Source organism: Abramis brama (assembly GCF_963993115.1).
Source record: "Abramis brama genome assembly, chromosome: 7".
Classification (NCBI taxonomy): domain Eukaryota; kingdom Metazoa; phylum Chordata; class Actinopteri; order Cypriniformes; family Leuciscidae; genus Abramis; species Abramis brama.
The window spans coordinates 9,003,015-9,063,962 of record NC_139969.1 but is presented as its reverse complement, the minus strand read 5'-3'; the positions used below and the strand labels follow the sequence as shown (position 1 = coordinate 9,063,962).

At 36.9% G+C, this 60,948-nt stretch overlaps 5 protein-coding genes and 1 long non-coding RNA gene across 11 annotated transcripts; 5 read left to right on the top strand and 1 right to left on the bottom strand.

Moving 5' to 3' along the window:
- The first annotated feature begins 1,869 nt into the window (after positions 1 to 1,869).
- Positions 1,870 to 3,692, top strand: LOC311087206 (E3 ubiquitin/ISG15 ligase TRIM25-like). Its single transcript, XM_084120470.1, has 2 exons — positions 1,870 to 2,626; positions 3,472 to 3,692. Exons 1-2 carry the CDS (start codon positions 2,063 to 2,065, stop codon positions 3,574 to 3,576), a joined length of 669 nt encoding a protein of 222 aa, XP_083976596.1. The 5' UTR covers positions 1,870 to 2,062; the 3' UTR covers positions 3,577 to 3,692.
- Positions 3,693 to 4,764: 1,072 nt separating this feature from the next.
- On the top strand, positions 4,765 to 9,962 carry nlrp1 (NLR family pyrin domain containing 1). The gene is given in 11 exon segments (XM_084119927.1): positions 4,765 to 6,553; positions 6,555 to 6,668; positions 7,175 to 7,252; positions 7,330 to 7,404; positions 7,531 to 7,599; positions 7,601 to 7,666; positions 7,761 to 7,916; positions 8,120 to 8,209; positions 8,497 to 8,607; positions 8,705 to 9,760; positions 9,762 to 9,962. Coding segments are annotated over 11 exon segments (3,687 nt in total). The 5' UTR covers positions 4,765 to 4,829; the 3' UTR covers positions 9,910 to 9,962.
- A 218-nt stretch (positions 9,963 to 10,180) lies between these two features.
- On the bottom strand, positions 10,181 to 22,403 carry gpsm2 (G protein signaling modulator 2). Of its 6 annotated transcripts, none has more exons than XM_084119921.1 (15): positions 22,176 to 22,378; positions 19,122 to 19,447; positions 16,823 to 17,044; positions 16,145 to 16,280; positions 15,151 to 15,290; positions 14,935 to 15,058; positions 14,733 to 14,848; positions 13,833 to 13,988; positions 13,595 to 13,703; positions 12,938 to 13,067; positions 12,727 to 12,809; positions 12,390 to 12,566; positions 11,337 to 11,508; positions 11,016 to 11,254; positions 10,181 to 10,890 (listed from the first exon to the last, which is right to left on the bottom strand). In XM_084119921.1, exons 2-15 carry the CDS (start codon positions 19,181 to 19,183, stop codon positions 10,741 to 10,743), a joined length of 2,016 nt encoding a protein of 671 aa, XP_083976047.1. In that variant the 5' UTR covers positions 19,184 to 19,447; positions 22,176 to 22,378; the 3' UTR covers positions 10,181 to 10,740. The 6 variants fall into 6 exon arrangements, with proteins under 6 accessions (XP_083976047.1, XP_083976048.1, XP_083976052.1 ...); XM_084119922.1 differs by having other exon boundaries at positions 12,390 to 12,563; XM_084119926.1 differs by lacking the exon at positions 19,122 to 19,447 and having other exon boundaries at positions 12,390 to 12,563; positions 22,176 to 22,403.
- Positions 22,404 to 23,172: 769 nt separating this feature from the next.
- Positions 23,173 to 36,849, top strand: aknad1 (AKNA domain containing 1; the record flags this gene model as incomplete). Its single annotated transcript, XM_084120312.1, has 17 exons — positions 23,173 to 23,410; positions 24,059 to 25,191; positions 25,584 to 25,640; positions 26,261 to 26,369; positions 26,642 to 26,766; positions 26,897 to 26,956; positions 27,112 to 27,245; positions 28,444 to 28,612; positions 28,970 to 29,094; positions 33,327 to 33,662; positions 33,747 to 33,923; positions 34,220 to 34,296; positions 34,464 to 34,595; positions 34,687 to 34,821; positions 35,187 to 35,307; positions 35,486 to 35,627; positions 36,549 to 36,849. 17 exons carry the CDS (start codon positions 23,173 to 23,175, stop codon positions 36,711 to 36,713), a joined length of 3,435 nt encoding a protein of 1,144 aa, XP_083976438.1. The 3' UTR covers positions 36,714 to 36,849.
- LOC311087194 lies at positions 31,033 to 32,975 on the top strand. Its single transcript, XR_014607186.1, has 3 exons — positions 31,033 to 31,128; positions 31,980 to 32,073; positions 32,851 to 32,975. It is a non-coding gene; the product is annotated as an uncharacterized lncRNA (long non-coding RNA).
- Positions 36,850 to 40,391: 3,542 nt separating the features above from the next.
- fndc7a (fibronectin type III domain containing 7a) lies at positions 40,392 to 51,271 on the top strand. The gene is made up of 14 exons (XM_084119598.1): positions 40,392 to 40,513; positions 40,927 to 40,945; positions 41,192 to 41,446; positions 41,982 to 42,239; positions 43,858 to 44,115; positions 44,829 to 45,080; positions 45,181 to 45,435; positions 46,092 to 46,349; positions 47,214 to 47,465; positions 47,644 to 47,898; positions 49,014 to 49,274; positions 49,616 to 49,645; positions 49,817 to 49,857; positions 50,613 to 51,271. Exons 1-13 carry the CDS (start codon positions 40,454 to 40,456, stop codon positions 49,846 to 49,848), a joined length of 2,445 nt encoding a protein of 814 aa, XP_083975724.1. The 5' UTR covers positions 40,392 to 40,453; the 3' UTR covers positions 49,849 to 49,857; positions 50,613 to 51,271.
- Positions 51,272 to 60,948: the final 9,677 nt, after the last annotated feature.

Below are 60,948 nucleotides of genomic sequence, written 5' to 3'. Positions count from 1 at the left end.
TTATTACAAACCAGCTGACTTTATTTATTTCAAACATACAAATATTCTTACTGAGATAAAGGTTTTCCTTTTGAACTTGTCACCATGATGGTAATCAGTGTTTGCGTTAGTTGGGCTCTTGACCCTTGATTTGAGTGTTTTAAGCAAACATTTATGTATTCAGTAAGAAAGTTCAAAAAGCAGACTGATATGTTTTTTAATGACTATCAAATTAGTGCTTTAGTTTTATGACTGGTTTAATTGAAGTTGAAGCATTAATGAATAAAAAAGTGTTGTGATAGAAAGAGCACTTGTAGCACTGAAGAGTAGTGATGGGCATTCCGGCTCTTTTTCGTGAGCCGGCTCGTTTGACTCAGCTCACTGAAAAGAGCCGGCTCTTTTGACTCACAAACGGCTCTTTAAAAAATATATGTTTTAACTCGCTGAAAGTCCACCACACAACTGTGCAACGTGAATATCCACATTTTTAATTGTCCATAACAACCCAAAAACTTGTCTGCTTGCCTTGCACATCTAATTAATGGGCAAAGTTATGACTGACTATTTTTCTTACCTTCTTTTTTTATTTTTTTTAGCTCTTGCGTTCTTCTGAACATCTTGCGCGGCAATTGCCGATGTCATTTCTGAGTCATATCAGACCATAATCTGTCTCTCTTTTAAATGCCTAGCCTATTTCACGAGTGGTAGGCTACGACTGGCTGTTTTAAAATATAACTAATATCGAAACAAAATAACGCAGGCATTCTCATCGAAGACACGTTTAGGCCTCCTCCAATACTGACAGCTGGGCATAGCTTGCAGGTTTGCTTAGTGGCAAACTTTATTCATTTGATTGGTTCAACCGCCACCCGCCCGAATTTAATTCAATTATTAATATTATTTTTCGTCACGTCATCCGCGGTTATCCTCATCTCTAGTGTGATTGACAGGAACAGAATGTGAGGCTGATCAGACAGTCGAAACAAATGTGTGTGCGCCTTTAGGCCTATAAAATTATGTTTTTGTTGGTTTTTGAATTAGTCAATTATTTTAAATACAATTAAAATCATTCTTTATTTCATTATTAGCCTACATAATGATTTAATTTCTATAGGCTATATTTTTTAAAATAGAGTCGGCTCTTCAGATATGCGAGCCGGCTCCCGTCGATCCGGCTCTTAGATCCGGCTCATTCGCGAACGACCCATCACTACTGAAGAGATCTGTGTGAAATCTTCCAAAAACACTACAACCTTCTTGTGTAAATGTTGAGACACACTTAGACATTCACTCATCATGCAAACCTCAACAATGGTGACAATCATGTTTATTCATGTCTAAATAGTAAAATAATTCAGCTACATAATGTATTCATGCTGCAATGCATGCTGGGAGCCATGAATGAGTTTGGTGTGCTGACATTGTTGTCTTTCATATGCTGATTGTTGATGTCTGTGAGTGTCTAAATAACACACCAATTTATGATTTCATGCTCACAATATAGTTTCAGAATTTTTCAGAATGTCTGATGATCATAGTAGTATCACAGCAGCACAAAATGTATACAAATTAATAACATAACTCACTTATAATCAATGAGACCAGATATAAACAATGAATCAGACCACTTCACAATGACATTAATTAACAGCCAAGATCACCTGATGTTATTCTGTCTCAGATTCCTCTGACACAGTAAATGTGTTTTCTGAACACATTAAAGCAGCCAGAGAAAAACGAACAAAACAATCAAGATGCAAGAGCCCAACTAGGAAACACTGATCATGGTGAATGAGCATGAAATGGGTGTTTGGAATTTGCCCTTTGTCCACATCTCAAGAACCAGGAAACAATTTCAACTTCTCAGTAGATAGAGAAACTACAGTGTCGTTGAGCTGTTGTATGTCTCTCTCTGTGTAAAATGTGAAATGGGCAGAAGCAGGTATTTCTTAAGATCCAGTCTGCCTGACCTTACATGGGACTTTCACTTTATTTAAGAATAAAGCATGTTAGCTGGAATGGTTGACTGTTACGCTGTTTAGGCTGTTGTTGTTCTGCTGTGTGTATTTGTGTTTGCAGAAAAATGGCAGAAGCCAGTATTTCTGTGGCTGAGGATCAGGTCATCTGTCCAATCTGTCTGGATCTACTGAAGGAACCAGTGACCATTCCCTGTGGACACAGTTACTGTATGCGCTGTATTACAGACTACTGGAATAAAGAAGATCAGAAGGGAGTCTACAGCTGTCCTCAGTGCAGACAGACCTTCACTCCAAGACCTGTTTTAGGGGAAAACACCATGCAAGTGCTGGAGAAACTCAAGACGACAAAACTACAAGCTGCTCGTACTGTTTGGTGTGAGTGTGACGTCTGTACTGGGGACAAAAACAAAGCCATCAAGTCTTGTCTGGTGTGTCTGAAATCTTACTGTCAATTTCACCTCAAAGAACATGACAGTTTCTTTCAAGATGAGAGACATGAAATAACAGATGCCAATGAACGACTGCAGGAGATGATCTGTCCTCAACATAATAAACCGCTGGAATATTTCTGTCTGACTGACCTGCAGTGTATCTGTTACCTGTGTATGATGGGCAAGCACAAAATCCACAAGACTGTATCAGCTGAAGCACAGAGGAGTGAGATCCAGGTATGCAGCTGGGGTTATGCTAATGCTAACACTTAAACACGTCAAAACAACAAGAAAAATGTTTTGAGTGTGCATTATAAACATCAAACACTGAACAAAAACTGATACTTTATGTGAAGCACATTATGTGAATCTTAATATTAGCCTAAATAATATTAGCATTGCTTCCTCCTTTTTGAATCAAAATTCCAATGATTATTTTTTACTTTTTATGTTTTATTATGTGATTAACAATTATTTGTTCATTTCAGTTTGCACTGTACATTTTAAATGGATTCAATGTTGATGTGGTTTGTGTACAGAATTGAAGTAATTTCAAAATTGCAGTGTGAATGTGGACTTTTTGAATTGTATAAAAATAACTTAATATTTAATATTTACTTAATAACATACTTCATATTTTTTAACAAACTCGTGCACCACTTAAAATATTTTGGTATTGGGTATTAGGTTGGAGAGACGATGTTGATAAACCATGTTGAGAGCAAGTGTGGTGTTTCTGGCAAGGTGAGTTTTAAAACCTTCTACTGAAAGAGTTGCTGCAGACTAAACTCCAGTCGGTCAGTAAAAAAAACTTATTCTTATGGTTAATTGATTATTAATTTGAGCCACTAGAGGAATATGTTCCCTAAGACTACAAATGAGAGCTTTTCAGTGTTGTCAGGTGATGCTGAGTATTGTGCTGCTCTTATTAAATAATGGTGAATCTCACTGCATGTAAACAGACACAGTAGATGTGCTCTTTATGAACCATCCCAAGCTCTGTTTTTAATCTCTGGAAAACCTTTATTTCAAAAAGAAAGAAAATTGTGCTGAAATATTTTTCTTCATGTTCATGTTTCCAGTCTCTCTCTGCAGACTTGGAACCTGCAGACCAGCGCATTAATAAACTAGCAAATGCATTGATGAATCTCTCGGATGACCTAACAGGTAATAAACAGAAGAGATAATTTTACTTACTGTTACATAATGTTAACTGTTACAAAATGAGTCTTGCATTATGTTATAGTGTAACAGAAATGACATTAGGGATGTACAGTTCATCATACACTGTAAAAAAAAACACACAAAAAAAAATACAATAAAATCTGGAAAAAAACCCGGACACCTGGCAGAAAATTACCAGGACATTATCCAGTATTTTTACAGACATTTCCGTTAACCCTAAAGCACAGTGCAATTAAGTTCAAAATTCAAAATACAGGTAAAACACCTCTAAAAAATAAACAGGGAAAATCCGGTCAAATGAATACAGTAGCTTACATTCTGACCTATTTTTACAGATTGTTTTTAGAGTGTAGCCTTTATTAACGATTACAGTTATCGCAATTAACCAGTGATGAAAGTTTTATTCACAGCATGTCATTTAGTTGTGCCACTGTTGTGTCAAAAGTTCCTGTTAACAAAGTGTTTTTGTACTAATTGAGAATTTTGCTTATTAACAGGAGTGTAAAAAGGGATATGCAACATCATACAACAGATGCACAACAAAGTCATGGATTTTATATGCATGTCCTCTATGACCTGTAAATAACCAAAATGCATGTATTTTACCTTGACTTGATGCCTATAGCATCCTTAGGTTTTAATATTTTTATGAAAGCGATAGCCTAAAGGTATTTTTCAGCACATGTTATTTTAACTTCTAATGCATTTCATGATTACAGGTCCTTGTTTGTAATTTTTGTTTTTATTCATTTAAACTTGTTTTTGTTTCACGTTTTCTGTAGCTTATAGAATCGTGGATCCAAAAGACAAGTCTTCATTCATTAAGGCAAGTTTATTTATATAGCACATTTCATACACTATGGTAATTCAAAGTACTTTACACAGAAAGGAATCAAAATAATCACAAAATAAAGCATGGAAAATTAAAACAGTTATACAAGGAATTAAAAGAGATATAAAGAAGATACAGTTAAGGAATAAAAAGAATAAAAAGATGATGCATAGATAAACTTCTCAAGTGGACAAAAAGCGGACTTTGAGTGAACCTTTAGTATTTCTAGCTGATGTAATCCTAATGATCTGAGTGGTTAGGTTTATATTCAGTGAGCATATCTACAATAGGCCATTGAGTGATTTAAATTCCAGTAGTAATACTTTAAAATCAATCCTAAATGTGAATGGGTTACCATACTTGGCCATCACATGTCACTTTCACTTTTCACTTTCAATGTAAAGACCTGAGGATTGGTGTGATATGTTCCTATTTTCTGGTTCTGCTCAGAATCTTGGCAGCAGCGTTCTGCAGAAACTGTCTTATGGTCTTTTTGGGAAGGCCAGTGAGGAGCCCATTATAACAATCCACCCTGCTGTTGATGAAAGCATGAACAGCTTTAATATATTTAAGTTTGTGACAATATCTAACTTTGAACGTGTGGAACTGGCCGCCCGTTACACTGAACCAGTGATCATTCAGAAGAGCAAAGAGCAGACTGAGAAATACTGTCAAGATTATGTAAGGTCTCCTCACACTTCTGGAACAACAACATCATCTCAACTGTTATCAAATGACAAGAATCACAGCATTAGAATAGACCAGCTGTTCAGTCCCGACAGTGACGGACACACACCGAAATCTGTGATTCTCAGTGGTGATTCTGGAAGAGGTAAATCCTTCACGTTACAGAAGATCATGTTGGACTGGGCATCTGGAGAACTTTACTCTGAACACTTTGATCAAATTTTTCTGTTGAAGTGTGAAGAGCTGAAGTGTATTTCTGAGGAGATGAGCTTGTCTGAGCTCTTGAGCTGGAGTTGCAGTTTAACATCAGATCAGATCTCACAGATACTAGAGTTAACACCAGAGAAGGTCCTCTTCCTCATTGATGGAATGGATGAGTTCTCATTTAATCCACACATTCAAATATTATCGCCTACTCATCCATACCAGAAAGCCCCAACTATAGACATTCTCAATTGCCTACTGAGGGATCTCTTGCTGTTGGGGTCATCTGTGATTGTCACCCCTAGATATACAGCTGCTGCAGAATTAAGCAATCTCCTCAAAGGACCTCAGCGTTTCACTGAGATTGTGGGCTTCTCTGAGAGAGGGGTGCAGGAGTACTTCCACAAGTTCTTTCAGGATGAGCAACTCTGCAAGAAAACATATGAGAGTGTGAAAGCAAATGAAACCCTCTTGACTACTTGCTCTGTGCCTTTGCTATGTTGGATGGTCTGTTTTTGTCTAAAGAAAAACTCAACTGATGGTGAGGTTATGTTGAAAAAACTAAAGACAACCACCTCCATATATGTTCACTTTGTGTCCACTCTTCTGGAGCATCATGGCCAGAGTCAGTCTGTCCTCACCATGCTGAGGAGTCTGGGTCAGCTGGCAGAGAGAGGAATACAAAATCAGCAAGTCTTTTTTGATGAAAAGAGTGTGGCTGAGACTGGCCAAGGTCCTGCTACTACTTTGTTCTTGTGTAAAGATGATCTTAAAGGAAAAGAAAAACATGAACCATTTTTCAAGTTTATCCATTTCAGCTTTCAGGAGTTTTTCACTGCTCTTTATTATGTCTTGCTGGATGAGGAAGAGTCTTGTTGGAAAGTCAGTGAGCTGTTTTACTTGATGGAATCAGAAGCTATAATTTACAGATCACCCCCAATTTTCCGAGGTAGACTATCAAATCCCATCCCTTCATTCATGATGTTTCTCTGTGGTCTCTATAACGAGACGGTGAGCAGCTCACTCTTTGAAAAGATCAATTTGACTGTTCCTCACAACATAAAACTAAAGAAAAGTGAACTGAAGAAAAAGCTGATAAAAAGGATTCATTCAATGACACGCCAGTATGGATTTGAGTTGTTTGCTCTCCACTGTCTGTATGAGCTCCAGGATGAGGAGTTTGTCAGGAAAGCTCTGGAAACTCACAGCTTCATGGATCTGTCAAACATTTCCCTGAGGAGCACAGACTGTTGGGCGCTGCTGTCTTCAGTTCTGTCCACACATCAGAGAACTGAACCTCATGTACTGTGATTTAACAGCTGATAAACTCAAGATTCTTCAGCCAGCACTGTGTATGTGTGAGACTCTGAGGTCAGTGTAATGCATGATTGTTTTTGTTGTTGTTGTTAATTTGGATAAATTGTTTAATTTTATAGCATTTTCAAGTAATGATTAGGATTCAAGTGTACACACACTTGTATTCAAGAAAATGTTATTTTTTACTCGACTTTTTAAGGATAATTAATTAATTCAGACAGATTGATGAAAAAACATGAAATAAACATGAATAGAGAGATGACATTTCTATGCACATGCATTTTTAACTAGATTTTATAAAACATTTTTACGGAGCCCTGCACATGACATGCAAGAATAAAAAGTAAATCGTGCACACAAATTAGCCTACTATTTTTTCCTGCATGTCCTGTGCGGGGCTCTGTTATTTTTCTCCATAATTTCTTCATTGACACTTTTAATTGTCATATATTCACCATACTTTTATGTGGCCCATATATCACGAATATGTCATGGCTTACTTTAATAAAACATTCAGTAACACATTTAACATTATAAATGATTTTTGTTTTTGACTTAAGGTTTTCAGTGGAACATCTGTCAGAAGTTGGAGATTTGATCCAGATTCTCGGGGAATCAAAAATCTTGAGAGAACTGAAGTAAATTACTTTCATAATCATTGCCATTTTAAATTACTAGTTGTTTAAACAAGTTATCTGTTCTTCTGACTTGGTAGAGTTCAAGAGGATGAATACAGTGCTGAGAGTCTCAGATGGACGCTTGATCTGTCAGTCACTCGTGGAGATGTCTTGTAAGAATCTATTGCACATACTGTAATCTTTCTTATCAAAATGGAATAATTTATATTTCAGAGTATATTCATGGTGAGTGTATGATGCTGTTATCAAATGTTCCTCTGTGTCTCTGTCTGTTTCAGGTTGTCTTTGAGTTCCTCAGAGAAGAATCCATCATTTCCAGCAGTCTTCAACATCAGTCTTACATGTTCACATATCCAGCACTGACTGGACGCTCTTCTTACAGACACTCAGCAAGGCAGGAAAATTATCAGAAGAGTAAGAAAATTAATTATTTTAATATTGACTTTATTTATCTCATCAGTGGCTTTACTGTTATTTATACATGTTGTGGTAAAATATATTTTTGCAGCTCTTCAGCTCTTGAGGATCATGTCAGTTTGCTTTGGTCTTCATTTCCCTCTGTGGGTTTGAAGAAGTTGGATCTGAAGGTGTTCAGTCTGAATGAGAGCTGGGCTTCTGGGATAATTTCCCTCGTCCAGACCAGCACCAGTCTACAGGAGCTCAGGTACGAGCATTTGCATGAGCACATGATAACTGACATGTTATTTGTTGGACAGACTCTAAATCTATGTAGCCATTATAGATTTGTTCATCATATATAATACTTTAAACTCTCTCTCATAAATAATACTTTAAAAAGTCACATGTATTGCATGTATTATGAAGACTTTTTTGCTTATTACTGTTTGTGTTACTGCAATATTGTAGTGTCAGTGTCACTGGATTGCTGTTGGAGGACGGACTCGTATTACTGAAGAAATCACTGATGGATCCACACTGCACTGTGACCATTGAAGGGTTTGTGCATTTGACTTTATCCAATGATGAATAAGGAAGTTCACTTTATTTCATTTTAATCACAAAAAAAGGTGAATTGCTTATACAAAGTAGATCGATTAATAGATAATTATGGAGTATCAAATCTACAAAACTTCCATTACTGAGAATATCTAATATCTAATTTTTGAAATGTTATTCCATTTAGTAGGTATGTGCCTAATTAAATAGTACACTATTACAGTATTTTATATTTGTAATTTATTTAGCATCTTTTCATTATTCTGGTTTCCTCAATGTTTGTCAAGGAGGAAGTGCAGTAAACTCACTGACCAGTGCACAGAAGAGGACTGGAGTCACAGCTGTAATGAGAAAGTGAAGATTCACTTCAAACCAAAGGTTTTGGAAGAGCTGAAAGAGTGAGATCATTATTATTTTATACAAAAAAAAGTTTTTTGTATGTTGATCTTTCATACATTGGTCAGTTCATTTATCATTATCATCTCTGTTCTCTAGACTGAACATCTCTGCGCCTGAACCTTCTGAAATGAATCTTCACTGTCAGTCTTGTGTTCACATTGTCGACTGTGATCAGTGGGTTCAGGTGGAGCCGTCAGTCTGTACAGATGAAGGAGGGTCAAAGTTCAGGATCAGCACTCAGGCGGGTCGATTCGAGTGCAGCAGGACCAGAATGCGATGGGTCTGTGCTGGTGACGTCACTCTCCAGTATCGTGCAGTGGATGGACGTTTCCTCAGTGAAGAGCTGGAGAGGCTTCAGTGTGAGCGAATTGGTCCAGTGATCAATGTGAGCGTGATCTCAGGGAAACTGGAGGAGGCCCATCTGCCTCATTACACCTGTTTAGCAGAGTCTGACCCCTCTCTCAAAGATGCTGTGAAGCTCCTCAGTGTTGAAAATGAGGGAATAACCTTGGAATCAGTGGAGTTGACTCGTTTTCATGCCAGAATACTGCAACCATATTTTTCTCCTAAAACAGTGCTTATGAAACTAGGGATTTCAGTGAAAGTGCACTGTGATCTACTTATCTTCATGACAAAAAAGAACCCCATTATTCTCCATGTGTATTTTTTTCCATCAGATTCTGTTTTTGCAAAAAAAATTAAAACAGAGGAAAGGCCAAGTCATCAAATCAAGTGTTCAAGACCTGAAACCCCACTGCAGATGATGAAAAAACACAGTCTTGAGGTTCCTGGTGCTTCTGTCCAACCGAAAGAGATCAAGCTAAGAGGTGACATCGAGCCAAACTTCTTTCAGGTCAAACAAACTCGGGTCGATGACATCAATATGATTCTCAGCCAAGTGGATGATCAGAAACCAGTATGGACTGCAACAATTTGGAAAGAATTAACCAACATCGATCCAAACAAAGCTGAGTCTAGTTGGTTTCAAAATGTACAACAACATAAGACTCCACAAGTGGCTGTGAACTTTGATAAAGCTCAGTTTTTTGATAGAAATTGGAGTGGTCTTATCAAAAGCGTTAAGAATGTGAAAGCCATTGCAGATGAACTGCTTCAGAAGCAAATCATCCATGAGGAAATATATTCTGAAATCACACTCGACTTCAACCGAAGAAGAAAGCATGAGAAAGATCTGCAGCATTGTGCGTAAAGGCAGTGTTGCTGTGAAGGAAATTTTGATCTCTGTTCTTCTGGAAAAAAATCCCAACCTTTTAAATCATCTGCCTTTATCGGACTCTTAAACTCTGTTTCTAGATGACTGTACATGTAGTATTTTACATGATTTGTGAAATGGCATGAAGTGAAATGTGAAATGGCAGGTGATGAACTGGAGAAATTACTACAGAGTATTTGACTATTTTAGTCAAAACATGTTCATTGTTGGAATTAAAGAAAATGCAAATGGTCTGCTTGCCTGTAAAAATGAGATAAAAAACAAATCACTAAGATTGCTGCAATATATATATTCTTGTCTGATAAGAACAATGAATAAGGTGAATGAATGCAAAAAAAAAATTTCTGTACAGGTTTTATTTCTATACAGTTGTGTAGTAAATTAATCTTACTGTATTATACTTTGACATTTTAAGTACATTTTTAATTTAACCACTTCTTTAATAAACTAAATGTAACTACAAAAAAATAATACAGTAATATTTGTGTCATAATTACACATCTCATACTAACTGGAAGGTAACTACTAGTAGAAACAATGTTAATTCAATAAATACAAACAAACCTGCAGTCTTGTATCAAAAGATACATTTGTGTGATTCACTATGGTGATCATAATCAAAGCAATACATCCTAAACTAAAACAAATGCAAATGTACAAAGAGTTTAAATCTAGTAAAAAATTAAAATGTGTTATTTACAACAAAAGTATTTTTTGCGCATTACAGCTGTACATGAAATGCCATCCATAATCATTTAGCAGACAGGACACAGTTCAGACTGATGGCATGTAACCTGACCATCATTGTGTATCACCAGCGTGAGGTTTGTAGCACTTATGTGCATGAAAACGAGCTAATTTCTGCATATGAAGTTCAGAAGAGGGATTGCATGTTTGATCAGCGGCAGGAGGGCAGCGTGACTCTCTGCTCGTCCATCCTCTTGGCCTGTGAGCGCATGATGAGGCTGAAGAAGTCTTCATCCGGGACGGTGGGGCCACGGGTGGAGGGCAGAGGAGGGGCACACCGCTGATCATCCAGACGGGACCCCTGAGAGAGACAGAAAGAGATAATGAGATGAATGGATTAACTGAACCAAAGGACTTCAGCAAATTTTCCCCATTTATTTTCCTACAAGACGCCCGTCTCTGGTTAATACAAACACATCGTCTCACCTGACACTTGACAAGCATGTCAAAGAACTGGTCGTCGGGTTCGGTGGTGTCTGTGCTGGCCATGACCTGGCTGAGGATCAACCGTCTGCTGTTAGTGCTGCTGTGTTCGGATAGGGTGCGCAGGCCGGGCAAACTGTTTCCTGTTCCTGCCCTCTGCTCGTCCAGCCTCCTGCCCTGAGCACTCGCCAAAAGTCTGAGAAACGGCTCCTGACCTGGAGTTGCAGCTGACTCTGAGAACGCTACCAAGAGAGAGAAAAATAATTTTTTATTGCCACTTGATTGTCAAATTAAAGAAAATAATGTGAAAAGAGAGTGCCTAACATTTCCTGATGGTTGTGGGAGGGGTGGTGGGTGGGGAGGAGGAGCTAGAATTGACAGACAGATGGTTCCTCCCATCCTGTATGGCACACCGCTGGTCATCCATCCTGTTGCTCTGGAAACGACTCAGTAAGTCAAAGAAACCCTCGTCTCCTAACATGTCTGTACTTCCATGCTGAGGGCAGAAAGGTCAAAGGTAAAACAAAAAACAAAAAACAAAAAAACAATTACCTCTCAGTCTTCTATGAAGAACTGAGAACACCTGCAAAATTTTGTAACCAGTACTTTCGATTTATGAACTGGTCTCAAGAACAAACTGTTCCCTCATTTTAACAATTTAACACAAAGAAATATTATTAGAGCAAGTTACTCTCCACAGAAACTAGTAAAACATTTAAAAAAAGAAATCATAATATGACGCATTTCTTTTTCTTATATGTGACCCGGGACCACAAAACCAGTCACATGGGTAATTTTTTTTAAATTGAGATTTATACATCATGAAAAAGCTGCTGAATAATATACAACTATTTGAAAAACTGGATTCTGAGGGTGCAAAAAAATCTAAACATTGAGAAAATTGCCTTTAAAGTTTTCCATTTATGTTCACTCAATCTGTTTGTTAATTAAAATAAATCTGAAATAAAATATAAATATTAGACTTATACTTGAATGAAAATTATAAATGTTGTATTGGCAACTAACTGAAATAAAATAAATTAAAGCTAAATAGAGAATAAAAACAAAAAGTAGGAAAAATGACAAACAACAAAATGACAATCTGACAATATGACAAAAAAATGTCTGTAGTTGATTGAATTGTGAAAAATGGCCGTTACAAACCAGTATGGAGACCTTAACTTGAATGCGAGTTTGTGGTTGACTTTGGTTATTAGTTAACGTGATCATGTAGTCTGTTAACAGATAGAACTTTTGATCTTAAAAATATATCCGTAAATGCTGAGATTAACATTTACTATGATTAATAAATGCTGTACAAGTATTGTTACCGTAATTTGAGTATTCTATTTGTTTTAGTAAATGTGCTGAAAGTACTTTGTTCTGCGGAGCTTCCCGTGTGTTGCTGGTATCCTGCAGGATTTTACTGGAGCTGCTCTGTAGCTTGTGTTTTTTTCCTCGGAAACGATTGACAAAAGAGAGCTTTGAGGACGACTTGGCCATTGTGGATTTGGACTGCTTGAAGAGGATGTCACTTGTCCACTTCTGACCCTGCTGGACAGAGATTCAATTACTCTATGAATGCTGAGATCAGAAAACATGGATTTATGCTTGATGATGACGACTATACATATATATTATGAATCAAATAAATGCACTACTGATTGAACTAAGGGTACAGCACAAAAGAATTTCAACATTTAGCTGCACTCACATTCATGTTGATCTTGTCAGGTGTGAGTTTCATCAGCTCTAGGTTCTCCATGCTGTGTCGTCGGCTCATCCTGGGTCTGGCTCCTGGAAAAAACAACAATATTGACTCAAGACAATGGCCAAAAACTTGGTTTATTCTTCATTACAGCGTCATTGTTGAGAACAACTACACAGAAGAGGCTGAGATGCTACTTTTGAAGGAAGTGCTGTACCGTGCAGGTTGTAGTCGATCTCTTTGTTCTCCGACAGGACTGAATTGTTTGTGCTGTAACTGAGGCCGAGGACCATCTGAAGATCGGAGACGTTCATGCGAGCAGTGAGCTCACCGCTACGATCTCCAGTCTGTATAAAAGACAATAAGGGCATTTCTATAAAAAAACATCACTTTAGCTATTGTGTTTGCCTGTAGTTAAAGGTGCTATAAGCGATTTTGGGTGAAGTCACTTCTTGTTGACTTTCAAAGTATTGTCAAACAAAACGGAGGCTAGCTCGACCATCCCTCCTCCTCATCCCGTCCCGTGCTTCTCTCTCCTCCACTCCCCACACCCCCCTTCATGTGCACGCGCACTAAACCCCACACCCAAATCTTTCTTGTCAGTTATTGGCTGGAACACTGTTTGTTATGTTTCGTGGTCCAGGCTGGGCCAGTTTGTTTTTGTTGCCGTTTGTGGAGCCTGGGCTGTCTACAGAGACCGCGTTTCTTTACAGTGTGTTCAGGGGACAGAGGCAGCTAGCGGATAGTGAGGAGATGTTTGCTGTAAGTGACAAAAAATGTTTTGGCCTAAAAAACATGTGACATCACTTAGAGCACCTTTAAATGACAAAAAATCCTAATGTCTAGCTACCAATGAGTCTGTAGCTGTACGTACCTCTTTTGAGATTTCTAAGTGCTTCTCTGCAAAGTGCATGGCCTGGTCATGATTCCCTAGTGCAGTATGTGCGTTTCCCAAACTCCAGCAGGCCCTTCCTTCACCGATCCTGCAAAAAAACACATTCTCCATCCTTAGTATGCAAATAATTACACCTCAAGAATAGATAATTGCACACACGTTTTGTGTGCAATTATCAATTCTCAGTTCTTCTACTACTACTAATGCGTGAAAGCACCTGTCGTTGAGGTCCTGAGCGATGATGAGATGTTTGAGATGGTAGTCAATAGCTCTCTCAAAGTCCTGCAGCAGTGTGTACGTGTTACCCAGACTGTAGCAGGCCTGAGCCTCCACCGCCAGATCCTTCAGCTGCCGAGCCAACTGCAGAGCCTTCCTGCACTCAGAACACTATCACTGTCAGAGCTCAGCCACAACCACAGCACAGGGTTTTTAAAATCAAATGTAAGACTTTAAGACCTGCACAAAAACAATAATATTGTATGTTCAAACAAAAACCCATACAATCTCAAAATAATTTACATATCTTAAACAGGCTGGTGCACACATTCAACTACAAAACCGTGTAACCGCAAGTTTAAAATACTCAAGACATGTTTTATTCAATACAGCATATGTATTGAAATTGGTTTACGTATTAGTATATCAATATATATGAATGAGAGGTTGAATATTGGATTTTGCTAATGTGACAACGCGTTTAAAGAAAGGCAATACTAAGATTATTGTTCTGACACTAGTAAAATCTACCTATAGCAAACGTGTTAAATACAGCGGCTGTGGGAGTGATGGTAAAATTGAAATTTTTCTCTCTTCTGATTGCCGTTATCAATCTTTCTCTAATTTTTTAATGTAGTCTCTTATTCACCGCTATAGAAGGTTACCCAACTATGACGACTTTCGCTTCTGAGAAACATTTCCTTTTCACATTTCCGGGTTTCACAAAGGCGAAAGTCGTCGTAGCGCAAACACTTGGAGTATGTCAGAAATATAATAGGGCATCAGTTTACTGTTGGGGAATTTATCTTGTCGCACCGCATCAAGTGTAGACACTGATTATAATGGCCTGTAATGCGCTCTCTCTCTCTCTCTCTCTCAAAAAAAAAAAGATCACCCTCACCTGTAATGTTCTGCAGCCCTCTCAAACTCTCCAAGGAATATGCAAGCATTTCCAAGGTTGCAGTAGGCTCTCCTCTCTGCAGACCGGTCACCAAACTCTTTAGCGATAAGCAGACGCTGGAAGACAAACAGTTCACACACAGTGCAGTGTGAGTGCTTTTGCTCTGCCTTACACAGTTTAATTTATGACACAGAACACACACCTGTTCATGAGAGGCCACTGCACCCCTGAAGTTTCCTAGCAGATAGTATGTGTTCCCCAGGTTTCCGTAAGTTCTACCCTGTGCTGCTCGGTCTCCAAGCTCCTTCACAATACATAGGTTCGCCCTAAACAATTGAAGAAAGGAAAGAGGATGTAAAAACTCTGTACCACACATGCAAACAATGTCCACATATGTGAGTGTTGGTGGGACATTTACTCGTAGTATTCAGCGGCTTTTTGAAGTGCTGTCGTGACCTCCTCAGGGAAGTCTCCAGGTTCTGCTCCGCTACAGCAGACGCTCTTTCCCTTGGCATGGAACACATTTCCAAAATTATAAAGTGCTCTGGCCTGCCCCACCTGTAGTAAAAAAGCAAATTAAATCAGAGAAACAAAAACAAAAACCCTACGTACTACTAAGCATGCGAACCCTAGATGCTCATCTCCAAGTACCCAGGTGCACTTCACAGAACTTGCTCTCATTAAGCTCACAAAAATCAATTTCTCATTAACAATTTACTACTTTGACTTTAGGGTAAACCACAACTTAGTCATTTATTCATGAGATTCACCCAACTGTACGATTGAAATATTCAGCAATGATTATTATTTTACATTTACATTTACAACAAGTTTTATATAATTAAAGCATTAAAGGGATAGTTCACCCAAAAATTCTTTCATTAATTACTCACCCGTATGTCGTTCCAAACCCATAAGGCTTTCGTTCATCTTCGAAACACAAATGAAGATCTTTTTGATGAAATCTGAGAGCTTTCTGTCCCTCCATTGACAGCTATGCAACTACCAATTCGACGCTTTAAAAAGTTCATAAAGAGATCGTAAAACGAATCCATATGAATTGAGCGGTTTAGTCCAATTTGTTTTTGGAAGAGACTCGATCGCTTTATATGATGAACAAAAAATGTAGGCTTTTATTCACATTTGGATGAACTATCCCTTTAACCAGATCCTGTCTGCATCTATTAATTTACTGAATGTTGACGCTTATTTTTCCAAACAATTTCGGCGGCTTCTGTTGCAGCACTAATATTATTGCCTCATCAGGAGGAATTGCTAGTCATAGTGTTTTTCATTTGCAAAGTCGCTTTAGATGAAAGCATCACTGAATAATGCTAAATGAATAAATGTAATATATTCCATTATGGTAAGCTATGGTCTGAGCTATTGTGTTGATTAAATAGATCACTCACCTTGTCACCCAATTCCCTGGCAATATCTAAATGTCTCTGGCAGCAAACCACTGCCTCATCAAAGCGTCCTAAAACCTTTAATGTGTTCCCCAGGTTACCGCTGGCTTTGGCCTCACCAAGCCGATCCCCGGTGGTCCTGAGAGAACAAATCAGTACTTAGTGTGGTCATTAACGTTCAATACAAATATTATACAATTATCATTAAAAATAATCATTTGGGGGTCGATTCAGTATTCGTGATGTCTGGGTGTGCGCACACACAAAACTTCTCACACAGAGAGTACCAAATTGAGTTCTCTTTCACTTTTTTCCTTGCAAAAAACACATGCAAAAGATAACGAGAAGATTTCGTGACGATGCAGCACTGGCCCAATCAGGATAGTGACAGTTCCGTCAATTGTCCTGAGCATCGTTCACGCTGGCACCGGGCAGTCGAGCATTGTCAAGCCCTTCTATATTTTGTACAGGTTTAATTTTGTTTTGGCAAGCATTTAATTATTTTACCCAGAGAAAAACATTGGATTATGCAACAGACATTATACAACTCAGTGCCTTGCCTTCACACAGTTAATTAAACAAAACAATCGGTAATCTTACTGGCCCCAAACGGTTGAACAGTAGTGTAGTATACTGTAGGTCTCTGGATACATCAACTGCTAAAAAGTTGTGCGAGTATACCTAGTTAGTGTAAGATCATGGTGGTGGAACTCCAGAGCTTTACTGTAGTCTTGCAAGTGGAAGTAGGCATTGCCCAGCTGACTGTAGATGGCACTTAGAACCTGCAGGTCTTCTGTGCCAACCTGCATGGCGGCCTCGAAGAAAGAAACGCCGGCGCCGTAATCCCCGACCTTGCACAGACGCTCCCCCTCCAGAGCCAGGTCCAAACAGGATGCCTCCATCCTGCAGAGGGCAGCACAAACTATTGTTTATTGTTGACAAGCTTTTTAATGTCTCAGCATGAACATCAGTAGAAATAAAATAAGGTAGGATGTGGTCATTATGGAAGCATACAAAATACCCACTCAGTGCAAAGGACAACACTCCATTTATGAGTCTGACATATTTATAATCAAACTGTTGGAAAATTCAACTAAAGATGACATGAAATGGCTGCCATGACAAGCTATTGATTCCTTTGTGCTGGGAAATTTGCTCATCATGCAAGATTTCTGGATATATTTTTTTATATTTTAAAAGTTGAAACTTCAAATGAGAGACTAAGGTTTCATTTTTTCTCCATTTCTTATGTAAACCAAGGAAATATAAAAAGTATTATTGTGGCCTTATAATAGGATACAATTATAATCAAAGAATAACAATGGTACATTTTTTTGCACACATTTCAGGTTGATTTCAGGCTTTTCATATTTCATTAGTGCCACTGATATGTTATGGTATACGTCAAAATCACACATTCATGGATTATTCTCATGTTAGTTATTAATCTAATACTGGTCAGCATAGGGTCCTTAAAACTCTAATCTAACAAGTTAAATGGTAAAAAGACTCAACAGAAAAATCCTTCAACAACCTGATACGGCATAATATATGTGGCCTTGCAAATATTTAACCACTATTTTACGGTAGATTAATCCCTACACATAATAATAACTAGTCCGTTAGAGTTTGTAGAGGCCCTACCTGGTGCCTCCCCGCTTCACACAACCAAAGAAAACTGGACATGTGAAAGGCATCTAAAATGCTTTGTTGTCTCCTTAAAAAGTCCTCTGATAGGGCTGTAATCTCCAAAACCAACCGTCCCAAACATACATACATCACGATGAGGCTGCCAATCAACCAAATTCTTCAAGCAGGAATTACACTACTACAGACTCAAATAAATTTAAAAAGAATATTCTACACAGCAGTTGTCCATCATACAACGTCACATTGGACGTCTTTGAGGGCAGAGGTTGAAGATGGCTTTGGCATAAACTGCCATGCTCAGCACTTCAACAGCTAATCTGATTTTGTTTCTGCTTTCCACTGTCGTGTGTGATTAGCGCGCACCGAGAGAGGAACACTAGTGAGATTAGACCCGCTGCATTCGCTTCTGATGTCATGAAACTTGCAATGCAATGATCATTTCATCATGGGACTGATCAATACACTACACCATTTAGAGTCAAGTGTGTTTATCTAGAAGATAGCCTAATTTTTTTAATAATTTGCATAAAAGACGCTCCGAAACAGTGAATGCAGTTACAAACTGATCTCTGAAAATTAATACAAATTAGTATTATTATTATAATTATTAAACTTGACTAAACTCAAATCAATATAGTTTGTACCACGGATTCACAAACTAAATAAGTGTAAGTCTATGCTCTTAGAGATGGCCTAGGCTAAAATTGGCTTAATTGCAACGAGTGACAGATGTTTGCCGTGGACTGACGAAAAGATAAAAAACCACCCAACTCAAGGGTTGCAGAACAGAATATAGACAATCATCATAAATTATTGAACCGTTATTAAATATTGAGCAAATTAAGGCACACTTGCTTTCTCTCTCTCACACACACGACAATAAAATTCCACATTTAAACCACCATAGAAGTGTCAAAACGAAAACCTTGCTTCAGATCCAACATTTGGTTTTACTTCGCCACTAGATCTTTCACAATATCAGATGATTCAAATTCAGTCAAACACATCCCCAATTAAAACTTAATTTTCAAAAAATTAAGTGAGATGAAGTTAAGGCAAGCAATTAGCAATGATTTATTGAATTAATGAACCGTTTCATTTCCTTATATCTATATTTTTCAGGTGGAGACAAAGGACATGTTTGTAGCCTGTTAATCTAAAACAGTGCTAAATAAAAACTCAATGATTAAGTGGTATGTAAATACTATTTTGGTCCACTTCTGATCCTAAGCATGAAAAAGTGTCTTTACAAATGAGTTAATTCTGGACAAAGACCTTAAAAGGCGCATCACAACTACAAGAAAATGTAATTCAAGTGTCGCATGCCTACCTGTAGTGGACAAAGGTTTGGTTCTCATTCTGCATGCTAAGCACTGCACTGCTCACAGCCATTGAAGAGCATTATGAAGTACTGATCCCAGCCAAGTCCAGAAAGTAATCCATCAAAGAAGAATAGTGAATCGAATCCCCAATTTTTTTTTGTGGAACTTTAGTTTTTGCAAACACTTCCGAAGTCTCTCTGATGTTTTCCAGTGGTGGAGTCCAGTGCGCTACAGAAGAGCTTATCCAGACTTATATTCACCAAAGCAGTGGGTCTGGGAAGTGTGTGTTTGTGTGTGTTGTTGTGTTTTGTCCAGGATGTTCTTCCGGAGCTCTCTGTAAAGAGAACACAAGATGTCGAGTGTGAACCCTCATTCTGTGCGTAATGCCATGGTAACACCCACTGAGCGGCAGACACATGCAAGGGAGGCAGATATTAAGTGTGTGTGTGTCAGCACAGCAGCGTTGTGTATGTGAAAGCTAAACCAAGGGGACCCAACAACAAGAGAGAAAGCAAGAGCAATCAGCCCATAAACACAGCTGATTATCTGCCATGCATGCATGCATTTTCTTTTGTAAAAAGAAAAGAGTTTTGTTCACCCTTCTCTTACAAATCCACACAAACGTAAAATAATTATAGGCCTAGTAGAAGAAATACCATTTTTCAACTCTAATGGTGAGTGTCGGTGACTTTCAAACATATTACACCTCTGTGACATTTGGGAAAGCTGGTTTGTCATTGACAAACTAATCCAGAAACAAGATAATCAGCTTGAGGAACCATAGAGACATGTTCACTAAAACACTCAGTCTATATACTTATATTTGTGCAAATAATTCACAATGCTGTTGTGGTCTGTCATATTTTCTTGTGCATAAAGTCACAACGAAATGGAACTTGCGACATATCTTTCTTCAGTAAGGTGACATACTTTTGAGTGTAACAGATTATTGTAAATGAAAACAATTAGCGCAAGGACATGCTTCTATCCATTGGCTGCACTCAAAATTGAATGCGCACCTTGCAGTAGATTGGAGAGGCAAGGTATAAGCAGATTGATTGGAGAAGTCCGGCATACGTCACCAAAGAGAGAACAGAGAAGTCTGTTATTTTCCTTCAAAGTTACGACATTTTAATTAAAAATTACGAGGTCAAATAATTAACATTTGAATCATAAGATCTATAACATGCCTTTACAAAATAGAGCAAATTTACATTTACTGAGGTAAAAATCCCATTCATTTTCTTCAAAGGGAAATGGACTTTTAAAGTTATAAACCATTAAAACCAGATCTACCGTAAGCTACAAGGTTGTTAGTCGATGTATGCTTTTGTTGAAGCCATCTGCCCCCATCACTTCATCTTATTTTAAAATAATTGTGTTTAACAACAGAAAGCTGATAAGAAACTAAAATATGTATAGAATGATAAGAAACTCTGATTCTGCAGATAAATCTCCACCAATCTGAGAATCGAGACAAGTAAATCACATCAAAAGATATTTTTAACGCTCACCCATTTTCATGAAGAATTGCAAATGATGTAATAGAGTCAGTCTCCCTCCCTATGTTCTCAAACTACTTCAATATGTGTGCAATGCTTCATGGAATTGTAGTTCTTTCCCCCATTAAAGCAATTGTATAGAGTCATATTTTCTAATATTTTTAAGTTTGTAAAGTTGAGATTCACCTCATTGTTGGGTTTTGGTTCATGCTTATAACTCTTTAAATGGAAAGTTTAAAAAAAAATCCATATTGAAAAAATTCTTCTGGAATCAAGGCTACCAAAAAAAGTGGGCAGGCACACTTTATTTTTTAATCAATCAGAAATGTATTAGATCAGAAACACTGGTCTCTGTAATTAAAAAAACAAAACTCCCAGACTTAAGTCTAAACAGCATAAATCAGAAGAAGATAACCCTTGGTAAATGGGCAAGAGCAACATTTTATTGATGACAACGACAACAACAACAAAAGAGAAACACACACACTCAAGTCTCAATCAAGAGAACTAATAAACTGCCTGATAAAACATGTCACAACATTTGTGCCAAAGACCTTCAAATCCATTGTATTCTTTCTTCATTCTGAAGAACAAAATGACAACAAAACACAGAGTCAGTTACAAAACTGGTTTGTGTGTCATAATTCTAACAGAAAAACAGCAGTGTGGTTCTCATAGTACCTCAGATGCAGGTTAGCTTGACAAGATGAGGCATGAATAGAGGTTAAGTTAGAAAGAAGACAGACACAAGCTGCACCTTCCATGACACACAGGAAGTTATGATGACTGCACTGTCAACACATTAAGTTATGCATGACTGTCACTTGACAGATGTTACTGAGGTAGCTTTTAAAGACCCTTTATACACACTTGTAAGCAGTCACAAGTAAACATTCGTCAAATTCAACACAGAGTTTTCCATTGCATTGCGCCAGAAGGATAGGTATGTTGGCCGTGTTAGCATTGTGAATAAGAATATAGTCTGAATAAAGATAACTTAGATAGACAGGCAGATGTTTAAAAGTTAATAATGAACAGAAACTGTACTGTATGCCCAAGCAAAACCTATCATTCTGGAAAAACAACAGCAAAAAACAGAAGCCTATAACACGGTGGCAGTCGTCATTCATAAAGAAGCAGTAGTCTCACTCCCAAAGCAAATAGTAAAAGAAAGCCCAGGATTAAGCAAGAACAATATTTATACAATCCATACCGAAGGTATAAAGCACGTAAAAACACCAAGCTTGAACATGCGTAACACTGACGTCTGTACTGTACAAACTTAAACAAAACCAGAGAGGAAAAGCACACACTTTGCAATATTGCTTGTAGAATAATCCAAACGTATTACCATATTATCGATTTAGGGCACAGGAGAAATTATTTTTTAAAAATAAATAAATAAAACAACCCGTGTTGCATTGTAATGAAATCATAATATGCAAGATCTCCGCGCGCGCTTAAGTTTAAATTTGGGCTTTTCAGTCGATATGATCAGTTTGTTGTGACGTGCTGCTCTGTCTTAACGGCCGTTACGGGCCAAACTTCAGTCATACTCACTTAAACTCATCCGATTCCCCACCAATCCTTCTCTCGGTTCCTCGTCTTACAACCAACAAACAAATCAGTTAAATCCGAACATGTTGTAAGAGCCGATTAACTAAAACTGTTCACGTTTAAATTAGCAGCTAATACAGTTCTGACTCATCGAAGCTATTCAGAGAGAAAACTTTACACAAACCCGGACAAAAGGGGGCGTGCCTGCCGATGCGTGGTTGTAACTCGACTGGCCAATCAGAGCACATGATTCAAATATATAACCACTCCCCATATGAATCGCCAATGAAATTTGAATGTTTTATCGTTCTACTTTTTGTCGAAAAACACTGTTTTATATTTTTATATAAGTCCTCTCCTTCAACAAGAGAAGATACAGTTTTTATTTAGCTTTAATTGTCGAGTAAGACAACAGAGGTTATTAAAATAAAACGGCAAGATAAAAAATGATCTAGCTATTTTAACTTTAAATGAACGAAACAGTTTTTCAGTAGGGCTGACTGACAGCTGATCTTGAGTCCTCAGGTTCCCATATCAACCACTGTTCATCATCCCACCCCCGTGCGCGTGTAGCACCTGCCCAAAGAATCAGCATCAGATACGGCATTTATTATTTAAAATGCTCAAGATGATCCAGCGCCGTAGGCTTGAGAAACTAGACAGAGCCTTCATTGTAGCTTCTCAATAAGCTGTTATGTCATCCATTTATAAGACAGCCGAACACAAGCAAGAAGAGTGCGCAAATACCCCTAGAAACCCATGGAACAAGCATAAAAAGTAAGTGCAATGTCATATTATTAGAGGAACCTAGCGGTGTAGTGTTAATTTTCTTCTTGATAGGCCTTTTTATTTAGAAAGCATCATAAATAGTTGCAAATAATTCAGTCATTACAATTCATAATAATATAAATATAATTACAAGATATATACTATGATTGAAAAACACAAATGCACTTGCATTTGTAACAGTTAACTTTTTGTGTATTCTTGTTGCTAAGAAATGAATAGAGAAGCGCGGAGCAGGTTTGATGGAGCGTCAGCGGGAGACGCAGAGGATATGGACGGAGAAGATGACGCTCACAGCAGACCTTCATCGGTGCTGTGGGAAAGACACATTGAGCAAAGTATATTTGTGGATATCAGTGATGATGACAGCCTGCATTTCAGCGACATGCAGGGCGCCTTCACTGTCCACCTCTCACAGGACACTGGTGCACCAGAGAGCCCGCAACTCACTGGTAAGAAATACTTAGATCTGTATGAAATCCCAACAGTTTATTTTATTTTTTAACTACAATGGAACTGCCATGGTTTTTGTACATAGTAGCCTACCATAATACCACCTTTTTGCACATGTACTATGGCAATAACAGTTTTTTTTGTCACTGATAAAAAAGTACCAAGTAGTTTTCAGTACCATGGAGTAGGCTATCATGTAAATACCACAGCCATTTCAACAATTACATTAAGCTGACTTTAAAAAATGAGTTGAATCTTGTACAAATTCAAAGAAATTGAAAAATGCTTAACTTATTTTGATGAGTTAAAACAATGTAAGAACATGTTCTCATAACTTTACAAACTTACCCCGAACTTCTGAATGGTATTGTATGAGTATGGTAATCATTCAGAATTTATGATTTAAGTTATAAAAACTCCCACTGACTTTGACTGAATGTGTTTAAAACCTGATTGCCAGCAATGATGTCATAATGACCCAATGCCAGCTAGATCTCCTTTATACAGTTTTGCCAAAAACACTTTAACAAACTTTTGCTTGGAAAGTGAAATCCTGTTTTAGTGTCTCCTAATGGCTATAAATTATAACATTTTACCAAGACATTACATTTTTTAACAAAACCACTGTCTTTTTATTTTGTGTACAGATAATGCAGAGCTGTCAGAGTCATGTGAGACTGAAGAGGGATCATCAGAGAGTGTCGAATCAGTCAATAGTGAACGCACAGAGCATTCAAACACCAGAAACAAGAAGGGAAACATAATCATGGCGCCAATGCAGAAACTCAAAACTGCAGTAAAGCCAATCATTGGAACACATGAGGATGATGCTGTCAACACCAGTGATGAAGAACATGAAGAGCTCCCGTATGATGGTACGCACACCAACAACAAAACAGAGACGAATTTAAAATCATCTCCATGTGAAATGGTTTCTGTGATGTCCAGTCAGGCTTTCACTACACTTGATAAGTTTAGTAGGCAAATTGGTAATGCAAAAGAAACAGAGGCTTGCCAGTCTAATCTTACTCATGCTCTTCTATCTAATCATAAAGCAATAGAGGACATGGCTCCTCGCTTAGCCACACCTATTCAACCTGCAAACCACATCACTGACTTCCTGCTCAGACACTTCTCCCAGGAGGAGCTGCTTAACTCAAGCAGGATCATTGAAGCAGAGACCCTACCTGAGATGTCTTTGATGGACAGCATTGATGAAACCGTGCTGAGTAGAGCTTCTCGGGCTCCACAGGTCGGCATAGGAGAGAGAGAGAAGATTCAGGATATGATGGAGGAACCTGATCTCAGAAATTCTGGAAGTCATGGACTGGTTGAAATAAACATTCCAGATGAGTCGAGCTCATCTAAGAAACCTGGAACGAGTTGCATCACTGATGATGATGATAATGAATGTCCTAAGCAGAACAGCAGTGCCAACTCTCTAGATCTATCTAAAGCAGATGCACAGAATCCTAAGTGCTCCTTCAGCAGAACCAGGTCCTACAGTGAGCTGAAATACGGACAGGGAAAGGTGCATTACCCCCTACCTGACTTCTCTAAAGTGGCACCTAAAGTCAAAATACCAAAAGGTAATGGAAGCGTTAAACCCGTCAGCCAGTCACCAGCTATGGCCAGAGCCCAGTCGTCCCCAGGCATTCTGGGTAAATCCACCTCCTCTTGTAAAGCTACAGCAGATATCATCAGCAGGGTTTTAGAGGACTCCATGCCACCGGAGAAGCACAATGTGTTTACAGACAAGGAAGTAGCGCATCAGTTACAGGTGACTATATTTACAACACTATGTTACACTGCTTAGGATGAATAGAAGATCTTTTACATGATTCGAGTCAGGCATCAATATTTTGACCTTAATATAAAAAGCGCTGAAGTGTGACAGAAAGGCGATCTTACAAGAACGTGAGAAGTGTATAAAGTAAACTGTGTAAATAGCAGTGTTGGGGGTAACACATTACAAGTAACTTGAGTAATATGTAATCAGATTACTTTTTTAATGTAACGAGTAAAGTAACACATCGTTGTGTTTTTTGTTCATACAATGAAAGTCATTGAGGTCTAATGTTGTTTTGGACCCAACTGACTTTCATTGCATGAACAAAAATTCATCAAAAGGTTAAAACCTTTTTAAAAAGTGACCTTTTCATTTGTTTACAGGCTGAATATGACAGATTGCTCGCTAAATACACAGGAGCTGAAAACCTAATTGGTCAGGTGAGACTCAAGAGGATTTTTTTAAAAGTTGGATCTTCCATTAATGTTGAAACATTTAGATGTTTATACATATGTCTTTATAATCTCAAACAAAAGGCAGAATACCAGACTAAAGTATAAACTAGTGCTGGGAAGAAATTAATCGCGATTAATCGCATCCAAAATAAAAGTTTGTGTTTGCATAATATATATGTGTGTACTGTGTATAATTATTTTGTATATATAAATACACACATATGCATGTATATATTTAAGATTTTTATTTATATATAAATTATTTATATTTATATATAATATCAATTATGTAAAAATGTATATACAGTATATACATGCAAATATTTCTTAAATAAATACATGCATATGTGTGTATTTATATATACAAAATAATTATACACAGTACACACATATATATTATGCAAACACAAACTTTTATTTTGTATGCGATTAATCGCGATTAATTTTTTCCCAGCACTAGTATAAACATTATTATACACAATATGCCTGTATAATATCTGCTCTTACATAGTATACAGATATGATCCGCATTTCAACATGTCCTCATTTTAATCTGATTTGCAGCCCAATTTGAGCGAGTTATATTGTTGCTTTCTTTTAAGCAGCAGATTCATGCTTCCAGTGAGCCGTCTGTATCCATCGACTGGAACGATGCAACTAGCAACAATGACAACACCAAACTGACAGCAAATATCCCACAAGCACCAGCCGCAGGCAAGAAGCTATTGTATTTCTTTCTCCAGCTGAATACTGTAGTACATTGTAACCCTGGCAGCAGAGAACCCCTGCCAGGGAAATTTGAGCTAGCATTAAACAGACCTCCTCCTAAGAGAGTGAATCAAGAAACATTGTTAAGAGATCATCAGGTGGTTTATAGTGCAAAATGATCAAAAGTGCTAAAAGATAAAAGATGCATAACTTGTGTTTAGATATTTTACACTTACATTTGCATTTGTGCCCTCACATCTCGAGTATATGTTCAGCAGGTCCAAGTGAGAAGCAGTTTAGTCTTCACAACTCTGTACCTGTGCAGACTGAATCCCAGAGCCCGACAGATGGAGAAAGACTAACCTCTGAGCTCAGAGACATCATCAGATCATTTACACAGAAGGTACAGACGAGTTAGCAAGACCTGTCTTCAAAGATTTGCCCTGTGCCTTATGTTTTTAGTTCTCTTTAACATGCATTTAGCTTTTGCATTGATGGGTGCATGATGCATCTGTATTTTTCTTCTTTTCCAGGTGGATGAATTCAAAACATGTGTCACCGCCATGTCAATGAATGTAGAGGAGCAACAGATGGTAACTGTACATACTTAATCATGAATTGCACAAAACCATTTCTATAATACACTGTTTTATCATGAGATAAAAAACGAAATCAAGCAGTTGTAGGTTTATAGCCCCAAATGGGAAAAAAGTAAACGTTATATGTTGTTTGGTGGATATCTCCACAGGTGCTGAAGAGCATGATGGAGGCCCAGGATCAGCTGGAGAGGAATTACCTCACAAAGAGGGAGGAGCATCGTGCTCTGGAGATGCAGAACTACAGGGGTCTAGCCAGAAACACAGGAGCGTTTGACCCTGACAGGTAGACATGTCATGTGATTGGACTGTATTTTACTACTAACACACAGCATGATCTAGAAACCTCACAATACTAGAATAATCTTGTTATGATCAAGAAAACTGTTCAAATTATAAGCAAGTGATGGTAAATTCTATTACATTTAAGTCATGGATATTGTACCATGGCAGAGAGAGCTCAATTGAAGAAAACACATGCAAATAGAAAAAGAGTAATTAATAAAATAAATAAAAATAAATAAAACATCATCATCAGTTTGACAACACGTGTGATGCAAATACTCACAACGCAACCAAATACAGAAATGCGCTGCAAACAATCACAACTCACATATAATCAGATGTTAAAATAAACAAAAAAACTCACCTTTCAGGTCACTGACAACACCACTGACAAGTAGACATTGAACAATAGAAATGTCCCAGCCAGTTTTGTCCCCATTTGGTCCCCTTGTGGTTGTTGTGAGTATTTGCAGCACATGTGTTGTCAAACTGATGAAGATGTTTTTTTCAATTTGCAAGTGTTTTCTTCAGTTGAGCTCTCTTGGCCACTGTAATATTGAAGAAATGAAAATTCACCCTATTTAGTAAACACACTTTATTGTGTGTTAAGTTTTATTTAAAAAAAAGGTTAGACCTTGTAATTTTTAATCATATTATCATAACTTGTTTTTCCACTGAATGTATTTGCTTAAACCCCACCCTCCACAATTAACCGCAAGCTCATTTTCATTGAGTGCAACAATTTCAAAATCCAATCAATAAACAATGGTTTGAAATGAGTCCCTAATTTTTTTTCGCCAATTCATTACGCTTGGATGTCCGCCACAATACGAAAGAAAACATCAGTCTTTTCAGAATATAGTTCACAATTGCGCTACAAGTCGGAGCACTGCCTACAAAGCTATCGACTCCATAATTAAAAATGTTTTTAATGTAAAAAAACCCCTAAAACTAAAAATTCATACTTTACATAGGCAAAATTTATATTTGTTTATAAAACTAATTTCAGTCATATACTGTCTGTATTTGCCTTTACATTAAAAGGTTTCAAAAACCTTCAGAAACAAACTCGTTCAAGTGTGTCCAATCATTTGACAGATAGTGTAATTGTATTTAGACTGATTCCAGTCTAAACAAGGAAACTGTCTTGGGTCAAAGGGTCAACCTGCAAGTGTTGTGTATTCACGTTTGTGTTTAAGGGAGGTCGAGGGGCAGATTTTCAGGATAGGCATGCACCTGGAGGACATAAAAGAGCAGATAGACAGAAATGTCTGCCATGTTTACTATCCTCCTTCGTCATCCTCCACTCCATCTCCTCCTCCTCGTGAAAATATCCCTCTCTCATCATCCCATCCATCACTGCATGAGGTAACACACACAGTGATCTACATTTTAGGTGACATTTAGACAAAAATTCATGGCATTAGACAGTACTTGATTGTCAATGACACTCTCTGACCACATTATTACCCTTCACTTTCCCCTCTTTCATTCACACACAACATGTCAAAGTTAGCTTATGCAATTTCTGTTTAAACAACTTCTCCTGTTAAGAGTCAGCAATTATTAATGCTCATGTGGACACGCACAGCGAAGCTGATATTGTTGTGTGCGTCATATCCGTTTGCATGTGTTGTTTTGCTATGTAACGTGAGAACTAAATGACTGGGCCGCGGTAGGTTTTGTGGATGCTGGGTCTGAATGAAAAAACATGTCATGTTACAGGAGTCGGTCTTCAGCATCTCCTCGGTCAGACACAACATGGAGGACAATGATGATGAAGAGGCCAATGAAGATCACAGAGCTGACGAGCCTTTTCCCGGCTGCACAGAAAACAGCTTCCATCTACAGTACTGCCACATTTTCTTCTTCATCTGTTATTGCCTACATAATGCTTCACATAGGCCGCTTTCACACTTAGGCATGTGACGGTATCTCATTTTCATATCACGATAATTGCTGTAGCTTTTATCATGGTATTGAATTAAGTTACACAAAGGCTTGAAGTCTTAATAATGTTTAACAAGGTTTCTTCTCTTCTCAACTCTGAACATTTAAATCCAACAAAAAGAAAAATTACACAAAATGATATAGATATCTAGATATCTTTTGTGCCATGTTTTAGTCCAGATTAAAATGTAAACATGTTTAAGTGTAAACAAATATTGTGAAAATAAATAGCATATTAAGTCAAATAAGTATTGTTTAGTGCAGTGATAAACCACAGCGAATACAAAATTTGCAATGGCTGTTTGAAACATGTAAGTATGGTTTGACTTTCTTTCTTTTCCGAATTATTCAAAGTATTTTGAGGTGCTCATCACTGTAAACCCTAATGCTCAAAATAGTTAACTGGTTTGAGTAGGGTAAACTTAAATTAAACAAATTAGTTTAATCAAATGAACTTTTATGAGTATTTAGAACTTTCTTTTTCTTTTGAGTTCACAAAACTGACACATTTTAAGTAATCGGAATTGTTTAATTGTTTTGAGTTTTACGAACTTGTTTCTTTTAATTTAGACAAACTTACATATAACTGAAACTGGGGGGCTGGGCTGTTATATTATTATTATTATTGTGTTATATAACGTTTTGCTATGATAATTTCACTGTAAAAAGTGTTGAGTTCGATTACTTGTAAACTCGCTGCCTTAAAATTATGAAGTAAACAAACTTAATGCTTAATTGAAAAAAAAATAAGTTATGTGAACTTGACAGTTCCACATTACTTAATTTTTTTGATTAAGCAGTAAGTTTATTTACTGAAAAATTTTAAGGCAACGGGTTTCCTACATTTTTTATGTTTGGAGTTTCTGTTATGTGCCATTTTTTGGGGGGTTATCATCATGGTTACAAATGGAGCATGCGCTTAGTTTGAGAACAGATATGTTAAATGTTCTATACCGTTGTACTCATTCAGCAATTAATATGGCCATCAAAGCATTGTGTTACCAATTAGCATGTTAGCATTTGCTGAATTAGCTAGTTAAAGCTAGCCAAGTTTACACTACTAAAAATATTTAAATTGAGATTACATGATAATTTTAAGTTAAATTGTTGAATTATCTTACTCAAATATTTCAAGTTAAGAGTAATTAAAATGTATGAGTACAAAATAAAAATCTGCCAGTTCTGCTTATTAAAACCTTCTTAACTTAAAATTTTTGATGTAACTGAATATTTGAGTTTTGCCAACTTATTTGGATGTACAGTGCATAATATACCATGTATGTTCATTACCGCAATATATTGTGTTATACCGGCACATGTTCAGCTATTTTTTAAAAGGTAAACAAAGACTAAGAAATGCACATGGAATGTATCTGGGGTGGTAATCAGAAGTTTGCAGGTTCGAACTCCACAATCATTGACATTAACATTGCAATTAACATAACACATTAAACAAGTCACAGTCCCAGATTGCTTAAAGAAGATGTTTCTGTACATTAACTTCACATTATGCCGTTATATGGCAAGGTTGCACAAACAAATTCAGCTGTAGTGTGAAAAAGATTCTATTTTAATTCTAATGGGTAACGCTAATTCGAAATGTTGTGATCCAGTCCCTTGTTTAGTTCTCTTAAAAGATCACTGATGCAGGTTGTAAGAGGAGGGAGCGTATCATGATATTTAGCACAGCTCACACGAGGATGATCGGGTTACAGGTCGAGAGGAGGGACGAGGGAATATCAGTTTCATTATGGAAACACTTAGTTCCCTCTGTCAGTTTTTCTGTATCTTCCTCTGAGGTATTCCACCTTCTCCACTGAAACGCCTGGAACTGCCAATGAGGAAGAGGAGGACAGACTAACAACAAGAGAGGAAGACAACATCCTGGCACAACTGTCCAACTCAACTTCATTAAAGAAGCTGACATACGATAGGTCAGTATTTACAGACAGATTTGTATTTTTGTGGCTGTGCATGCACTGCAATCTGGTGTATTCTTAACAGGGATGGTATGTTGTAATTTTAGAAGTTAAATTTGTACAGGAATAGATGGTAAATCAAAGGTGCATGATTCAGGGTTATTTTAGTTAACTGAAGCTAAAATCAAACTTTTTTCATTACTTGAAATAAACATAAAAATTATATATATATATATATATATATATATATATATATATATACATATATAAACATATTTTATTTCAGCTAGTTGCCAGGGGAACATCTCTCATTTTCAGTTAGGTTAACTTGATGTACTAAAATAAATAAAACTGAAATAAATAAAAAAACTATATAAACATATAAAAACATTTTTTATAAAAAAGAGAAATATTAATAAAAACTATAATAGTAACACAATTCTAGTGAAATAACTAATGATTGTAAATAGCTCTCAGATGAATATAATTACTTTATACAACTTTTGATGGAAGTAAAATGTTTGTCTAGTTTTGTCCAGAAAATTAGATATATCCAGTGATTCATGTTGCATGCTTGTGGATATATTATTGCTTTATTGCATTACACTAGTTCTAAACACGGTACCATGTTAATACTATGGCATTTTTGAAGTACTGTATTTGAAGTACTTAAAATCATCATTGTTCCATGGTGCTCTCACAGACTTTTTTGTAAGGCTAATGTGAGTCCTTTGTTGCTTTGTAACACTGAACATTCTTAGTTACAATGGTGCAAACATTATCAGAGTCTTAAAAATCAAACACTACTGTAATCGTAAAAAGAACCTTGTTTTTGATGGGTGTTGTGATCGTCATTCCTCTCTCAGGTACGAAGAGAAGATCAGACCCAGTGAAGCCTTGTTCCCTTCTGTAGGAGCGTCTACTGGACAATCTCCTCAGCCAACCACAGACAAAACACAGGTAACAAACACATACACCGCAAAAGGACAACATGGAGAGAAAGAGATTTTGTCTGTGAGAAAACAAATCTATTTTACATGGACAAGATAGTATTCTGCAAGAATGTCAACGTTGCTAACAGGCCTGTTGAAATTATTGATCTGATTATGGTTAAAACTGCTGTAAAGTACACAAAGATAGTCACAGGTATTTTTTCATATGAAATAACAGCTTGTAGGTTTAATGAGACTGCATTGTTTTATATAATATTAAATCATAAATAACATCACATTCCCTCATGGATTGATACACTCCTTACCTTTAGGAGTACAACAGCTTGTCACTGGGACAGCACCCCTAAAAGAACAACTTATTGCACCTTATCTACTCCTAAAAATGTCACATTAGTACCTTAAAGTAGATACTAATAAGGTACTAGTAAGGAATGTACTATTATGAACATTTTAGGGTAAGATACAAGCTGTTGTACCCTTTGGAGGAACCCTGTTGTACCTGTTGTACCCTAAAGGAACCCTGTTGTACCCTTTGTTGTACCCTAAAGGAACAATTGTGTGACTGTGTAAAATTACCAGGGTAAACATTACATTTTGTGAGATAAACAGCATACATGAGATGTCATTTTTTTATGATAGATATCATTATATAATTTCACTAGATATACTGTGATTTTTTGTTAGAAGTGTTATTGTTTGAAGGTATTTGTTGAGTCACTTCCAGAATGTTTGGGCTGTTTCTGCAAAGGACAAAATGACAGAGAAAGTGTTTTTGTTCTTTTAGAGATTTTTAAGTCCAGAGACTGACAGTGGCTTTGGCAGTTTTTACCTGAGCCGTCCAAACACAGGACTGTCCCAAACACCTCCTAGTGCTGTGAGGTAAATATCTCTCTCTCTCTCTCACACAGTTTTTTTTTTTTTGTTTTTTTTTACTGTATATTCTATTCCCTAACCCTACCCATCACAGAAAACTTTCTGCATTTTTACATTTTCAAAAAACATTTGATTTATAAGCTGTTTTCATCATAGGGACCAAAAAATGTCCCCAAAAGGACAAAGTATTGCCATCCTTGTAGGGACATTAAGCATAACGGTGTATATTTGCAATATTTACAAAACTGAAATGCCAAAATACAAGATTACAAATGCTAAATGTGTTTTTGTTTTCAGATTATAAACTGTATATTTTCAATGAAAAATGCTCTGTAGCAGAACTGACATTTGAAAAAAAAAAAGTACTTTATCTGATGTGCTCTTTAGTTCTGCGCTCTCAGATGATGTCTTTAGCATGGTGAATATGAGCGGTTCGGACAGTGAAGCCTCCCACTCCAATGTACGAACAACTATATCAATGGCACCAAGACCAGTGCAGCCCACAGTGAATCACCTGCAATTTGAACAGCTGGTTCCACTGGACATGGAAGCAAAAACCATTACCCAGAATGCAACTGTTAGAGTTTCAAAAGAGAATGTCGCATCAGTAGGTGGCGCCACTCCCATGCATAACCAGGTGACTGAAGGAAGAAAAGACATTCAGCTGGGAAAGAGCCATTCTGCAAATGAGATGCACTCAGCATCACACTGTTCATGTCACAAGTAAGTGTTAAAGGAAGTCATTTATACTAGTAGTTTATACCTGCAATTTGTGAAACCATCATAATTCCATTGTGCTCTTCACAGTAGTGAGGTTATCCTCGCACTGCAGTATGAGGTGTCTCGCCTCAAGAGGGCGCTAGAGGAGAGTCTTGGTCACCTGCCTCATGTGAGCAAGAGGGCCGATTATCTGAATGGCAGGTGTCTGTTGGAGAAGAAGCACAAGGGACAGACCCGTGGCCAGAACAGAGCCGCCTCCAGCAGGTACTCTGAATTGGGGTTGAAGAAGGGCTACCATCCTATTAGTGTACAAGTAAACTAGATTTTTACCCCTAAAAATAAAGATTATGAAGTAATGCCATACAAGAACCATTTTAGGTTCCCCAAAAGTTTTTTTTCTTTTCTTAAGTGTAAAGAACATTTTAATAAACACTTTAGAGCAATGGAAAGATTCCATGGATGTTAAAGGTTCCATAGATGCCAATAAAGAACCTTTATTTTTAATAGTGTAGGTTCTTCGAAGTTTGCCAAACTAATGAGAATTCTCACTACATCATCAGACGTGCAAAGACAGACTCAAACCCTCAGAAGATTGAGGACTGGATCTCCTCTGATATGGAGCTCAGCAAAAGCAAAGGTGACAGCTTCACAACCTGGTTCATGCTTTCTTCTTTAGCAATACATTTGTTCTAAATGTGGTTTAAAGCAGTTAAATATTGACGTTTGCTAAAGTTGTGTTTAGTCTATATAGTTTTAGTTAAGTGAAATTGAAGAGAAGTTGAAAGGGAATAAGTGTATTGTCAGTTACAGATGGTGAAGATTCAGATCACACTATGAGTTTCCAGAGAGCCTTCAGTCCACCGTACGGACAAATACGCACCTGTTTTGGTGCTCCTGCAGAGAAGAGGTCACATGACTCCAAAACCTCATCCAGGGGTATGATACCTTGTAGTAAATAGCATTTTTGCTACAGTCCAGCATGTATTAAGATAAAAGTTCTCAAATGTTCTTCTCGCGATGGTCACAGCCTCAGCGGAGAGCTTTCCTTTGGACACATCTCAGTTCAGCCAGTCTGGAAGCCATCGGAGAGTAAGCGTTGGGCCAACGATCCACAGCATCAACACTGAGCCAACCAACAAAAGTGCCAGTTACAGACCTGCAAGTGAGGAATCACTTTAATAATCTAATAATGTGTATTATTACACACACACACACACACATATATATATATATATTTATATTCATTTTAAATGAAAATTTATTTTTGTAAAATATTATAAATTTGAGGGATGAACAGAAAATTAAACGTTATATATATTGCTGTCACATCGAAGAATGGCATCTAACATAAAGGTTTGTGTTTATATAATATATGTGTGTAAATAAACACACACACGCACACACACACACACACTTTTATGTTAGATGCTATTAATCGTGATTTATTGATTTCTTTATGTCATAGAAAGTGTATGTTTACAGCGGTGGAAAGCCAAGTGAAGAAATAAGTGTCCTTTGTTGTTTCAGTGGGAAACTTAAGGAATATCTTCTTAAATAGCACACATCCTGCCCCTTCTATTCCTGCTCATCTATCCCATAAGCCTCTGCTGCAGGTCAACTATGGCTCCTCCTGTAGTCTACCTGCTGGGTAAGCAAATAATCAATGGGTGATTGCTCATTATATGTCAAACACATCATATTACCAAAGGACATATGCATTTTGATCTGTCAAGGATAATAGATTATAAACTATACACATAAACCTAGTGTGATATACTATGTGATATGTGTTGAAAATTGATAATAGTAGGTGGCTGTTTTCCCAGGTTCAAAGTGCGAGATCAAGCATCTGAACCAGTGTCCAGTAGGAGGCGCTCTACTCAATCTGACTCAGCACTGCTTCCCAGTAACGTCTTCTTTCAACGGACCTCGCCTCGGACTAGTGGAAGACGACACCACACCAGCAGAGTCAGTTTAGACTGTCCAACAGCTACCATTCACATAACACAATGATAGCACACAATTTAATAATGCTAACATTTTGGATTTAAAGGAGAAAATATTAAGAACTTTATATTGTTGATTTTTTAGAATATAATCCCAACGTATTAACATAATATACCATTCAAAAGTTGAGGTCAGCAAGATTTTTTTTTTTTTTTGAAAGAAATAATTTTATTTAGCAAGGATGCATTTAACTAATCAAAAGTGACAGTAAAGACTTCTATTGTAACAAAAAAAATATTGGAAATAAATGCTGTTGTGTTGAACTATTTATCAAAGAATCACGGTTTCCACAAAAATATTAAGCAGCACAACTTTTTTCTATGGAGGCTTGTTTCCACCATGGAATAAATCAATAAAAAAGGTCATTGCCACTTTTTATCTCACAATTCTGACCTTTTCTCACAATTATGAGCTTATATCTCACAATTATGACTTTTTTTAATCACAATTCTGAGGGGGAAGAAGTAAAAATTGTGAGAAAAAAGGTTGCAATTAACTTTTTTATTTTTTATTCCGTGGCAGAAACAAGCTTCCATAGTTTTCTACATTGATAATAAGAAATTCTGCTTGAGTACCAAATCAGCATATTAGAGTGATTTCTGAAGGATCATGTGACACTGAAGACTGGAGTAATGGCTGCTAAAAATGCAGCTTTGCCATTACAGGTATAAATTATATTTTTAAATCTATTAACAAGGAGAAATGTTATTGTAATAATATTACATAATATTATGAAATAAAATGATCATAATATTACAAAAAAGCAGCCTTGCTGAGCATAAGAGACTTCTTTCAAAAACATTACAAAATTGTATTGACCTCAAACCTTTGAAGTGTAGTGTATTATATATTAACATACAATTTGTGTTTAATGTTTACCAGGAGGAATCAATACATAAGACGCTGGACAAGGCCCTGCAGGCAGCTTTTGTAATGAAGCAGACCACGGACAGGATGGCGGACGCTCTCTCTGCTGACCTGGCCAAGGCTCAGCTCCAGAAGAAGTTACAGGGCCTCCGTCCTCTCAGCAGCAGAGCGGGCAGCTAGCTGTGCTGGAACTCACTCTTTCCAGACAACAACGACGACATTAAATTACAGTATGAATCCTTTCATACATCTGCTTTTACACATTGTTTAATAGTGTCTGTGGTTTTTGCATTATCATCAATAATAAATAAAAAAAGCTGACCTGAAACTTTGTAGTTTTCTATTTGTAATAGTGATCAATAGGGGGCAGAGCAGAACTTATTAATGTAGTCAATACAACACAATACTAACAAACAATGTAAGTGTGATGCAACTATAACAACACAACACTAGAATGCCTCCAGTATAACATATCATAAAAGATTTTCTCCCTGACTTCCGTTATCACATACCATCATGTTATTAAGGAGAAGGTTTTGCTGAAACTAGGAATTTTTTGTGTTAAATTCCCATAAACGTCCCTCAGTTTCAAAAGACTATCACTTTGTTAGCCATATCACCCATTGGCTATCACTAGACTGAAAAATGACACCGGACAAGTTTCTGCCAATATCTTATGTGTGTGGTAAGCCTCTGGCCGTTGCTGTTGTTCGTGTAAAGCAGCTTGCGCTGTGTATAAAAACACACATACATGTCTTGAAATTAGAAAAAAAAACTGGACTTAACTTTGCCTGAGGATACAGTAGAAATGTGTTACATTAATCTGTCTGTGTAACCTGATTTAATATGTTTCTGCAGGGTTACTCTCACTATGACAGAGCAACTGAGAAATCTATGACAGAGGTGTAAACTAAACTTGTCATCAGTGCCAGCAGTATAAGAAAGCCTTTGAGTGGTCTAAATAGCATTCTCTAGCCCTTAAATATACAGTATGAAGAAGTACAACAGTGCCATTTGTGTCCTTTTTAAGATTGAACTGTATGAAAAAAAAAAAAAAAAAAGCTACCTACATATTACCAACAAATAAAATGCTGCCTATCTATCCATCCATCCATTCATCCAGAGAGACATATTACACAATCAGTTCTCGTTATCAACGTGTTGGAGACAGGAGAAATGGGCAGGAATAAAGATCTGAGTGACTTTGACAAGGGTCAGATTGTTATGGCAAGACAACTGGGTCTGATTATCTCTGAAACCGCAAGGTTTTGAGGGATGCTCCGGTCAGCAGTGGTGAGAATTTACCAACTGTGGTCCGAGGAAGGACAAACTACAAACCGGTGACGGTGTTGTGCGCCCAAGGCTCATCGATGCACGAGGGCAACGGGATGTCTGGTCTGACCCAACAGAAGCTCTACTGTGGCACAACTTACACAAAAGGATGGTTATGAGAGGAATGTGTCATAACACACAGTGCATCGCACTCTGTTGCGTAGTCGCAGACCAATCAGAGTGCCTGTGATCACCCCTGTCCAATGTCGAAAGTGCCTACAATGGGCACACGAGCATCCGAACTGGACCTTGGTCTGGTGAGTCCTGTTGCAGACCAGGTACACCCCTTCATGACAATAGTGTTCCCTGGTGGAAGTGGCCTCTTTCAGCAGGATAATACACCCTGCCACACATTGTTTAGTAATGGTTTGAGGAACATGATGAAGAGTTCAAGGTGTTGCTCTGGTCTCCAAATTCCCCAGATCTCAATCCAATTGAGGATCTGTGGGATATGCTGGACCAACAAGTTCAATCCACGTCAGCTCCACCTCACAACCTACAGGACTTGAAGGATCTGCTGCTAAAGTCTTGGTGCCAGATACCACAGGACTTGTAGAGGCCGTGCCTCTGTGAGTCGGTGCTGTTTTGGTAGCACACGGGGGACCAACAGGATATTAGGCATGTGGGCATAATGTTTTGGCAGATGTTTCACTTGTTGTAGCATGCAGGTTCTAAGCATGCTTTTATTACATTATGCTTCTCTACAATGGAGAAACATCACAGGTGTGATTCTTGTCTTGTATAATGCCAGTTTCAACATCTCACTGGGAGCTACACTGTAAACAATTTCCTGTAGCAATTTCAGTGTAAAATACACTAACTTTAGAGACACTTTAAAAAAGATGTCATAAATCAGATGTCCTTCTCCCATGACTCCCATGAATATGCTACAACTCTGATGCTCCATTCTCTATTGAAAACCTAACAATGCTGAGGCAAACGCAACCTGTGCGTGACCCAGATATGTGTGATTTACAGGCTGGGATATTGAGTTGTCTGCCATCAGCCCATTTTTTGTGTGGATTATTTTTCAGGATTCTTTGATGAATGAAAGGTTCAAAAGAACAGCGTATATTTGAAATAGAAATCTTTTGTAACATTATAAATGTGTTCACTGTCAATTTTAATCAAGTCAATGCATTTAAATTTAATGCTATATAAAAATATTAATTTCTTTCAAATGTAAAGAAAAAAAAAATCTAAAAATCTTACTGACCCCAAACTTGTGAATGGTAGTTTAGTATCGTCTGACATGTTTCTTTTAAATGAGAGATATGAATGAATTCCCTAAGCACTGGCTATAGTAACAGCAAAGCTTCATAGTCAGTTTTGGACATTTTTCATGATACATCAGTCATGTTGAAGGCTGTATACATAACATAACATAACATAACATAACATACCCCAAAGCCGGAGCAACCTAAGCCGACACTAATTTGTTGCGCTATACAAAATGAATTGACAGTTTGGTTTCTGCTTTGGTTTTGAAATTCCCATATATCCCCAAGAAAGGAAAATTAAGCTCCCTGTAAGATATATACTATAGCATGTCATGTTACACTGACACAAATCAACCACAGATTTATGGCTTTTATATTTCCTCTGGTCATTCAGCTACATGAATCTTGTGAAACTGATATTACACATAAACATTTCATCTGAGTCTGCCACAATAATCTATGTTCGTTAGCTTAGATCTCCTGCTTCTTCTCACATGTTCCTCCAGCACACACACACGCATTGTGTGTTTTCAAGTTTTATAGGGACTTTCCATAGACATAATGCTTTTTATACTGTACAAACTGTATATTCTATCCCCTTACACTAACACTACCCCTAAACCTACCCGTCACAGAAAACTTTCTGCATTTTTACGTTTTCAAAAAACCTCACTTAGTACGATTTATAAGCCGTTTTCCTCATGGGGACCAAAAAATTTCACCACAAGGACAAGGATTTCGGATATTGCCATCTTTGTGGGGACATTTTGTCCCCATAATGTAGGGTTTACCAGGACACGGACACACACAGGCACACACACGGACACACACACACATAAACAAACACACGCAAAGTACTAAAAGTCTGAGACAAAGTACAAAAACAAAACATAACCTGAGCAATGAAAGGGCAACCGCTCAGAGTTGTCATATAAGTAGGCCTATGTAATATGATAAATGCCTCTTTTCAGACTAAGTATTATCTTATATGAGTTAATATTTAGAATAGAACATTTAATGTCTTGTGTATTTGATAACAATAGAACAAGCAATGCTGAACAGCCCATTCACCAGGCAGAGTGCATCTTTGTGTCTATCCTCAAGTGTATTGATGCGTACCTGTGTGTTGTCCTCCAGCGCTGATAGGTCCTCTCTCTCTCTCCCTGACAGAGGGAGGGGCAAACATGAACACTCACTACTCCCAGAACAATAAAATACCTGTTGGATGGTAATAGGAAAAAAAAAAACAGAAAAAAAAACACAAAAAAAAACAGAACTTAAGCCACAGCCATTACCCTGCAGAAATAGAGTCAAATCAGGAGAAGAGACTGTGCCCTAAAGGCAGCTGAGCAGAACTGAATTTGAGGCATGGAGTTGAAATATTTACATCTTTCTAACATAATCTTATTGATTATCATCGTGCCACAGGTAAGAATAAAAATTCAACTTTCTTTATACATAGGCTACAATAATTAGCTTGCTTGGTTGAAGCAACATAGCACATTAAAAGCACATTGGGATTCTTAATAATATAATAATAATTATATATTTTAAAGACAGGTTATTTGTATTGCATAGAACAATTAGTCCTCTTTATTATACTTCTGGCATGTTTTGTAGTTGTACACACTTTCATGCAGGATAGGAAAAAAAAAAATAGCTTTGGATCTAAAACCTGTGATGAGTGATGCTCAAATAAGCTTCCTTGGCCACTAATGGCACATAATACCACATGACAGAGTAATAGTTGCCACTGAAATAAGCAAGGAAGAATGGATGCTTTCTAACATGTTTTATATATTTTAAAAGTGATTTGTTGTATTTCTGCTCTTAATTTACAGATATGCACAGCACAAAACGGTAGGAGATCTTCAATATTTGACGAACTGGATATTTGTAGCATTAAATTATCGTGTTAATACACACTAATAGTAATGGATAAGTAAACCACAAAACTGTCAACATGTCGAATCTCAAAATATTAAATTCTCCTTTTCAAAATTGAAAAGGCGACCATTTTGTGGAATGACCGGGTTGTGTGTTTTAAACATATTTTAAAACAGTATTATGGTTATTATGATATCTTTACTGTTTGTCTTTGTGCAGACATCACGTTATCCGTGTTCACCGTCACCTCTAAAAGCATGACGGTGCGCTGGAGCGGACAATCCGGCGCGAGCTCGTACAAAATCACCGCCACGCCGAAAAACTCCCCAGAGCCGTCGGTGTTCGCGCAGTTCAGCGGCAGCACGGTGATGGGCTCCGTTAACTCTTTGTCCCCGAACACTGTGTACAAGATGCGGGTCGAAGCCATGGACAACGCGAACGTGCTCAGCAGCGCCGAAACGGAGGAGACTACAGGTGAGGTGACCTCTGACTTCTGCAAGTTTGTGCTGGTGGACAAGATCTATCTTGATAAATTACAAATTAAAAAATAAATCTTGACACCGATGCAAAAGGCTTTTTTTTTCTTCCTTTTTTGTGTGTGTGTGTGTGTGTATGTGTGGTCTGATATTTAAGACAGGTGACAATATTTAACATTTAGTTAAATATTAAAATCAATAATTTGAATGCCGAATATTATGTTTTAATATTTATATAATTTATTTATTTAATTAATTTAATTAATTTAACTAACCCTAACCCCATTTAAGACAAATTAAGTTCTACGTACATTAGCACGTTGAATACAGTCTTGAATATGTATTTATTTATATAAAGCATGTAACAATATTCACAATCGTGGGAACCAAATGTAAAGCCTCAATCTTCATGAAGGGTACTTCACAATTTACTTATAGGCTATATATATTTTTTGTATTTCTTTGTTTATTCCATTTATTCATAAAATATTAAATTCATCAATTATTATGTTTTTTGTATTGTGTCCCATCAGCCCCTGAGGTTCCCTTTATAGAGCAGGCTTACTCCAAACACAGTGACAGCATCACAGTGGAGTTCGGTCTAGTGATTGGTGCCACCAGCTACATCATCCGGGCAGAGAACGAGGATGGGTTCTTCTCTGAAACCCGGGTGTTAACTTCCCCCGGGACAGTGATCAATCTGCTGCCTAATACCCAATACACCCTCAACGTGATGTCCGTCAACACTGGGGGAAGGAGTCAGCCTTCTCTATCCATGAACTCTAAGACAGGTAAACTCCAGACTTTAATTAAAACATCTTCTGCTTGATATAAAAATGCCTTTCGATTAATATATTGGCTATTTTATACTTTAAAAAAGGGCTAACATCCCTGCTGTTTTGTGGCAGAAACAAAGCAGTTTGAACCAGCCTAAGGTGGTTGGCTGGTCTTTAAGTAGGTTTAGGTGGTCTCTAAACCTGAGGAAACTAGTGTTCAGCTGATTTAGATGGCCAGCCAGCTGTCTCCAAACTGACCAGCTGAAACAATGTGATAGAGACCCGAGCGTCACAAGGAGAATCACACCAGGCATCCGTTTAAAGGTCGTTCCAAAAGAAGTTTAATACTTTAAAGGCAAGGAAGTGCAAAAGGTCCATACAACAGTGGATAAGAGCAAAAATAAAAACAAAGGTTTCAAAAACAGTCTAAAAACTAGCATCAACTTCTCTCACTAACTGTTGGAGACCGAAGTTTCTCATGCTCAAGCAGCATTAACAACCTTTGCCCCAAACCACTCTCTGTTCCTCCTGCCGCACTTCTGAACACTTACATGCACAAATTTACCACCTTTAGTTAATTGGAACATACAATTTTCTGTAAAACTATAACTGTTGTCTCTCTATACATTTCAACAAGTTCCCTCAATGCTCAATGATAGTTAAGATAAAGAGTTTAAACAATCAATAAATACAACATACAGGCAGGAGAAAAACAAATACTGTCATTTGCACAATTGATATTTCCTAAATTAGTTAAAATGAGCATTTCCCACCACCCAGGGTGTGCACATCCCTAGAGGTTAAGCCCACTCCTCTAACCACAGGAAATGAAACGGTAAAACTCCACATGAACAATTACAATATATGCATGATCTGAAGAACCATAAGGACATGGTTTTGAGGGATGGAGAAGCAACACTGACTCTTTATCACAAACAACCAGACCAAAACCCCTCTAAGACCATTAAACCAGACCAGACATTTTTATTTAAAGCTAATTTACTAAGGATCACACATCGTAGAAAATAATGAAAACTGAGCCCTACTCCCGGTTTGGTCGACAATGAGTTGGTATTTAAAACCTGTAACAATAACACCGTATTGTTTACTCCAGCTATTGTGCAGAGTTGGTTCCTCTGGCTTCTACCAGCTGTTGACAGTAACTGCATCTTTAGATTCATACCCAAAACTGTATGAAAAGATAAACCATGAGAACTAGGCTGTCGCCTCTCCCCAAGGAACTGCTTGACGTAACATAAGAAGGACCGATTTCATAAAGTTTCACATATAACAACAGAACATTCTCTCTATCCCATTTCACCTTACAGACACACTGAAGGTTATTTCCATGTCAACATCACATATCTGTCCCTATCAGACATTTATACTATACTCATTTTAAATCTAATAATATATTTGATCAAAAAAGATTAGCATTGGCACATATCAATAAACTAATTTGACTAATGCTTCATAATTTAGTGTATTAATTGGGTCATTTTTTCAGCTGTAATGATTGAAACTCACCACCAGAGGCAGCTGTTTAGTCTTCCTGTGCTGATGCTCTCAGACTGTTTCCATTGCTTCGGTCCAGCTGTTAAAAATATTGATTTATTTTTTTCTCTCTCTGCAGTGGTGGTGGCCCCAGATCTGCATTCCAGCTCCCCCAGCAGTGACACCATTGTGATAAACTGGAATCCAGTGAACAATGCAGTGTTTTACACCTTGGTCATGTTCATGGAGGGTTCCAACATGCGGGTCGGACGTAACACGTCTGAGACCAACATGACCTTCAGTGACCTTCAGCCTGGCACCACCTACTCCATCAAGGGCAATGCCTGGGATCCTGATGGTAACCAAGGAGACGACATCACCATCAGCCAAATCACACGTAAGGACTCGTTTATAGTCTTTTGAACAGGGTATATTGCTAATGAGCCATTTGGCTTTTTAATTGAAAGAAGCAGGACTTAAGGCCTGTTCACACCAAGGGTGATAAACATAACGATAAAAAAAAATTGAAAAAAATAAATAAAAATAGCACACACCATAATGGCAACTATAACTGCATAGAGGAATGATTCAGTTGGAATCACTTTCAGATAAAAAGAGCTCTTAAAAGAGCTTGAGCATTTAACACGACAGACAAAACTGCAGCTCACGCTTATAATAAACAGAAAGGTATCGTGTGATGGTGTGGATACTAATAAAGTTATCATTATAGTTATCCTTCTTGGTGTGAACAGGCCTTTAGTTTCCTATATTACTATAATACTAATATTTTAAACTTTTTGCTTTGCATCGCATCGTAATCATCACTTCTCATGTGAGTTTCACAAGTTCACGCTCTACAACACTGTTGTTTACGTCAAGCGCAGTTGGCCAGAAGTTAGTATGGATTACCGTCGTGTTCGTTTGCCGTGGTTTTTGAAGCGTCAACTTTTTGAAGCCATTCAGTTTGATTTTATCTGGGATAGCATGAGTGTGAATTTTCATTTTTGTGTGAAGAGTGTCCCTTTAACCAAAGTGTTTTGTCTGACTCTATATACCAGATAATCGAACCTTAAATTCACAACTCTTCTTTCTCTGTTCCACTCTCTACAGGTCCTTCTGTCCCAGAAGATGTACAGGTTCAGTTGACGCCAGGTCGCTCTCTCGATCTGGCGGTGTATTGGCAGGCAGTCCGTGGTGCCGACACATACACTGCTGTGAGCTCCACAGGCCAGAACTGCAGCTCTTCAGACCTCTACTGCGTAATCAGTCCGCTCAACTGCAGCCAGAACCACACCATCACCCTCGTAGCATCCAACCGGGCCGGAACCAGTGACCCTTCAAACCCAGAGGAACTTCTGACCTGTATATTTTACTCACACATGAATGCACACATGACAAACCACACATACACATTAATAAAGAGTTGTGCGGTTGGTTGTCATCTTCTTTGAATCATTTTCAGTCCCATGTCCTCCTGACTCGGTCTGGATTGAGGAGGTGACCACAGGGAACTGCTCCGTCATGTGGTCTGAGGTTCCGTGGGTGAATTACTACATTGCCTACGTGAAGAGCGATGATGGCATAGAGGAAAACTGCAACACCACCGGCAGGGCCTGCCAATTCCAGTGCAAGTGCGGATACACGTACCTCTCGACCGTATTCGCTTACAACCAGGCCGGCTCCAGTCCGCCAGGACAAATAGTCAACTATACTACAAGTTTGTACTTTACACAGACAGATTTACATATATATACATTTTACATATATATACAGACATATATACATTGAATTGATCAAAAGTGACAGTAAATACATTAAAAATGTTACAAAAGATTTCCATTTCAAATGAATGCTGTTCTTTTAAACTTTCTAGTCATCTGTGAATGCTTAAAAAAAATACAAAAATATTAAGCAGCACAACTGTTTTCAACTGATAATTATAAGAAATGTTTCTTGGACATCAAATCAGCATATTAGAATGATTTCTGAAGGATCATGTGACACTGAAGACTGGAGTGTCACATGATGCTGAAAATTCCGCTTTGCTGTCATAGGAAAAAATTACATTTTAAAATATATTGAAATAGAAAACAGTTATATTAAATTGTAATAATATTTCACAATTTTACTGTTTTGTCTGTATTTTTGATCAAATTAATGCAGCCTTGGTGAGCATATAAGAGACTTCTTTCAAAAACATGAAAAAAATCGTACCGACCCCAAACTTACATATTATGTATAATATAGATATAAAAGTCATAAGACATACAGTACACACACTAATATTTATATTTTATGTAAAAGTTTTGCTATACAAATAAAAATGAGAAACTCTCTCTCTCTCTCTCTCTCTCTTTCTCTCTCTGTCCTCAGTCCCGTGCTGTCCAGAGGATGTGTCCGTGTCACTGATTTCCACAGAAACTTTAGAGATCTCATGGTCAGCAGTTCGAGGAGCTGAGTTATACGAGACGATCGCTGCAGACGGAAGCGAATGGATCCACTGCAACGACACGGCTCCTGTGTGCGCGCTCTCTGACCTCACCTGCGACAGTCTGTACAGCGTGGTGGTGCGGCCCTGCAGTGAGATACAAGGATGCAACAACACCTGTGGTGCACATACACGCCGGACAGGTACACACATGAGCCCACAAGATACTAGTGTGATATATGCCACATACAGTACAAAACATCACCATGGTAATACCATGTTTTGTTGTACATTTATACATAGTAGTACCATGGTATTTTTTTTTGGAAATACTTTGAGTATCATGTAAATACAATACTACTACTACTAATAATAAAAATATTATTATTATTATTATTATATTAATTATTGTAATAATTCTACTAAAAATATTTCCAAAATACCATGTTGTAATAATAATATTTAATATTAATATAATATTTGTTTTTATGTATAGTGCCTTTAAAGGTAACTTCTCAATGCACTTAACATAAGAAAAAATAAAAGATACTAGTGTGCACAATGCCATATACGAAAAAGTACCATGGTAATACCTTTGTTTTGTTGTACATTTGCTATAGCAGTACCATGGTATATTTTGAACCATGTATACAAAATTTTTATACAATCAATTTTTATTGTGTTCACACGGTACTCAGTGTACTTTCAAAAATACCATGTTATAATAATAACTTTTTATTATTTTTATAAATATTAATAATATTTGTTTTTTTATATTAGCTTTTTTAAGCACTTTACATTAGAAAACAAAAGGACAAAACTAATAATTAAAAAAATTATAAACAATAAATATAAATACATTTAAGTTAAAGGCTTTCCTAGAAAAAATTTTTTTTAATGAAATTAAAAGCTCTGACAGATAATGTGCAACCAAACCATGCAAAGCCTTATAAAATGGCACATTAATTTCAGTAACATGGTATATTTCAAAGTACCACCATAATATGTGATACCATCACTGTTACATGCAATCCATTTTTATGAAATGCTGCTCATTTGTGTTTCAGCTCCCTGTGCCCCTGTGATCCTCAACGCGACTCAGGTGAACTCTTCCACGGTGGAGGTGTTCTGGACAGCTACAAACACTCAGGCCAACTACAGCGTGATCGGCACGGGTCACACCGACTCACTCACTTGCTCGTCCAGCGGCACTTCCTGTTACATCAGCGTGTCCTGTGGATCCGTATATGAGGTCAGCGCCTACGCCACCACTGCAGCGGGACAGAGTCTTCCCAGCTACTCCATTCCCCTGGAAACAGGTGCAGTAATTAATGAAGATGGAAAACATCTGGAGACAGATGTTTATAGTTGAAAATGGTGAAGCGATATAAATATGTGTCTCTCTCTCTCTCTCTCTCTCTCTCTCTCTCTCTCTCTCTCTCTCTCTCTCTCTCTCATTCTCTCTCTCTCTCTCTCTCTCTCTCTCTCTCTCTCCAGGACCCTGTTGTCCAGAAACTCTGACTGTTGAACAGGTGACGCAGTCCATGACGAACGTCACTTGGTCGCCTGCCACAGGGGCGCAGTCCTTTGTCACGTCTTTGACGTCCCCCAGAGGTCATGCCAAATGTCACACCATGGACAGACACTGCCTGTTGGGATGCATCACATGTGGCACAAGCTACAATGTGTCGCTGGAGGCCTTCAGCATTACTGGACATAAAACAGAGTGCAGATACCATGGTTTCTCCTCAAGTGAGTTGAGTGCATTTGTTATATCTGTCATCATGAGAAAACTACATGACCGGTTAATGGTCATTAACTCTTGCAGGAGCTTTTGATTCAACTTGGTGTCCTTTTTTTTACTGATTTATATTTGAAAACCCAACAGACTTGAAAGGTTTATTTATATAGCATTTTTCCAAACAAATCAATGCAGTTCAAAGTGCTTTACAGACAAAAAAGAAGCAATAGATAGTATAAAAAAATGAAATAAAAAAGACCCATTAAAATACAAGAATGAGAATAAAGTCAACAAGAATTAAAATATAAAATAAATAACCAAAAATTAAGAAAAACATAAAAGATATATAAAAGCATTATAAGACATTACAGGAAGGCCATACTAAAAAAAAATATATATATATATATATTTTTTTTTTTAAATAATTATGAATATCATAAGTATCAGTGATATTTATAAAAATATTAATATTTGTTTTTATATATAGCACTATTAAAGGTAGCTTCTCAATGCACTTTACATAAGAAAGTAAAAATGTAAATTATTAATAATAAAAAACTAAATTAAAAGTCAAGCTTTCCTAATAAATAAAAAAAATCTGTTGGGGTATAATAAGAATGAAAAGTTCTGACAGATTATGTGACATTTTGTCTATCTAATGTCTGATTTAAAGTGATATTTAAAACTGGAAATAAATGACTTGATAAATTAATAAGACTTGCATCCTATGGGCCTCATTCAGGAAACGCAACAAAAATACATAAAAAAAAGTAGTGTGCATATACAGTAGTATGCCATATACAAAAAAGTACCATGGTAAACACAACAAATGTAAATCAATTGTAAATACAATTCTTACAAAAATGTCACATTCAATTAAACCTTGTCTTCAACCACACAAGTTCACAAGGATAGTTCACCCAAAATATTTAATTCTGTCATCATTTACTCACCCTCAAGTTGTTCTGAACAATCTTGGTGAGTAAATTATGACAGAATCGTTACTTTTGAGTGAACCATTAAATAATGGTTTTATGAATGATTTATGCAGTTAACAAGTGCGTGCACTTAATTTCTGTACCTTCCTCTTTCACGTCTCAATTTCTTTATCTGTGACCTCTCTCAGGTGCGTGTTGTCCATCCAGTGTGAAACTCTACCGCATGGCGAACAACACTCTGCGTGTGTACTGGCGCTCTTCTCCCGGCCTGTACAACTACACAGCCGACCTGTACGGCACCAGCTCCAACTACACCTGCAGCACGACACAGGGGGCTACCGCATGTGACGTCTCCAACATCATGTGTGGAGAAGTGTACACCGTCGTGGTCGCTCCCTTAACACAGGAGGGTTCGAAGGTCACGTTCTGCCCCAGAAAACTCTACTCAGGTACAAAAAGATGGTTGATTTTCCAATGACCTAGAAAATCTTTGTAAATGAAAAATAATATTTGAATACCGCATAATGACATATAGTTTAAAATATTAAACTGCATAAATATAGTTTAAAATATTTTTATATAAATTACGTTTATGCATGGCAGACGCTTTCATCCAAAGCGACTCAAGGGATTATACATTGCATTCAAGGAACACATTTTACCGGTTCTCGAAACCATGACCTTGATTTTGTAGCGCTTGAGCTGTAACAGGAAGGCACTTCAAATCAGGAAAATCAAGGCTAGAGATTACATGTTTATGGACTGATTTCCATGTTTCCTTGTCTTTCAGTATCCTGCTCTGGAAACACAGTGGGAATGGGTGTGTATTCTCATTGAAACTTATCTAGGACCATATCATTTTATAAAATATAAATATTATATAGTAACATAATATATATATATATATACATTTTTTTAATATACGCAAGCTCTCCTAAGCATGTTCCTTATGACTCAGTGCTACATAACTGCTCTTTCTGTGTATCTGCAGTGATCTATCGAGGCCGGAGGAGTGTGGACTAGAACCCTATCGTGAGTGAACGCACATTAATTATGAACGTTTACATTAACTGTCATCACTAGTAAACACACACACAGATGCAGAGCCTCATGGGACAGATTTACCCAAGGCACATGAAACTGGAGGCCTTTGTGTCCACCGTAAGATAAAGCATATCATGTCAACGTGGACATCTCAGAAAGGTTTATTGCTGTACAGTTGCTGACAATAAAATATGACACTTGCACTCCTTGAATCCAGATGTGCATCTTAGTTGAAACATTTTCAGATACGACAGATGACTTGATACTTCACTTGAAACATTTAAGAAGCTGATTAAAATATATATATATATATATATAAATTAATATATACATACATATATTTAAGTATATTTTTAAAAAGTAAAAGTATATGAAACAAAGTGCAAAATAGTTTTTGTACAACCTTTAATTGATGGTGATTTTAAAATTAAATGAATCATATTTGTATCCACATAGGATCACTCTCAATACTGTATTAGAGAAAAAAATTAATTATGAGAATGATTGAGAATGAGAATTATATATGTATATATATATATATATATATATATACTGTACATATTTGTTGTATATGTGTGTGTGTGTGGCATGGTTATATGAAACAAAAGGAGTTATGAGAATGTTGCAGGATTATGTACTTGACATGAATGATGAATAGGCCATATACGTTTCAGTGTGTTTATGATCAAAGTTGGACCGCCCACAAATGTCCGGTTCTCATGTCTTTTTGTCTTCTGTTAAAGAGCTCAGATGAAAGCAGATGGAGCTCTGACGTCATCAACACAGACAACAGCGCATCCTCTTCTCACCGCATTCTGGCCACATTCTTAACATTTGCCAAAAAATAGCTAACAATATTGGCTCAATGTGAAAATGTAATCGCATCTTTAAGAACTTTAAGAAGTGAATACAAAAAAATAGATTTCAATCAAATTGTTAACCATTTCTAAATGTTATATTTTATATACAGTATACACTTTCTTTTTTATTTTTGATGTTTTGCATTTATACTGTAATTTCCTAATATTCATAGCATGCCATGAAGCCCAAATGATTATATGTCCAGAAAAAAAGTAATATCATAATGTCACAAGAAAAATTGATCGCACAAGTTAAAAATCTCTAAATGTCTGTTAATGTTAATTGTTAATGTTTGCTAAATGTATGTTAAAGAGATGATTCAAACAACACATTAAGCATTTGTAGGAAGTCCCCTAAGCAGCAAGCCTCCAAAGGAGTGGACCAGTGTCATGTGTGTCATATACTGGGCGGACCTCTTCTGAACAAGGTTATTGAGAAAAATGAACAGCAGAAGTTTCAGGTTCAGTGTCCGCCCCAGGTCATATGTGTCCTTTGGATGATATATTACATTGAATTTGCATAATAAACAGCATGAAGCATTACGTGTTGAGAATGTATTTTTTATTAACATTTCAGTTTTCTTGAATATTTTTCGCCTTTTTCCCACCGGAAATAGCCTAATTTTACAACTATATATACTTTAGGGCTGCTAACCTAACGCATTAATTCTTTAAACTGACTAAATATGTTTAACAATATTACATTTATTAAACACAGTTAATGCATGCATAATTTGACAATACAGCAGTGTCGTTCCGTTCTGTTCTGTTTCTAAAGACTGGTCTGAACAGTCAGAACTTTTCAAGAACACCACAAAAGATTTCCGCACACACAACGCATTTATCAGTTGAAGATGCAGAAACTTTTCTGTGTTTGTGATGAAAATAGACATGAGACTGTATATCTTTGTATATATCTAATAGCACATCTATTTATAAATGAAATCCAGATGGGAAACTTTATCATTTAGGCAGCAAAATCCCTCAAAGACAAGGCATCACACACAAAACACAGCTACGTCACGAACATTGTTCTTGAGCTGTTATTATCTCCATCATGAAAACACCAGAGGATATTATATTCTCTTACATAACACATTATTTAGTGGCACTTGCTAAGATCCGCATCACTATTAATAATACTTGATTTGAACACACCCCAAACCATAAATGTTAAACTTCAGTAAACTTTCATCCTGCACCAGCTGGAAATCTATTAATGATTAAATAAAACCAGATATTTCCAAGAAAACAAGATCTTGACCAAAATGTATGCAGGTCTTGATGGAAATAACATCACAACATGTATTTCCATCAAGAGGTGCACCAATTTTTGGTCTTGTATTGACAATGCAAGAGTCCATCACTCTGTAAAGTCTCCTCCAGCACATCCCAAAGACTTTCAATGAATTTAATGTCTGGACTCAGAGGTGCCAATTCATGTGTGAAAATGATTCTTCATGATCCTCACAACCATTCTTTCACAATTTGAGCCTGATGAATCTTTTCATTTCATTTAATTTTTTATTTTGTTTCGAACATATTACAAATAGACAAAGAAATACAATATAACATATATAAGTTGTAAACAAAGCAACAAAACAAAACAAAACAAAACAAAGTATTTATCCACAATATTTGAATAAATAACTAATGTGTTCGAAAAGGAGCAGGGGGAAGCCAAAGCTTATTACTTCCCATCCCTGGTTTCAATGCTCATAATTACTTAAACACTTATTTACACCATTTCTTTACAAACCTAAACCAAACACCCCAAAAACAATGAAAACAGAAACACAACAGCCAAACATAATAATTTACAGTGCAACCCAGCACATTATAATCACCTGTCCCTTTACAGTCTGTATAATATCCCCGCCCAACATTACCTGTCTTCATATCCTTTTATAAGCATGTTTCTATACAATATTTTAAACTTATATATATTTGTACTGTTTTTTAGCTCCAACTCCAAACCATTCCACAAACTCACCCCACATACCGTTATGCACATGCTTTTCATATTTGTTCTGACTTTGAATTTTTTGAAATTATATTCCCCTCTTAAGTTATACCCACCCTGCCTATCCATAAACATTTTTTGCATATTTCCTGGAAGTAAATTATTTCTTGCTTTGTACAAAATTTGTGCAGTCTTGAATTTAACCAAATCAATGAACTTTAATATATGTGGTTTAAAAAACAATAGATTGGTATGATCAAGGTGTCCTGTATTATTAATGATTCTTATAGCTTTTTTTTGTAATGTGCATAATGGCTGTAGGTTGGTTTTGTAGGTATTACCCCATATCTCCACACAGTAACTTAAATACGGTAAAATGAGAGTATTGTAAAGTGTATGTAAAGATTTATGATCTAAAATATGCCTTGATTTCACAAGTATTTATATAGATTTAGCTAATTTTGCTTTGACATAATTTATCTGAGGTTTCCAACAGATTTTGTGGTCAATAATCACACCAAGAAATGTATTTTCATAAACTCTTTCAATACAAACGTTGTCTATTTCCAATTTTATATGAGGATTTTTTTTTGTGTTTCCCAAATAACATTATCTTTGTTTTATTTAAATTTAATGACAATTTATTCACATCAAACCACTGTTTTAATTTTTTCATTTCTGATGTGATTATCTCCAAAAGCTGTTGTAAATTGTCACCAGAACAGAAAATATTGGTATCATCTGCAAATAAAATTAAATTCAGCATATTAGAAACTCTGCATACATCATTTATATATAAAATAAAAAGCTTTGGACCAAGAACTGACCCCTGTGGCACTCCACAAGTTATATTCATACAAGTTGATTTATGTTCACCAATTTCCACAAATTGTTGCCTGTTTTGTAGCTACTCACCCAGTTTAATCCTACTCCTCTGATGCCATACTTTTCCAGTTTATTGATCATAATATCATGATTGATCGTATCAAATGCTTTCTTTAAATCTATAAAAATTCCTACTGCATATTTTTTGTTATCTATACTATTTGTAATTTCCTCAATTAATTCCATTAACGCTAAGGATGTTGATCTATTTGTTCTGAATCCATATTGACTGTCAGCTAAGAGTTTATATTTTTCAATAAAATTATCCATTCTTTCTGCAAAAAGCTTTTCAAGGATTTTAGAAAACTGGGAGAGTAATGAAACCGGCCTGTAATTTGTATAGTAATGTCTGTCTCCACTCTTATATAGTGGTATTACCTTTGCTATTTTCAGTTTATTTGGAAATTTACCGGTTTGAAAAGACAAGTTACATATGTTTGTTAATGGCTCTACTATCTCCGTAATAACTTTTTTTACCAATACCATTCCAATCCACTGAGGCTTTACTTTTACATTTTTTTACAATCTGTAGAACAATCTGTAGAGATTTTTTTACAATCTGTAGAACCAAGCATCTTGACATTGTTATCCTGGAATATGGCCATGATGTCTTCCTACATGGTTAAGAAATGAAAAGCTACACACTCCATCAATTAGAGTTAGACGAACTGTTGCCAAACATATAACAGGCTAGAAACATAATTATCAGCAATAATGATCCAATCACAGACTCTTAAGCATTTGCCTATTTAAATCCAAACAGCATGTTTTTTTGTTGTTGTTGTTTTTTGTTTTTTTGGCAGGGCAGTGTATATTTTAATATTTTCTGAAGTAATTTTAAGTAGGTCTGCATGAAAAATTCCATCCTATAGCATATTGTTTTGGTTGTTTTATAGTCCACCAGGTGAAAAGTTTAATTTTAAAAGAACACATCTGCTCAAGAAGTCACCTGATTTGAGGCATCAAATCATCACAAACATGCTGCACATCATCAGTTTAATCATTTTTGGGTTATGTGAACTACAGTAGAAAATTGGCAAAACAACATATTCGGATAGACTAATGAAATAGTGAAATATTAGTCATTTTGGATAAATTGTCAAACACGTGTCATACAATGATGACACTGATAATTCATCCCACGGGAAAGAATCTTGATTACACCTACAATAGCAGGTAAAGAAATACTTTTAGATTTTGTTTCTCCGAGAGAGCAAAGACATTAAATAGAGAACATTTATGCCTCCTGTTTCTTATGTTTTTCTTCTGAGCAAAAGGCCCCAGTAATCTCACATGCGTCTATTAAATGAATCTCAACAATGTTCCAAATTGTCTCAAAAGTTCTGTCATGACAACTCTCTGAAAGACTGGCATGGTAATGGTAATGGATATGGCAATGTTAATGCATATGGACTTGGCGGAATAGATCTGCTACACTCCCAGTACATTCACAGGCATTGCTGTGAGCACATAAGAATTAACCATTACATGAATTAACCCCAGTAGCAGATCTATACAGGTGGAGCTGGGGAAGGTGGAGGGTTTCTCAAAGCGCGCTGCAGACTGCTAACAGCAACACTACCGGTATTTGAATATTGAGCCGCAGCTCATTGGCCGCTGATGCAACAGCAACCAATCAGCTGCGCTATGTAGATGACAATGTGATCGCTACCAAATGAGTTAAAGACATATAAGCCTGCGCCATCTAGAGTTTTATGCCAGAACTTGGTATATGTTTTCAATTTTTAACATTTCTCATAAATCTCTTCTATGACCAAAAGATCTGAGCTGCTATCAGACATTAATTATAGCAATTCAGTTATATTCTCTATGTCTACATCTGCCTCGTTCTTTTCAATTCTTTCTCCCAACGAATTTCGGTCAATACAGTCATCGAGTCAATACTTCAGACATACCTGAAAACTTCAAGTTTCCTGAACAGCAAGCGGGCCTGTGTAATAAAGCTTCTTCTGCAATGTTCTGAAGGACAACGAAAGTATGATGGATGAGGTTTGTTCAAAGTTAAATGTTTTATTTATATGCAACATATTCAACATTACTTAGATCCAGCCTAACCTTACCTTACAATCATGAAAGAGTATTTCACATTTCAGGCTCCACCTTTGTTAAAGCAAAGAAAGCTTTAACTTTAAGACACTGACATTAATCACCATACAAAACAGGTGTATGTTTCAGGCTCTGAAATGAAGAGGCAGATTCACTTTCCCTCATAGCTTCTTGCTTCTGGGTTTAGAGAGACCCAGACAAAGACACTGTAATCCTTCATTATCTTTCTCAGCACATACTGTTTTAGACGCGATGATGAAAGCAAAACATTCTGTTGCTTTCGTCATTCTCAATGCAGATCAGTAAACACTTGGAAGATCTCTTACATTTTGAAGTAAAAAAGGCGTAGTCTGGCTCTAGACATGATACCTTATAACATAATAAGAAAAGAGATGCAGCATTAGCAGTTATGATTTACCCAGATGTGAACCACTTCCCTACAGGAAATTGTAAGTTAAAGTCTCTAAATGGAAGAGAAAAAAAATAAAATAAAAAATTAGAACAAAAAGAACTGTTCCGATCCTGAAACATGAATGACCGAACGAATTGTGTAAAATTTTATAAAACTTTTATAATCAAATTTGCCTACTTTAGAAAAAAAGTAATTATTGTGATTTTTGTCTTTGGCTTCTAGTTTATTATCATTTATATGAGCAATTACACAGCTTAATATAGGGTTAAAAGTAAAAAAAATAAAAAATAAATAGCCTTACAAATAAGTATATAAAAAAAACAATATCAAATGTCTCTCATGTAGCTGTGAAAGTTTTCTAGTTTTTAAAGAAATGCTTACTCATATTTGATATTAAAACATTGCAGTAAAAAAGAATAACTACACAAGCTAAGCTAAAACATATCTCCATCAACTTCTTTTCAGTTAATGTAACATTGTGAATTCAGTGAGCGGTAACTGAATAACTATAGTAAACGATTCACTGAAAACAGTCATTCAGTTCAATTGCAACTGTACATGTGAGTCAAATATGCACATTTGATTTCAATCAGGTTCCATGTCATTTACTGAAAACATACTGGAAAGACCAACAAATTCAACATCATCATTAGAAAGGATAATATTAAACGAGAATTAAGGTGAAACGAGAGGGGAAAATGTATGTTTGATATCCAGTAACGTAATCGTTCTTTAACATTACACCAGATTGCTTGAGGCAGGCCAGTACAAGGATGGGAATTTCACTCTCTCCATTATATTGAGCCTGTTTTCCTGAAACCTAATGACCAACAACCTATCCTATATCATTTCCCACTCAAAAATAATCCTAACACGCCAGTATGTTCTTCATTTGCGCACATGGTGTTTTTCAAATAAAGTAATTATTCAAATATAAGGCTGATCGTCTTGAAGAGAACTTCGAGAGAACTCAAAGTTTCAAAGTTTGTGGTCTTAATGAGTCTAACAACAACCCTTAGACCCCCAGCCTAGCCCATACCTGTTAAAACACACACCACACAGATACTTGGATGATGTCTTCAGCCCAGAGGCCTAATGTTAGTCATTAGGTTTCATCCACCTGTCCTCATTTTGGATGCACTGATTGGTTCTCACAGAGCAGGTATACTTGCCCATGCCACAAAAGATTTCAGATTTCTCCCCTTATTTGCAAGTGTATGTACCTTAACTTATTATTAGCACCTTACACATCAATCAGAGATGCATCTTCCAGGGACACTGTGCTTCTTTGTAACAGTGTTTTCATTGACACAGGTATTTATTATATAATCTGTTAATGATTTATCATTCATATCATTTGAAGACCTTGTGCTTAAGTTGACTATTATATGTTTCTTTGTTCTAAGGTAAAAGAAGCTTCTGCAGGCAAGTATTTCATATTCATTTATATGTATTTATTTTAGTAATAAGTTACAATATTAATAATACTATGTCTAATTATGTATCATAAATTGTCTATTATAAGACAAAAACATTTAATTTAATAATTAAACATAGCAAAAATAATGAATAGAAATTTTAGAAATGCATTTACCTAAATATATAGTATTGATATACTATTACATTTTGAAAGTGACTCATAAGATACTAATTATTGTAATTTTTTGTCTCCTCCAGACTGTAACATAACATCAATATCATCACCCACTGCATCGTCTCTCCTTATAAAATGGAGCAATTTTACTGGAGCGACAAACTATGTTCTGGATGTCAAGGCTGTGAATAACAACACAGCAGCTGTTTCTATTCCACCACTGGCTTCGTCCACTTTGGAGAAAGTGGTCCAAGGCTTAAGATCGGGACAAATTTATCAAGTGACACTTAAAGTCTTTCTGTTGACTTATGTGACATGCATCAGCTCCCAGATAGGACAGACAAGTAAGTTATCGACTCAACATATATCGCAAGCCGTTTTAGCTTAAAATGTTCCCAGTGTTACTCGCCGTAATTGAATTTTTACCAGTAAGAATTCAGTTAGAGAGCTCTACAATTCAATTCTTACTAACAATTATGATTAGAGAGCTCTCTAATTCAATGCTTACTAGTAACAATTATGATTAGAGAGCTCTCCAATTCATTTATTTCTAGTAACAATTACAGAGCTCTCTAATTGTAATTGTTACTAGTAAGAACTGAATTGTAGAGCTCTCTAATCATAATTGTTACTAGTAAGCACTGAATTAGAGAGCTCTCTAATCATAATTGTTACTAGTAAGCATTGAATTAGAGAGCTCTCTAATCATAATTAATTGACTCACATATATATGGCAAGCCGTTTAAGCTTAAAATGTTCCCAGTGTTACTCGCCGTAATTGAATTTTTACCAGTAAGAATTCAGTTAGAGAGCTCTACAATTCAGTTCTTATTAACAATTATGATTAGAGAGCTCTCTAATTCAATGCTTACTAGTAACAATTATGATTAGAGAGCTCTCCAATTCAATTATTTCTAGTAACAATTACAGAGCTCTCTAACTGTAATTGTTACTAGTAAGAATTGAATTGTAGAGCTCTCTAATCATAATTGTTACTAGTAAGCACTGAATTAGAGAGCTCTCTAATCATAATTGTTACTAGTAAGCATTGAATTAGAGAGCTCTCTAATCATAATTAATTGACTCACACATATATATGGCAAGCCGTTTTAGCTTAAAATGTTCCCAGTGTTACTCGCCGTAATTGAAATTTAACCAGTAAGAATTCAGTTAGAGAGCTCTACAATTCAATTCTTACTAACAATTATGATTAGATAGCTCTCTAATTCAGTGCTTACTAGTAACAATTATGATTAGAGAGCTCTCCAATTCAATTATTTCTAGTAACAATTACAGAGCTCTCTAATTGTAATTGTTACTAGTAAGAATTGAATTGTAGAGCTCTCTAATTGAATTATTACTAGTAAAAATGCAGTTACGAGTAATGCTGGAAACATTTTAAGCTAAAACGGCTTGCCATACACATATCTTGACAAACTTGTTTTTATTTTGAACTCATGTGATTTCATTTTTTTTTTTTACTTGCAGTTCCCGCAACCTCGCAAATATCATTTTCGAAAGCAATATCGAGCACCTCGATCAGGTTTGAGTGGTCCGGTGTGCAAGGAGCCGATAAATACATTTTGATGGTGGAGGGAACTTTCCACAATGAGACTCGTAACCTCACATTCACCACGCTAAATGGACAGGTAGACAACCTCCGTAACAATACCGCATACAACTGTTACGTTTATTCCTCTAATGCTGCAGGAATCGGCGGCAAGAGTCTTGTTAAAACCATCAGAACATGTAAGTCTACTTGGTTCTTCCCAGTTTTGTGCTATTTAAATACTGCAGCTTTGTTAGCCTGTCAATGCAATCTTAACTTTCTGTAACTGACGATTAAGCGACCATTCACATCATTTTCTTGTTTTACAGTGGTGCAGCCTCCAGGTGGCGTGAGTGTGAGGGAGTTAACTCCGAGTATGGCTCGCGTATCATGGTTCAGTGTCCCAGGCGTCCTGCTCTACCAGGTTTCAGTCAAGGCCAGTAATAAGCCGGGACTTGCCACTGGTCTTAGGAACGTCACCAGTACCGCTGTGAATATCACAAGCCTGGAGCCATGTTTAACATACACAATAGGGGTTGCATCAGTCAACATGTTCCTAGAACCAGGAGAACCTACAAACATCAACTACACAACTCCCAGTGAGTCGCACCTGCATAAGGATGAAGCACCTTTGAATGAAACCATAAAGATAAAGCTATAGATTTCTGCATCGGTGTGTTCTGAATGCTTCTAGTCTAGCCTTTCAACAAGAAAGAGGACATTTCTAGACCAGAACCAAGACTAAACATAAACCAGCCTAGAAATCAGTGCTGGTCTTTTCAGCATCTGGATTTGCAGAACTCTAACATGTCACTTCTTGTTCTTCTCAGCCATTTCAACAGTTTCCTCCATCTCCGTGGAGTACAGCTGCGTTACAGCTATGGCATCGATTAGTTGGGATGCAGTGTTTGGTGCCCTGTCGTACCGTGCGGTCATAACAGATGGCCAAGACCGGTCGCTTAACTGCACATCCAATGGCACAGCCTGCCAGATCCCAATGCTGAATTGTGGAGAACTATACTCTGTACGGATTACAGCCATTGCTAACTGTGAAAGGTCCTCCGATGGCAGCTACACCTTTGAGACAGGTAAAGATGCCCTCTTTCAAAGGTCACGCTCACACCTGATTCAGTCCTCTGGGAGATGAGCAGGAAATCCTCTCACGGTGTAAGAAGTCTGAGGAGGAACACACCCAGGAATTACTGTCATGTAGATTAAATGAGCTCTAGAGTCTATTGAGGCCGAGATTTAATGGAAGGTTGTGTGGTATCAGGTGGCAGAATTGTTCTAGTTCCTGTATCAGTCTAAGCCCCTAAGTTAGTAAATCTACCTGCCTTCTTAGGTCGTCTTTCTCAGGTTGTATTTTTATCTGCTCTCAGGCCCTGTTTACACCTGGTATTAAAATGCTTTTCTGTCGATCGGATCACAAGTAGTTGAGGGAGACATTCCCGTTTACACCTGGTATTTTAACCCGTCTCTTTTGTCCACTTTCAACCACTTCTGTCCTGATTTCTTCGAGGGGAGGGTCTATGGGCAGGTAAATTTGTGGTTTTCTTTCAGATCTTTCGATCTAACGTACAAAATAAACGTGCGCAATTTACATATGAAATACGACGGAAAAGCATACGGAGAGCAGCAGCTTTCTTTTCTGCTCTTATAGCCGCAAGACCATTCAAATGCTGTGAGTGCATGTTAGAAATCAAGAATGATGATTGGGGCGTTTTTCATCTAGAATACAAACTTGGGTCT

Coding starts and splice junctions, on each gene's coding strand:
- fndc7a (XM_084119598.1), top strand. CDS start 40,454: ATGGAGTTGAAATATTTACATCTTTCTAACATAATCTTATTGATTATC. Junction 42,240..43,857: donor ATCCATGAACTCTAAGACAG/GTAAACTCCAGA, acceptor CTCTCTCTGCAG/TGGTGGTGGCCCCAGATCTG. Junction 49,646..49,816: donor TGGAAACACAGTGGGAATGG/GTGTGTATTCTC, acceptor GTGTATCTGCAG/TGATCTATCGAGGCCGGAGG.
- gpsm2 (XM_084119921.1), bottom strand. CDS start 19,183: ATGGCTGTGAGCAGTGCAGTGCTTAGCATGCAGAATGAGAACCAAACC. Junction 16,281..16,822: donor CATGATCTTACACTAACTAG/GTATACTCGCAC, acceptor TTGTTCTCTCAG/GACCACCGGGGATCGGCTTG. Junction 13,704..13,832: donor GCTCAGGACCTCAACGACAG/GTGCTTTCACGC, acceptor GTTTTTTTGCAG/GATCGGTGAAGGAAGGGCCT.
- LOC311087206 (XM_084120470.1), top strand. CDS start 2,063: ATGGCAGAAGCCAGTATTTCTGTGGCTGAGGATCAGGTCATCTGTCCA. Junction 2,627..3,471: donor CACAGAGGAGTGAGATCCAG/GTATGCAGCTGG, acceptor TCATGTTTCCAG/TCTCTCTCTGCAGACTTGGA.